Raw genomic sequence first — 71435 nt, forward strand, 5'->3', positions numbered from 1 at the left:
GATAGGCCATTCTGTCAAAGAATTAGCAAGTTTGCCTCGAGTATTTACCTCTAGATATGCAACTATTATTGATTAGTGCTCTTTAAGTTCAATTCTTTCTGAAAACATGTGTCATTATGGTTTTCTTTTGTGTTTTGAAGTTATAATATTAGTAGTATGATGCTGATGAAAGGAATTTCCCTTCTTTTGCTGCAGCTTTTAGAAATTGCTCAGGTTCCAGATGAGCATGTAAGTTCGTTTCACTTCAGCAACCTGTTATAACTTACATCCTTTTCATTTGTCAGAAATTGGTTAGTGTGACTTTACCACTTGGAATATTGCTAATATTACTATTTGTTTCAATCAGGTAGAGGAATTCAAGTCTATTGAGAAGTTCAAAATTTTTAACACCAACAACCTGTACGCCATATTCTTTCGCACATCTTTGTGAATTTAATACAAAACGTAGGACTTTACCCACAAGCCAGAAATGATTTTCAGGTGGGTGAACTTAAATGCTATTAAAAGGCTTGTGGAAAGTGATGCACTGAAGATGGAAATCATTCCGAACCCTAAGGTAGCATACTATTCATCAGTTTCGCATTATTGGTAATATGTCAGTTTTATTGGAATCTTGTTCTGATTGATGTTGCATTTAGGAAGTCAATGGGTTTAAGGTTCTTCAACTGGAAACTGCTGCTGGTGCTGCTATTAAGGTAAGACTGTAAGATATGTATTATTTCACTCTGATTTTCCGTGCGTTCGGATAAGGAGCCGCAATTATAACCTTGTATTTTTTTATTTTGAATAGTTTTTTGATAATGCCATTGGCATCAATGTCCCACGATCACGATTCCTTCCAGTAAAGGCAACCTCAGATTTGCTCCTTGTCCAGGTAATTAAATTACCTACAACTGGTGCACTTTCCTTGTATTATGCTAAATTGCTAATAAAAGTGAATTTAAGACTCGTCATTCTAATTTTTACTGCAGTCCGATCTATACAACGTGGTTGATGGCTTTGTAGTAAGGAATCCAGTTAGAGCAAATCCCGCTAACCCAACCATTGAATTGGGTCCAGAATTCAAAAAGGTTTTGTTCAACTTGGTGATGCTAGATTGCTAGTCGCCTTTTTTTATGGTTATGGTTAGTAGTCTTAGTACTTGATTCTAATAAATTGATGTCATGGACAGGTCAGCGATTTCTTGAGCCGTTTCAAGTCTATTCCTAGTATCATTGATCTAGATAGCTTGAAGGTGTCCGGGGATGTATGGTTTGGTGCTGGTGTAACTCTCAAGGTAGATATCATTCTCTATTCTCCATTTTGATAGTATTTCTAATATCCCCGTAATTGGTAACGAGCTTGCATTTCGTCTTACCCTTGGTCATTTTTTTAGCACTTCCGGACATTGCGCAAATAGAATTCCCAAATTCGAATTAAATGAATAGTTACTCTTGGACTTTGTGGGTAAATGCCTAAATGGGACTATAGGTAAGGTTGTATAAGTAAAACCGTCAGCTACACATTATATAATGTACGATCATTTCTCAAGAGACTAATCACTGCTAATAATTAGCCTGAAGTTTCGCATTAATGTTTTAGTGTAAATTTTGTTTTAATTTTATCTTGTGCGATGATCCTTACACTAGGGCAAAGTATCTATCAATGCCAAATCAGGCGAGAAGCTGGAAATTCGTGATGGTGTTATTATTGCAGACAAGGTTCGGCACTTTAGTCCACCACGCAGCATTTTGTTAATATCTGTCTGTCTGATTAAATGAATACTTGGGTGATTTGTAATGTGAGCTGCCTTGCCTTATGCAGGAAATCAACGGAACTGAGGATATTTGAAGTAAGTTTTAAATATCAAAGATTATGAAATACGATTGTCAAATCGCTCTCATTTTTCGCGTTTAGTTACATCGTCTTTGTGGAGCAATTTTTACGAGAGCTTGTTAAGGAAAGTAATAAGATTAGGAATCACAATAAGTCAGTAAGTAAGACTGATGTATAGATGAAAGAATCGTTTGTAAGTTGTAATAAACGATTTTAGCCTTTTGTTTGTTTGGTTAAGGGAATTTTGTTTAGTGGTTTTCTTACTCAATATGTCAATAATAGAAGGACGGCCCAAATAAAATACGAGAAAAAAGAACATACATCGGATGTAGTACCTCCAACTTTTTTATTTTTTGAGCATATATGTATTTTTTTTGAGTTTATTACCTCAAACTTTATTTATTTTTGAGCATATGTGTATTTTTTTGAGCATAATAAAGTTTATAAGTTAGATTTTAATATTTTTTCCGTCAAAACTCAAATTTAACTAAACTTATATGTAATGTTTTTGAGTTTTATTGAAATTTTTTAGAGCTTAATGTTTAAGTAAATAAACTCAGAAACTTCATAGGGAAACTCAGAAACTTTAAAACAAAACTCAAAAATTTTATTATAATGCTCAGAAACAATAGAATTGGAGGTAATACATCAGATGTATATAATCCTCTTACTGATAAAATACCCCTACCTAATTTTATTTAGACTCAATTCCAACCTACATCTGACTCGAAATTGTACAAACCAATTCAAGCGAGAAAATAAAGCTTGGTTAAATGGAATCTAAAACGAAACGTTATTTAATATCTCCCATTTGATTACATCCAATTCAAATACAAATTTAACGACCCATTTAACTGATACAAACTTTACTATCAACGTAGTCGGTTCATATACTATGCATGACCCTTGTGTCTTGTGACATCTCAACTTCCAACTATTTTCCATTCCATTTCCCTTGTCCGAATCTCCCTATACAACCACCAAACCCCATCTTTGTTGCATTTCCCTCCTTCGACATTGACCAATCTCCTCATATCAGATCGGATCGTATTCAGGTTCAGGTCACTGATCATCAAGTCTGATTGGTTTCAGGTGGTTAATTTTTCAGGTTCTACACAATCAACGCAAATTAGGTCGGAAGTTTTCCAGCTCTAAAAGTCTTGTGACTTCTCAACTTCCGACTAGGGATGGCAATTATGACTCAAACCGAACCGAACCCGAATCGAACCGAAGGAAAAAATTCGATCCAAACCCACTCTTAAAAAACCATTCTCGATCCACTATTTAAAAACCCATATCCATATCCACTATTGGAAAACCCGAACCAAATCCAAACCCGATCCATTCATACCCGAACCCGATCCAAGTGGATATTATTGAAAATTTAGGTTTTATTAACCTTGAAATTTAAATTTTCTTATATAAGATAAAAATTTTATGTAGTCAACTCAAGTTTCATATTGGGTTTTGGATTATGTAGTAGATCGGGTATGGATTTGGAGCGGGTATGGGTTTGAAAAAAGTATAATGGATCGGGTATGGATTTTAAAATTTTAGATATGGATCGGGTATGGATATGGATCTGTGATCCAATAAGTAAGTGGATCGGGTTTGGATCTTGCAAAACCCGATCCAACCCGACCCATTGCCATCCCTACTTCTGACCCTCTTCTTTCCCTTTCCCTTTCCCTTTCACTTTCCCGAATCTCCCTATACAACCACTAGACTTGGCAAACGGGTCAATCGGGTTAGGTCGAGTTCGAGTCATTTCGGATTCGGATCAACTGGTATCAAGTTATTTGTGGATAATAATCAGTTTGCAACCATAAAAATTCGGATGTCGGGTCAGGTTATTCGGGTCGGGTCAATTTTATTAGGTCTAACAACCACCATTACCAAACCTTTGTTTGTTGCATTTCCTCCTTCAACATTAACCAATCTCCCTCCTTCTCTCCTCTTGTTCCTCTGTTCACATCATCCCAATTCCCAAACATTCCCTTTCATAATCTCCCCTTTCAAATTTACCAATTAACACAATAAATCTTCCATCTTTTCATCATTTCCTTAACTATTCTATTCAAATTTTGAATCTTTTGATCAATTCTCAATTACCCAATTCAAAAAATTCAATCTTTTGATAATTTCTCAAATACCCAAATCAAAAACTCCAATCTTTTAATGTTTACTTAAATACCCTGATCAAAAGTTTCAATCTTTTGATGTATTTAAAAGCGATAATTATGTCGGGAAGGGTCTACCGTCTACCCATTAAATTCTCTTCAGTACTCGAAAAAGATTGTCTCAGCTGTCGGTTGAGGATAACGGATAATAATGTTAGGGGCTAATTGGACGGCCGGTATAGTACTTCCTCTGTCCCGGTCATTTGTTGTCCTTTTCCATTTTTAGGTGTCTCAGTCATTTGTTGTCCTTTCTATTTTAGGAATAAACTTGATAAGTAATTTGATCATTCTCATTCAATTTGTTCCACTTGTCGTTTAATTATTGGCCCTCTCCTCTTTCCTTGGTCTTTGTGCCAAAACCAAAAGACAGCAATTGACCGAGACGGAAGAAGTAATATTAGTACCAATGGGATTAACTGGTTGGCATTTAAGTCGCAATAAAATGCTTTTTTTTAGTGCTGCACTTTTCATTTCTCTTGCCATTATTGTTCATCTTTCGCCTTATTTTCCGTCTCTTACTGACTTTCTTCCTTCAGTTTCGCCGCCTTCTTCCGCTTTAGTTCTTCTTAATGACAGGCTACCTTATGTTACTCCGACTCTTTCATTTCACACACGTGTCTACCACCATTTAGGCTATAGGCAGGACTCTCGGAGGCAGTGGTGGAGCTAGGGGGGCTAGCAGAGGCGGTCGCCCCACCTGATGGATGAAATTTTCAAAGTTTTTAGTTAAATTTCCGATTTTTTTTCGAATGTACCTTATGAAATTAGTCGTTCGTCCCCCTAAAATTTTTCACCCCTAAGTTCAAATCCTACTCCGCCACTGCGTCGGAGGCCATACCGAGCAAAGGCCCGGTCCATGCTCTAGGAAAGTCGATCCCTCACTATATAGACATCCCTAGAGCATTCGTCAGTAAGGTGGGAAATTGTTGCCTGAAAATTGTAGTCCGTTTTATTTTTCTACCGGTCAATCCTTTATGTTTTCCTTATTCAGATGTGTTAATCATTTATTTACATTTTCAAACATCAATAGTCTTTATATAGTAAACAAACGTAAAAAAATTGACCAGAATGCAGGGAGTAATACACTACTGATTATTGAAACAATTATCATGTGGGTGAGAAATATTGTTTCATTTGAGAAAGCAACTAAAATTGTTTAAATTGTTGTTAAAATGATGCTTAAAATAAACATCTTTGTTTTTGGTCTAAAAGGAGTGAGCTTGATGCTAATCGGATTTTTACTTAAGTCATGACTTATGAGTATCACCATTTTATTATGATTTCATCAACTAAGTTAGTTGATATATGCATGTCTTTGTGGCATTCACACAATTATCTGTACGTGAAAAAAGTAATTCCGTTAAATTATCATTGTCAAAAGTAATTGGGTGATTATCTTGCTTAGAGCATACAATAGTGAGGAGGGTCTCATCCTCTTATTTTTGTTTTCCCCTTCTATTTTTCATCTTTTTATCCACCCTATTTTTTATCGCAAATTCTTATTTGCGACGGAGGTATCCGTCACAAACAAGAGACGGGTACCATATTCTCTCACACAAAACCCATAAGGGTGAGAGACAAAGCACATGGGGTGGGTGCCCACCTTGTCCCCTCTACCCATTTTCACTCACATAATACCCGTCGCAAGATCCGACCCGTCGCAAGCAAGACTTATTGATTTTTTAATATTTACATCCTCTTCCTCTATTCTTCATTTCTTCTCCTATATTTTTCTACAATAGAGAGGAAGTCTTCCTCTTCCTCTTGGATTAACCATTACACATAACCTTCAATATTAAGAAAAAAAAATATAAGAAATTGGATATTCTTGATTGTTTGAATGGCACAAGGGCTAATGCATTCCTTCCTCTAAAATTAGAGGAAGTCTTTTTCATCCTCTTGCTAAGAGGACATTCTATATTTGCTCCACAATAAAGAGGACCTCCTCTTAGAAGAGAGAGGGTGTTAAGATGAAGGTTAATTCTCTTTATTGTACATGCTCTTAAGATGGACTATTCATCTTAGATCTTAAAACGGCTTAAATACTGTCACATGATGGTAGTAAAGACAAAACTTTGGCATTTTTTAGGCAACTTACCATGTAATATGGTATATACTCCGTATTTAACCTATTTTAAATTTAAAACGGATAACCCCGTCTTAAACGAGAATTTGTGTTTTCTTATACTCCCTCCGTCTCGGTCATTTGTTATTTATTCAGTTCGGCACAAAGACCAAGAAAATGAGAAAAAGAAGAGAAAAATAATGATAAATAAATGAGTTATCTCACATGTCCACTTGCTCATATCACATACCCCATTTGTCCACTTCCCTAAATTTACCAAAAGTAAAAATAGATAACAAATGAGTGAAAAAAGGAAATAGATAACAATTGACCGGGACGGTGGGAGTACTAATAGAATCAAAGCAAATAATGGCCAAGTATCAAAGTCATTTCTACAACATTCACCTAACAACATCAATGAATAAGGAGTAAGCAATAATATCTTAGAAAGATCTTTACCGTAGAAAAATACTTGGCTGATATTTTTAGACTAGTACTAGTACTTTCCGAAACGAACGAACAACAAGTTGATGTTGAAGTTAGGAGTACCCACCACCTTATCTTTCTTTCAACACTACTCTACAGTAAAAGCACATCTTGATTACGATTCTTGACTACTTTTGGTTATTTTTACACTTAAAGGTTATTCCCCTATTTTGATATTTTATAAAATATCATTCAAAGGAAAAAATAGATATTACAAATATTCTCATGAAAATAATGTAAGGTGACTAAGATGCTCGTTACACATAAATATCGTAAAACGGGTTAGTTTGATGATATCATTTTCACTCAAATACTTAATGAGTAAGGTTCTGTTCTTTTTAACTGAAAATAGCTGAATTGGAGTAAATTGAACTGAAAAGAGCTGAGGGGAATTGAACTGAATGGAGCTAAGCTGAACTGAAATAAGAGTTCATTTTTGTAGAACAAAGGTAAATTGAGCTTAGCGGAACTGAAATTAAGTCTAAAAGAACCGGGAGTCTTCTAAGAGACATGTCTCTCAATAACTTTATTGAAAAACCATTTTATATTTTAGATAGAAATTGATAGTTTAGATTTTAAAAAAAAAATAGGTACTAATACTGAGTAAAGATCAAAACATAATTATTACGTAAATAAGTACAAAATTCAAATGAAATTATGTGTCATGAAAAAAAGTAAAGGGATAAAAAAAAATTATAGTAGAGAAAAAGGTTATTTGAATCAAAGACATATTAACCCTCTCTTATTAACTTCACAATTTCTCATTATAAACGAACATTATCCGTCTATACGTATAGACGGATACCATTTTCCCTCACAAAATACCCATTTACCATAAAAGTGAGAAGCACATGGGGATGCCCCACCTTGTCCCCCCTACCCATTTTATTAAAGCTCTTTACCCGTTTGTTTGCCTCACCCATCTATAACAAGACCTATTATATTAACTTAACGAGAAAATGTTTCTCTTACATTTTACAGTAAAATGTTTTATTATAAAAATCGTGTATAGAAACCTATCCAAGTATTTATGTGGCTCCTCTTTGCCTTACCGACCTAACAAACACTAAGAACGAACATGAAAGCAACATAAACCAATAATTCATGTGGCCACTTATTTTTTTGTCAAAAAAAGGGAAAATCATGTGGTAGTTATTTATCCATATTTATCCTCTTTATTAATTTCCCACCCAACACTAATCACTAATAATGAATTAAATATTAAGTGGACTATAATCATCTAGAGATAATGGTCTAAACTTCAAATTCAAGTTTAGGTATTTAATATTCCGAAATTACCCCTATTTAATAGGGGTGTCAGATATCAATGGAGATCCTCTGTCCTATTTTGTGTCTCATCTTATGTCTCATCACTTCTGATGATGACACATTAACACTTTGTTATTTATTATTGCCATTTTTATCTTTTGAAGTGTGATGTGTCAAGATCTTAAGGTAATGGGACATAAGAAATGACATAAAAATAGGATAAATGATCTTAACTCGTCAGATACAGACACGCTAAATAGTAGAAATATCCGTGCTTACTAGAATATGGGACCATACTATTTACAAAATTGACTATTGAGAGTTACGTTTATATATTTTGATATTTTGGAATACCTTTATTTAACAGTTAGTTGCTTTTAAGACAGATGTATCAGTCTTAACATTAAGACGGGTTAAATACCAAACCACTTGAATACACGGAGTATAAGACATGTCTAGTACTTTTAGAATTATATTATTACTTTTGTCTTATCCATACTATTTTATCCGTTTTAAGCGTAATATTGATGCATCTGTCTTAAATAAGAATTTAAGCCCAAACACGGTAATGATAAAAGTCCTCGATTACTAGACCTCGCAAAGCAACCCGATCTGAAATAGCTGGTACGATATCCGAAATTGATCCAAACTTCATCACCCGAATACCCAACCCAACCCGAACATGACCTGAGCCTTCTTGACCCGTAACTGACCCAACCCGAAAATGACCAGATCCAAAACCACCAGACCCGAAAATGACCGACAAAACATAACTCTAGTTGAACCGAAAAGGCTTGAAATAGTTTTTTATCTCTTATTCATTGACTCAAAAATAACGACCCGAAACAGACTCGACCAACAAACCTGGAAAAGAGTCGACCTACAAACCCAAAAACCCGAAATGATCCGGCTCGACTCGAAATCAATAAGAGACCCCAACTGACCCGACATGAAATCAACCTGATTGACCCGTACGCCAGGTCTAGTCGTACTGGTTCATGTTTATTTTTCCCCATGTTTTTCTACAACGTGTTCGAAGTTGCCTCATGAGTACCGTATTCAATTTCAGCTCAAATAAGAATTAGTATTCGATTTTTAAGGCGTACCCGATTCTCGTCACAAATTAATTTATCGCATATTGATACCCTCAAATTAAATATCCCATGTTACTTCTCAAAATTTATATGGTCTCTTTATCTTACCCGAGGAACCATTTGTGTTAATTACGGACATTTTTTATCCGGGAGCCTAAAATCCTGAAAACTGTGTATTATACACTTAAATTTGAGCCGTTTGGGAGGTCGTATCAGGTCATGTTTCTTTTCCTCCCAGATTTTATGCCACGTGTCAGGCGGTTGATTCATGAGTTATCGTATTCGATTTTGAGTCCTAAATAAAAAGTATTCATCTATTCTTAAGGGGTACTTGATTTTCGTTCGAGACTCGTTTATCGCGTACCGACAACCTCAAATGTCCTCTGTTACTTATCAAAACCTTTGTGGCTGCTTTATCTGACGTGAGAAACTATTCGTATGATTTATCGTCATTTTTGTTTAAGGATCCTAAAATCCCGAAAACAGTGTACTCTAGACTTAAATTTGAGCCGTTTGGGAGGTCCTACCGAGTCATGTTTTTTTTCCTCTTAGTTTTTCTACAACGTGTTAGGGGTCACTTGATTCGTTTCATGAGTTACCGTATTCGATTTTCAGGCCTAAAGAATAAGTATTTGTCTATTTTTAAGGAGTACGTGATTTTCGTCCGAGATTCGTTTATCGCGTACCGGCACCCTCAAATGTTTTCTGTTGCTTCTCAAAAAATTTGTGGCTTCTTTATCTGACCCGAGAAATCATCCGTATGATTTACGGACAGTTTTGTTCCGGGATCCTGAAATCCCGAAAACCGTGTATTATACACTTAATTAAATTTGAGACGTTTGGGAGGCCGTACCAGATCATTTCTTTTCCTCCCCGTTTTTCTACCACGTGTATGGGGTCACTTCATGAGTTACTGTATTCGATTTTCAGGCCTAAATAGTTCATCTATTTTAAAGTAGACCTCGCAAAAGCAACCCAGCCCGATTGACCCAACCAGAAAAGGCTAACCCGATACCCGAAATTGACCGAAATACATCACCTGAATGTGACTTGAAACCCGATTTGACCGGACCCGAATATAACCCGATCTTTCTTGACTCGTAACCGACCCGACCCGAAAATGACCCGATCCGAAACTACAAAAATAGCCCGACTATAATTGAACCAAAAATACTTTAAATGACTTTTTCTCTCTTATTCATTGCCTCGACCCGAAATAAACCGATCCGTTTTACTTGAACTAGACTCAACTAACAAACCCGAATCCAAAATAACCCAACTCAACCTGAAATAACCCGACTCGAAATAACCCGATCTGTTTACGAGATCTTATTAAGATCAATACTCCATATATAAAGTCAGAATTAAATATTGAGTGGACTCTAATCAATCTAGAGATAATAATGGTCTAAGCCCTGTTCTTTTGGACCAAACGAATCGATCTGAATCGAATCCGAACTTATAGGATCTCGAATCGAATCGAATCAACTTATAGGATCTCGAATCGAACTTATAGGATCTCGAATCGATCGAACTTATAGGATCTCGAATCGAATCGAACTTATAGGATCTGAACTGAACTTATAAGATCTGAACTGAACTGAATTTATAGGATCTGAACTGAACTGAATTTATAAGATCTGAACTTATAGGAGCGGAACTGAACTTAATTTAATTTTATTTTATTTTATTTAACTTAACTATTATTATTATTATTATTATTATTATTATTATTATTATTATTATTATTATTATTATTATTATTATTATTATTATTATTATTATTATTATTATTATTATTATTACTACTACTACTTGCCAAGAAAGAACATTGATAAAAAAAAAATTATAGTCTAAAACACAAGATAAAATAATAACATTTTTCCGCTTTGTATGCATTGGTTTGTTCATACATTATACTACGATTACATTACGATAACAAATAAATCACATATTATATTTTTTTTCTTTCTAACCATTTATTTCCATATTATCATAATTCTCATCACTTTCATCTTCACTATCACTCTCAACAACGGATCCATTGCCTCGCCAAATTTTTTTGACTATGTTGTTTCGTACCTAATACATGGCCTTATTTCGCTTTTTATCAAACATGCCCAAATCTATTGTGACGCTGAAATTATTAATGAGAGGAGTGATTTTTTTTTTAAATAATAATGTATGTATCGAATAATTAATGTCAAATGTTTTTGTATCAGTCTTTAAAAATAATACTCCGTATATAGCTTTTCTGAACTAAATTTATAGGATCTGAATTTTTCTCAATCAACTTATAGGATCTCGAATCAATCAACTTATAGGATCTCGAATCGAACTTATTGGATCTGAATCGAATCAATTTATAGGATCTCGAATCAATCAACTTATTGAACCGAATCAACTTATAGGATCTCGAATCGAATCGAATCAACTTATAGGATCTGAAGTGAACTGAAATTAAGTGACTTTAAGTCCAAAAGAACAGGGCCTAAATCAATTTAGATATTTTAATATTCCGATATTACCCCTAAATGATATACGTGTTGGTGTAACTAAAAAAGGGCGGCAATTTGAGCATGACGTGGATAAAAAGGTCGAAAAGTGTATACTGTAATCCACCTGGATGGGCCCACCACATTTCTTTTGCTCTTTTTTCCTTTTTTTTTTTTGTTGGTATTTTTAGTGGCTACAGATATTTTGAGTATTTTCTACGGTATTTCTATTTTTGTTTGTGATGATAAATATCCCGGGAAGATATCAATCAATTAGTTCTAGGGTGATCTAAGTTTGGTATAATGTGGGGTCTATGGATTTTATTGTTCATTTGCCCAATTACCACTAATAGTTTAGTGGTGTGATATAAAAGTTGTAGATAATGTAATGAATTGGTTTTACCATAAATTTTCATTTAAAGCGGATATCCACTCTCACTTGTGAATAGTAACCGTCATATTGTGATCTTACAAATATCATCTTTCATTTGCAGTTTGTGAGGAAAAGTGTTGGTAACTAATGAGAATTTGTGTGAGATGGATCAAATAACATATCACTTACATAACTTTTTTTTTTTTTGGTGAAAACGAAGTGGGATTAACCCGAGTAAATAAAAACAATTTAAAAAACGTAAAAAGGAACATAACGAGACTTAGCAACGCCTCCCACATCCTGTTGAATTAATTGGAATAACTGAGCCGACAAACCGATACCTCTGAAATAATCAGCTGTTGATGTTGCTACACTCCAATATTCGCCAGTGAATCCGCACACATATTAGCCTCCCGATACACGTGTTTCATCTGGACCTGCCACTTGTATAGATAAGACAAACAAAATACTTAGATATTAACCTAAAGAAATGGAAATAAATAGATATTGCCTATTGTATAACACACCCCCAAAACAAAAAATATAGCTTCTCGCCAACACGAAAAAAGTATCCTTTATTAGCAACGTCGACCACCAATACTCCCAATTTCCCTCTTAGGAGCCACTACAAACAACTCAAGACTAAAAATATCAAACCCATGAAGTATCATGTAATAATTACAAATTCTTGTAACTATACTTGACAAACGGATTAATCGAGTTAGAATCGGGTTGAGTCAGCTCGAATTTATAAATCAAACTCAGGTCTTTGAGTTTGGGTGAGGGTATCAGATCATTCAGCCCAGATCAATTTTACCAAACTTATTTATAACAGTGACAAACTTATTATAACTTCTACCTAATTTTAATAATAAAAAAATGGAATTTTGTGACTTTATAAAGTTGTCCAAAATGCAAAAGAGCAACAAGAATACCCAGATAACAAACCGACACGTGTCGAAATATTTATGGCTAATCCAAAACAAAAACCGTTCACAATTTTCTCCCAAAAAAAGCAAAAAAGCACACGCCACGTATTAAAAGCGTAGAAATGAAACAATAGCCACAAATTTCCTCAACCCCTATTCTACACAATTCCACCGAATATCTCCCCCCAATTAAAAAAATAAAAATAAATTAAAAATCCGACGTCGTATTATACCCCCTCAAAAAAAATCCAATAACACTACTTCAAAACTTCCTCTTTCTTCTTCTACTTTTACTTTCTCTCTCTATTATCCTACGTGTCATCTTTTTCTCTCTCTAAATTTGTTTGTTGGATCCTAACATTCTTCAGCTCAGATTAAATATTATCGGAAAAATCTTCATCATGGTTGTTCAAGTAAGTTTAATTATGTATTTATGTTATGGATTAATTTGGTTTTTTCTGTTTGATTTCGGTTTTTATGAGAGACGGTCTCTCGTTAACTTGTGGTTAGTATGACGGGTGAACTTGAACTTTTGTGAAATGTGTTAAATTTCGTTTTATTTATTTATTTATTTATTTATTTACGTTTGATTAAAATATTTCTTAGAAAGAATTGAAGGAGTAAATAAATGATTGAGACGGACTGAGTATTCGTTAAAAAAACAGTTTTTCTAACCTTGTAAAACGGATCTTAACACCACTCAAATTAATAAAAATAAGTAAAAATAATTGATAAAAATCTTGTTTTACGATAAATTTGTGTAAAATCGTCGGTTAAAATGGTTACTAAAAGATCCGTATCCGTTTGAGATAGATTTGTGTAAGAAAATATCATATGGGATATATTTGTAGGTAAATAAATGATTGAGACGGATGCTTATGTGAGTTACGAGTATTAATTTTGGTGATATTTGAGTATAAAAGGACTTAGTAATTTGTTTACCTTTTATATTTATCGTGAGAGCTATTTTAATCAAAGCTAAACAAATGATTGAGACAGAAAGAGTATCTGATAATCACTAGGAATTTTGGATTTGTGATGAAGAATTTTTCTCCGTCCCAGTCATTTGTTTTTGTGAGGAGTAGTTTAATAAAGGTAAATAAATGATTGAGACGGAGGGAGTAGAATTCAGGATGTAATTGAATGGAGTATTTTAGTGACGAGAATTATCTTGTTTACGAGATGTTGATGTTCTTGTTTCTCTAATTTTCAGGAGCAGATTAGTAGTCATGAAACCGTTTCAATCGACAATTGTACGCAATTGGTTATGGACGAAAGCCATGTCCCCAAGGTATTGATTTTATCTCAGCTTGTTTGTGCTTCCTTACACAGCGGTGTTACTGGTTTATCGGCTTCTGTACTTATGTCATCTTACACTGTTACTTGCTGTTAACAGATTCGAAAACCCTATACCATATCAAAACAAAGAGAAAGATGGACAGATGAGGAACATGATAAGTTTCTTGAAGCTTTAAAGTTGCACGGTCGAGCTTGGAAAAAGATAGAGGGTAATTCTTCGAAACATCTTTTACCGTCTTGGAAAAATGTGTTTGATGTTTAATAGGAATAATTATAATAGTTGGACCTCTACCATCACCTTAAGGTTTTGGTTGAGATATTCATCTATCATGCTATCAGAGATAGCGTGACCTAAGGTTAGGTCACGGGTTCGAAACCTGGCAACCTCATTAACTCACGAAGCGTGAATTTTAGTACCCTTTGGTCACGGGTTCGAACCCTGGCAACCTCATGAACTCACGAAACGTGAATTATAGCACACGGTACGGGGACTATGCCCTAACCACTCTTCAAGCCCAATGGGCATTTGAGTGAGGGAGCGTAATAGGAATAATTATAATAGTTGGCCTGAATCATCACCTTAAGGTTTTGGTTGAGGTGGTTCATCTATCAATGTTATACTAGTTCTGTTAGAGATGTTCATCTATCAATGTTATACTAGTTCTGTTATTGATTTGTACGTTTTTTTTTTACAGAACATATAGGGACTAAGACGGCGGTTCAGATCCGAAGTCATGCACAGAAGTTCTTTACTAAGGTTGTTCGTGAGACGACTAACAGCAATACAAGTTCAACTGAACCCATCGAGATACCCCCACCTCGTCCTAAAAGAAAACCATCACACCCATATCCTCGCAAACATATGCTTCCTACCAAAAAAGAAAATTCTGTGGATAAGCTAGCGAGATCTGTATCTCCTAACCCCTCTATCTGTGCGGAAAGAAACCAATCTCCGACTTCAGTTTTGTCTGTGGATTCAACTGAACTCGATGGCAGTCCGTTGCCTGTGTCTTCTGTTGATGCCAATCAAACAGAACTTTTGCTGTCTGAAGATACTGCATGTCGGGATGAAGCTGATGCTTCACCATCTAATGCAAATGATCTTGTTGCAGAGGTATATTTCTCAAAATCGTAATCTTCCTCTTAATAAGAATTAAGACGCAAATTCTCGTAACAGATGGTTACATTATAGTCTTTATGTGTTGCCATTGTTCTGATTTCGTGTTATTGTATCCGCAGAAATTGGAAAGCTTTCCAAGTATAAATTCGTACGACAAGCCACAACCAGTTTCAACAAAGGTCTTTAAACTATTCGGAAAGGATGTAATTGTCCCAATTAGTGACGACAAATCACCTTCTTCGGACATGGGAGAATCAGTGTTTCAGGCATCCCCTGAAAATATCCATCCCATGGATATTGATGTCCAAAGTGCCCGGAATTCATTGAATTGTCAAACATTTTACTATGTGGATGGAAGCGAAAACCAGGTGGAGAAACCCGTTCCTCTACCATGGTGGGTCGCCTTCAAGGGTATATCAGCTTCTCCAATTGAATGCCATAGAGTTGAAAATGCTCTAGAGAAGGAAGGTTCATGTGCCGGTTCGAGTAATGAGGCGGCCAGTGCCGAGAGTCAGTCTGGCCAGTGCAGAGTTCAGTTAAACAAGGAATGCAAGCCTAGCAAGGGCTTTGTTCCGTACAAGAGATGTTTCGCAGAGAGAGACATGCAATCGTCAAGTGATAAAGGTCAAAAACGTCGACTTTGCCTGTAGCTGTGTAGCAAATACTAGCCAGATCTTAGATAGCGAGTAATCGGAAAACCCCAGTACAGCATTGATAGAGATAGCAGTACTCAGTACAGTGACAATGGTACAAAGACGGAACAATTTTGGTTGCGAAATATGATGTAAAATAGAGCTTCATGTAAACTGTAAACAACCACCGCAGCTGATTCGATGCTGTTGCAGACTTGCAGGATTGTTCCTTTTCCGAGTTCATACGAGAAAGCGGAGAAACATCTTTTTGTCATTGTTTCCGGTTTTTTTTCATTAATTCCATAGGCCTTTTAGGTCTTGTATGTCAGCATGCTAACTACATTTTCCTGAATTTAACCCTTAATTGTGATTCACCTATCGAATTATCTTGTTTTTTCTAAATCCGGTTTGCGCATTTATTTTACGGTCGATTCAGATTCAGAAAATTTGGTACAGGTCTATTTTTGGTAGTGACAGATGATGTTTGGCATTTGGCAGAACTGTTGCTTGTGGCTCTTAAACAATGAAGATCCATGTGCTGTTTCTGTTTGTCAATTTCTCATTCACTGTTATCCCCCTGTCGCCTTGCGGTCAGCGGGCCGCAGTGTGCACTTTGTCACAAGCGATCTCTAGTCTGGTCCTCGTCTCCTCGAGTACTTTTTAACGCGACACTTATCTGTAATGAGAACTCGTGAAAGTAGAAGGTATACATTACCGAATAACTTTGTATGATTCAGTAAATACGTGTATGAAATAATAGTCCCTTTTTTAAGGTGCGATTTTATGAAAGTTGAAACAAGTGAAATAGGGTAATAGGGTAGGACTTAAGTAAAATCGTAAATCAAGTTACGTAATTTTGTTTAGTTCAATTCAGTTTACGTTTATCTATTGTTCGATTCACAATAACTTCACCGGTATTCCCCCCATGTAATTGTTGAGTTCACAACCTTTTTTTTTTTTTTTTTTTTTTTTTTTTTTTTTTTTTTTGCAGTCGTAAAACAAGTGTTTATACAGATGGGTTGAGTTCACAACTAATAGTGCCTAAACATTACCGGTTCAAGTGAATCGAGTGAGTATTCACATCTAAGACGAATTATCGAGCTTAGATATCTACGGAGTAGTAAAGGTACCCCGTACTTTATTATTAGTATAAAATAACTGGTCGTATAATCTATTATAATCTACTGTTACATTATTAAGAAATTTTATCAACAGTAGAAATTTTTTAATTATATCCGTCATTCGGTATACGATGAGTCGATGACGTGCTACACTCTAACCAAACACTCTTTTTATTTTTTGTAAAACCTATCGGAGAAATTTACGGAAAATGTTCCAAATAAAATATTCTCATTGGTTTGGTATACGATGACGAGATTCACCGAGTATACTTACGAATTTATCCGACCCAAACCGACATTTTAATTGGGTTAGTTAATAGTTACATCGACCGTTACTTTGTAAGTTAGTTAATTAACAAATAAACAATGAGAGTATTGTTCTTCAAAATTTTACCTTCAAACTCACCAATTTCATTTGGTCCATTCAATTTATTTACTCAGAAACGATGGAAAAAACCCGCAAATACGGCACAAACCCGGTTAGAGAATCGAACCCGAGACCTCAAACTGGACTTGCTGAGTTCCCAACTCAGGAAACTCAGCATTGCACTCCAACTGTTCGACTTAATGTCTCAAAGAAGACGCCCGTATGTTTCGATACAGATTATGTCTAGGTGGGCTAATGTAGTTGGACTTAATGTGAGTATGGGTGATTTTATCAATGAATACCCACATGTTTTCGAGGTTTTTAGGCACCCGGTGAGGCGGAATATGTGTTGTTCTATTAGGAGTAAGATGCTTGATTTGATTGAGGAAGAGAAGGGTATTATGAGAGAAAGGGAGTTGGATAATGTTAGGATGTTGAAGAAGCTTTTTATGATGTCGAAAATGGGTACGCTTCATTTACATGCTTTACGCTTGGTTAGACGGGATTTGGGGTTGCCGGGGGATTTTAGGGAGTCGATATTGAGGAAGTATTCCGATGATTTTAGGTTTGTTGATATGGAGGTAGTGGCTTTAGTGCAGAGGGATGAGGGTTTGGCATTTGCGGAAGTGGAGGCGTGGAGGGAAAAGGAGTATAGGGAGAAATGGTTGAGTGAGTTTGAGATTAAGTACGCATTCCCGATAAATTTCCCTACAGGGTACAATATTGAGAAAGGGTTTAAAGAGAAACTGATGAATTGGCAAAGAATGTCCTATGTGAAGCCTTACGAAAAAGAGGGCACGAGGAGTCGTACTAATGCAGGAATTGTGCGGTTTGAGAAGAGAGTTTTGGGGGTTGTACATGAGATCCTAAGCTTGACAGTTGAGAAAATGCTGCCTGTTGAAAGATTTGTGCATTTTCGAAAGGACTTGGGTATTGAAGTGAATATGCGCGAATTCTTGTTGAAGTACCCTGGAGTATTCTACATCTCTACAAAAGGAAACACTCAAAGTGTTTTTCTTAGAGAAGCTTATAGCAAGGGTTGTTTGACTGAGCCCAATAAACTTTATACTGTTCGGAGGAAGATGTTGGACCTCATGTTACTTCATCGTCGTAATACTAAAGATTTAAAGCAACACAAAGTTAAGGAGGAGGAGGAGGAAGAGGAACCAGTTCTAGCGACTGATAAAGTTGTGGTAGGTAGAAGAGTTGGAGATTGGATCATTCCGCTTTTGGAGAAATCTGAGGATTAAACTTGGTATTTTACTTTAGGTGAGTATCGAAGATATCTTTCTACCAATGTTAAGTGATGTAATGTCATGTTATGCATATTTTCTCATGACGATGATTTTTATGATGCTCATCCTGTCATGTTTCTGATGAAAGCCTCTTGTACTGTCTCTGATGTAGCTCTAAGCAATATAAAGCACTAGTAGGCGGTAGCTAGTGAAAAATGTTTCACTTTTCTTAGTACAGTTTGTGGAATGTGCACGAAATTATTGTTTTCTATATATGTTTTTCATCTTCTACATTTTGTTTTTCAGTGTTAGCTCTAAGCAATATAAATCACTATGAGTAATGGCTTCACAGAAAGATTCTGAAGTCGGGCATATGATTTTCGGATGATCTAGAATAGTTAGCAATTTAGGTCATGATTTTACCTACTAACTAGCTAGCATTAGCAACATTGTTCCATATTTGAAATGTTGGATTGTTAATCTATAACTCTTACGTCTAATGCTCGCCCCTAACTGCTTTGACACTATGTGTGCATCCGTTCAGTATTAAAAAAAAATCCTGGATATGATCAGGGTCTTCAAATGTTCAAGTAGACTGACAGTCCGTCATACAGTCTGTTGGATGTTGCTTTTTGCCTTTTGTCTGTTTGGAAATTTGGAAAAATGTTTTTGTAGTAATGGAACTTGTGGCTCGGAATTTTGGAAGGTATGACATTGCTAAAACCAGAGCTCTGAGTCTGCGACAATAGCTTTAACCAAAGCTATGGATAAAAAAACCAGAGCTCTGAGCTCTGAGCCAGCCTGTGACAAAGGTTCTAAGAATCTTCAGACTGGAGTGTGTGACCATATTTAAAGTCTTTGTGCCCTTTCGAGTTGGTGCTGATTTTACCTATTCTGAAAGGTGCTCATGAAACGGCTAAATACGCGAGCATAACTTTCAATGGTATAATTCATGAAATTGTGGCCTGTGGGACTGTCCTTTCCAAAGGAAATACGTTGAACTTATTGTTTTTAGTTTGGGCATGGGTCTCCAGTTCTTGCATAAGAAAATTGATAAGAGTATTTGATATGTAACTTGCTGATCTTTTAGAATTACGGAGTACGATTTATACAATGTGTATGCTTGATTGCAATCTTTGAATGAATTAAAGTTTATGGACACATTTTAAGAACAATTAGAATGATAAGTACGGTATATAAATGTATTTACGAAGCAATGCCATTTGGCGGTTAATAAGTCGAGAAATGGGTCCAACTCAACAGCAGTAGGAGGAGAAGGATCATCAGTAGTTTCAGAGTGATATATACTGGTCCACACTTTTTGGAAGAGGTGGCCTTGTCAAAGTTTGTTGTGTGCGAATTTAGGCTCCGAACCACCTACATGTCAAAGTAAGATTGATTATGTTAAGAAAATTTCGAGTTCCTCGACACTATTTAGCCCATTACATTCAAGATCATTATGCATTAATTTACCTCCTGATCCTTGGTGGTTGACGCCTGGAGTTAAAATAAAAAAATAAAAATTAGTCATTTTCAAGATACAAAAGATATATGGGAATATGGGATGAAGTACACTATATGAATGCTTCTTGTAGATCAGACACTAGACGGTTAATCAATGCCCTTCGCTTGGACAGAGTTCTTAGAAGTAATATTTTAGATTACAGAAGTGTTACATACAGTTTCATGGTCTAAAGACTCTCTTGTGCAAGTTTTAGGTAAGATATGGTTAGGTTCAAGATTGCAGGGTGTGTTATTCACTTGAACTTTCCCTGAACCTTTGAATCATCCTCATATCTTAAGTTACGGTAGGACAACCTACCCAAAACTTTGCGTACTCTCTCTGTGACGATGTCCAGTTGCTGAACCGGATATATTCATGTTGTGCATAAACAGAAGAGTATATGGAGAGAAAAAAAGCATGCCTTTTCAAGGACTGCGGTCTTACTGTGATCTGTGGCACTGGCTTCGGTACTTCTAAAATGGGAATTGGCACGGTCTTTGCCTGTAGCAGTTTCATACGAGTATTAAAGACCTTGCACAAATCTCCTTCTTTATGGATTTCATAGGACTTACTCAGCTCATATAGAGGAGACTTACCAATTTTCTAAATTCAAGATTGTAGAACATGTCGACATATCTTTGTTTTGCTTGTTTCTGGTCTTTCTTCAACATTTTCCAGAAAGTATACATGCAGCCCATATTCAAAACTTTATTTGCATAAATCTTCCATGTGTAACTGCAAAGTGAAACAAATATGGGACTGTTAAGTAAAAACTCGTCGGTATAGAAGTAACAGAACTATGCTAATTTGGCAATGCATCTTGTGGATGACAGTAATGTTATTTACACATAAACTTAGGAAAGGATTTTGCAATTTCTCGATTACCATTCATATATTCGCTGTAAACTGGCTTCTGAGATCGTATTCCAGTATTCATCTTCATCCTTGCACTTTTGGAAAAAGTTAGCGATCTTATTGCTCGACTCATCTCCATTGTGGGGGTCAATATGAAAACCGGAGAGGCCATCAACGATAATCTCAGCTGGGCCACCTTGATTTGTGGCAAAAGTTGGCAATCCACAGTTCATGGCTTCAATGACTGTAAGGCCAAATGCTTCATATAAAGCTGGCTGAACAAATGCGCCTCGAGTATCAGCAATGCAACGGTATAACTCTCCGTTTCTATATTTATCTGTCTGTGCAGCTATCCATCTAAACTGGCCCTTCAAATTGTACTTTTGTATTAACATGTGCATCTTTCTGATTTCAGCCATTTCTTCTCTATCTTTGGATTTTGAAGGATCAAAGAAGCCTGCCACAATTACAAGGTTGACAAGATTCCTCAATCTTTCGTTCTTGCCATACCACTCTGTTAGCCCTGTAATATTTTTTACAGTATCCAGCCTTGCCATAGAGAAAATGATTGGTTTCTTCTTGTCTTGCAGAAATCCACTGTTCAAAGATAACACACTCATTTTCCGATAATTTGATATTTGAGAATATAGTGTTTGTGGCATGTATATTACAGTGTCATGATTACTTACATGTGTTCATCGTTATCAGTATCATTATAGAGCAACTCTTGTATGGTTGGATGAAACTGTGTGAATCTTTTTTGAGTTTCAGTGAATGGGAAATAGACAGTTTGGTCAGCACCTGGGGCAGCTATGTTGAATTTAGGATCAAAGACATTGATGCCTGAAACTACCCTGTATAGCCCTGGAAGAGTGTACGCTGCATGGCTTTCGTACTGGCCAGGTCTATCTTTGCTGCAAACAGGTAACTCCCATGTTAGTTTTGCTGGTTAGCCGTTTCTTACCCGAAGAATGTTCCGACTGGTAGAAAATTTATATATAACTTATGTGTGGAGATTCATGAATGGTTTAAAAATTTGTTTTGTTTCATGTTCTTAAAATTGGTTCATCTTGTATTCTATGTTACTCAGACTCTTAATATTGCCTAGCCTACTTATATTAGACACCCAACACTCTGAGATGACTATGCCACTTGGACACTTCAGGACTTCATTTTATCAAACGAAAGCAAGAGTTTTTCAAAAAATAGCGGAGTTTGAGACTCTGACAATCACCCCGTGCCACATACTTCTAACCCGTATCTAAAAGGACCTAATGAGCAAAATATCAAATTTCTAACCTTCCTGCAATTTCTTGATAAGTGCTTGTGATGACAAAATCTGCGGAGTTCATTGCAATTATATCTGCTGTGAACTGACATGAAAAATGATATTTGGGATCTTTTTCCCTCCAGCTGACGTCTGAATCTTCATACTTGGTTTTCTCCAAGGCATGTGCTATGGTGGCCTGTTTCAATACGGAACGGTTAGCAGTTAATGTGAGAAATGTTTCATCTTACTGTGTTTGTAAACATGATGTCAACAAGTAACAATACATACCAGAGTCACCCCAAGTTTTTTCGCCATGAGGGATGCTACTAGGTTTCCGTCTGTGTAATTTCCAATGATGAGATCAGGCTTTCCTTCCATAAGTTCTAGGATCTTGGTTGTGGCATCCTGATGTCATATGAAAGAATATTAGTTACCATGTCATTATGTCAAGATGATTAATACAAACCATCTACTAAATCAGCTGATACATTCAAACGGAACAAAGGATGTACTTGCCTGAGTAAACCTCTCTAGATATGGATATATGTCAAAACGTGAGACCCATTGGCGGAGAATCCCATTTTCTGTCTTAAAAGGAACCCGTAGAATATGAGAGTGCTTTGTGCCCTCAATTGTTTCCAGTTCCTGATTGCACTTGGTTCCTTGTGCATCTGGTATTAATCTTGTTACCTATGTCGAGGAAACAAATCAGCTTTACTTTATGTTGGTATTATGCCTTTACGACAAAGATCATATTGTGTCGATGCTTAGCTTGTAAAATCATTACACCGTAACAATAAAGATTATATTGTGCTAGTACTAGACTGTTAGTCTGTTACCATCAGCTTCAAAACCACCCGTCTGGCTCCCTTAACATCAAATAATAAAACAAAGATGATATTGCGAGATATAGTTCTCACCACTAGAATCTGGGGCTTTACGTTGAGCCCTTGGTTCCTTATTCTGATAAGCAGTTCCTCTTCCATTGCTCTGACTTGATCCAGAATGTAAACCACCTGTAAGTAGCATATAAGCCGTTCATAGATTCCATGTATATTTTGCAGGCTGCTATTGCGTCAGGGAATATACCTGGCCTCCTGTGTCCGGCAAGCCTAGGACATTTGCTTGTCCGAAGTAGCCATGAACAGAGAATATTACAATGTTGAAAACTGTTGGGAGCCTGCCAAAGAACGTCTCTACATTCAGCGGATCAGGTGCTTGGAGTACCTCAGAGAGTGACCTCATTGTCTCTTTGACTCTTGCTGCTGTATTTCCCCACCCTTTCTCAAAACCCCACTCCTTAAACCTGGAAAAATATTAGGAGCACAATATTTTTATCTTTTCAAAGACATGTATACTGAGACGGTCTCACTTTAAATAGCTCGGGAAGTCCTTGAGAAGTGAGATTTTAAGATTAAAAGTTTCCATAAGATCTAAAACCCCTCATATCTTTTAAGTTTGACCATGATCTTAGATTCTTATGTGTCATTACCTCAGCTCAAAGGTCTGAAATGGTGTTTCTGGAGGAAGTGATGAAACAAACACGTCAGCGACTACCAATGCTGCCTGAAGCTTTGCTGGTGTATTCAGTGTCTCGTTGATCATAAGTTTCTGCAAATTTCAAGCTCAGTATTTCGGCAGTGAGGTAAAAATATGCTGTTCTGTATGCTTTTACAATTTAGTGATTTACTGCTTACATCGTCAAGGTGCTGCAATGATAATAGGTGCTCTACTAGAGGTTTTGCAGCCTCCTTTTCTGACCAAAGTTCTGAACATAAAAACTTTGAAACAAAATTCATCCCTTTTCCTATTGAAGATGAGAGTGTAAGACGCGGGGTAGAGTACTCGAGTGCTCCAAAGTCCACTTCTAGTGCATTGTCATCCTTGGCCCTGAAATGTTCAGGAGTCGTTTTCTTTACATTTCTGTTTTAAGCAGAACTGGTTTTTGACGCAAACTTATAAATAACGGAAAAACCCAGATACGAATATTTTATCATTAACCCTATATTTGGATACAGGATACGTAGGCGTTTGAGTTGATCTCATTTTTGAGGTCGTCTCATGCAAGACTCCTGATATAAATGAGCTGTGTTGACATACCAGTTCTCGTCGTATATGCTCTCCTTAAGTTTCAGGTACTCTGTAGCATTAATGCCTTCAACTGTAAGATCATTTGCATTAACTTTGACGTATTCCCAGTATCCGGGGCTTGGTCTGACTGCAAAGGCCATATGGGGTGGAATGACAGCTGCCTCCTGTACAATTTCAGACAACCCAAGTTTCAAGTGTTAGTCTTAATTTTTTTTTTGGTGTTTACCAGGAGTATCCCCTACCGACAGCTGGGGCAATCTCCTTCGGGGTACTGAAGGCAATTTAATGGGTTGACCCCTCCCAAGTTTGGCTTTTTCGTTCGCAAGAGTCAGGAATCGAACCCCTGACCACTTGTTTAAGAGATGAGAGCCCTTACCACTCACACCAACCAACTTTGGTAAGTGTTAGTCTTAATGATGCAGCGGCTCCGTCTCTTACGAGAATTCAGGACTGAAAATAAGCATTTGAAGAAGAAATAATAAAAAACCTGAGTAGAGCACAAAATATAGCCAAGGGTGCCTTCTAAGACTTGAGATCTTTCAGCCTGGTCATCAATAGATTTCTCGAGTTCATCCATGAGATGATGAAGCTTCATTAACCGTTTTCCCTGCTGTAAGTACCGTGAAAAACACTTCTTCATAAGGTACCGTCTCTCTCTCAGTGCTTCAGGCATGTTATCTGCAATTGAGTCGGATTTCAACAATCTCGGTGAGGCAGCCATACTTCTGTTATTAAGATGGTTTGTATATTTCGAAATGGTCGAGGTTTGTGTTGATTTGAGACATTCGAGCCGGGGTATATATATGAATTAAAAAAACCAGAAAGAATTGTTGGAAGGGACATTGTAAGATCTTTGGTATACGTTAAGGTCATTGCATTGCATATTCCTTAATATTGGAATTCAGGAAGGAATATATTGCAGGAGGGAGATACTATGTTTGATACAACAATGTTCAATTCAAACGTGTTTTTGCACCTTTGGTCTGATTCCTTGCCTGCACAACTCCGTAAAGACTTTGGAGAGACGGTATTTCAATAAGTTATTAAGAGACCACTTTTTCTAGACCCTTTCATGTATTATTCATATTCATACCCTTTTTTATTCTTGATTGTATGTTAATATAACTCTTCTGCACAACCATGCCTATTTTATCGTAAATTGTAACCATTTTTATTAGTATAGCATAATGTATAAACCATTTTTAATTCAAAATGTAATACACCTCTCAATAAACTTATTGAGAAACCGTCTCTCAGAAGACTTTACTTGCACAACTCATAGAAGGTAGCAAACTTGATTCAATTTTTTTTTTTTGGCAGCAGTAAAATATTGTAGCTTACACCATACATATCCGACTCTCGGAGTCGGATTTTATTATTACATTATTTGAATAAGAAATTAAACTAAGGGTAGGGGTGCTAATCAAAGTAGACTTCTTCAGGGGACGATCAGAAATGGCCAACTGAGCAAATATTTCTTTTCTCTTCTTTATCAACTGAGCTTCAGAGGAGTACATGTAACAAGACACACTTACGCCACGAAGACGTAGAAAGTTATGGGTGGAAATCTACCTTTTAGAGAAAGTAGAAAAAATGTGCGTTGGAGATTCATTATATAGCTGTTCATGGGTCATCTCGCCCATTAGGCACGTCCGTCTAGCCCGCTTATTAAGTGGGCTTGGACAAGTATTTTTTACCCGAAAAATTAAGAGGGCGGGCTAAGCCCAGCCCACAAAGTTAAATGGGCGGGTATGGACAACAAGAAAATACCGTGGGCCGGCCCATTAGGTCCGTTTACTATTTAATTCCTTTACTTTTACTATTAAAAAAAATATTTTCATAGAAAATTGTATTAATTTTGTATGGACGTGGAACACTAAAATAATACGTAAACTATAAAGGTTAAAAATATAACGAAAATATTTATATATTGGGTAGCCGTATATATTTTAATTAATAAAACATTTAAATTGAAGTTTCGTGTTACGGCCCATTAGCCCATGGGCCGCCGACTTTTGACTAAAGGGCGGGTAATGGCAAGGATAATTGGCCCATAATTAAGGCCCGACCCACCCACTAAGGTATTAAAAGACAACTTTTTCTTCACAGCCCAGCCCATATCCGGCTAAAACCCGCATTTAAACAGCTCTAATATTTATACGCCTGGAAATCAATTAAGACAAACTTCTAAAATGAACGTTAACCGGGAAAGTGGTAAACTAGCACCTTAAGTTTGCATCAATGTGAGTATAACCCCCTTAACTTTACTTTGGTGTAAATAACTCCCATAACTTTGCTCTAAAGTGAAATCAAGCCCCCTTCTACTTTTCCGGTCAAAATCTCGCCGGATTGCCAATTTCTCACCAATATCTCATATGTTGTACATATTACGTATAATTTTCACTCTTTCTACTCTATATATTTATACAAATGCATGTATCCGCAAGTTTTATACGCCTTATTTTTGCACATTATCCAACAATTCATATGTCCTACCACTCCTACCTCTGATTTTCTCTCTCCCTGGCGTCTTGTCTATCACCCAAAACACTCAACACCAACATTATCACTTCTTTTTTCCTTTTCTCAACTTTGCCAAATAAATAAATTTATTCTTAAAGAAGCGAGCGACTAGAGTTCCATTGTTGAAGATGTTTCAGAGATTTAGACTAAATGATGTCATGGCATTCTATTCTCAAAGAGGCGATAACAATCTCAGGTTTCCTTGTTTTCTCCGAGCCAGTTGTTTACGGACTTAGCAATTTAATTTTGTAAAAGTTGCACCCAAATCTTAGTGTTAAATTATGAGCAATTATACGTAATATTGGTGAGAAATTAATAATCTCGCGAGATTTTGACCGAAAAAGTGAAAGAGGCTTGATTTCACTTTAATACCAAGTTATGGGGGTTGTTTATACCAAGATAAAGTTAAGGGGGTTATTCTCACATTGATGCAAACTTAAGGGGCTAGTTTACTACTTCCCCGAAACTCTAACTAAACCGAAACAAACACACTTGCATACAAGTTATAACCAAAATCAAATGACCTACTTACCAAATGCACCCATTTTTCAGATCATAATCCATAAATCCTAAACCGAATCCAAAACCGCCAACAAATTTAGGGTCAAGAACCGTCCCACTTATAACCCACTAAACTTGCAACATTACTCATGTTTCTTGGCATTCCAGACACTCCAGTGCCCACACTGCACTCTTCGTCCCCTTAAACATTAATCTGTGAGTCACCCTTCTGAATTTTCTTCCCTATTTGTCGGGACGCAAATTTTTTTATAAGACGGTCTTATACACGTATATAAGTTTGTAAAATGGAGCCACTTTACGTTAGGGATGTCAATGGATCGGGTTCGGGTCGGGTGAAGCCTCATCCGTCATCCATCCGTCTTTTTAAAATCTCATCCAACCCGTCCGTCATCCGTGAAACATATCATCCGTCATCCATCCATCCATCATCCATGGATGAAACGGGTGGATCGGGTGATAAACGGGTGTTGTGCATTTATAATTTCAAGTTTAAAAAAATGATGATTTTTTTTTCTCTACAAAAATAAAGTTAGATAATTAATTTAGTTTAACTTTCTAGTGGGTAGGCTTACAAAATATTTATATTGAGAGTAGAAAAAAATGAAAATTTAAATATTTTATATCTTAATAATGTGTTATATGTAATAAAAATTAAATAAAAAATAATAAAATCGGGTGATGGATGGATGGCGGGTGGATGGCGGGTGGAATTTCTTCATCCAACCCATCCGTCATCCACATCCGTTTCATCCGTCATCCATCCACCATCCATTTAAATCGGGTTTTCATCCATCTTTTAGGATCGGGTGGATCGGGTTTTGATGGATGCGGGTGAAATTGACATCCCTACTTTACGTAATATTAATGTAAAACCGCTTTACGAGACACATATTGGTGTTGAGGTGGAATTTCTTTTCTAACGCATTTTAATTTTCTTGCATTCCTTTAATTTTGCCCATTTAATTTTCTCTTTCTTCACGAAATTGTCAGATAGATCAACAGAAAATGGGATCATCATCCAAAAAACCCTCTAAAAAGCCCAAATGTACGTTTATTCTTTTAACAATTTTTAATCTTTCTTGCATTTCTTTATTTAATTTAATTTAATTTAATTATTATATTAATGCTGGTTGAATGTTCTGGGTTATGTTTATTTAAATTGTTTGATATGTATTACAAATTGCATGTTGATTTCTTGTTATGGTGATATACAATTGCATTGTGAAGACATGAATTTGATTTTTTTTTTTATAGTTTCTGGGTTTTTAGGATTATAAAAAAGGGAATTATTTTACTTTTGAATTTTGATTGATAAAGATTGGATTTTATAAGTAGGATTATGGGGGAAATTTTGGAATTTTGAGTCATTGGGTCGGGTTACGAAACCCTTTTAGTTAAAGTGGGTAGAAGTTTAAGCATTGGCTTTAAGCGACTCGAGCAACTTTACCATTTAAGCTAGCCGATATATTCTTTTTTAATAATATCTTGATACGAGGGAGTAGTGATAGTAGGGTTTAGGGAGGTGTCAATCACTGTCAAGTATAGAGCTACTTACTCAGTAGCGGATCCAGAAATTAGTTTCATGTGGGACCAAAAGAAATCGGAACAATTTTAAAGTTTTTTAATTTGTATATGCCTTTGTTGTATTTTTTCGCGGTGGGTGGCAGTTGCCAGTGCTGTATTCGCCACTGTATGTGATGTACTGATGTCGTGGCCATGTCTTTGGCCGTAAATAATCGCAATGACCCTTCTGTAGAATGATTTTTTTGTTCGCATTTTTGAGGTGGGCGTTTACCCATGGACGGTTCTAAAGGATGATTCATGTCAGCCGACCCCAAATCATTTTGGGATTAAGGCTCTGATGTTGTTGTTGTTGGTGGTGGTGATTATTGTATTTGCGTACAATGACGTGGTAATAGTAGGTGGGATTAGGTAATGAGTGGAATTAGGGATAGAATTGGATTCATCTGTGATGTTAGTCGATTCTTTAAGGTCATGTTTGGTCGGTGTCCTCTCAAATGCAATTCAGTGTGATCCCATATATAGGAGATGAAGGTGAAAATGCGGAAATAAGAGAAGTATGATATGTTGGGGAGTGCAATCGAATTTCATGCAATGGTGTTGGTTGAAGTTGGAAACTTTTTTATTAATCAAGTGATGTAATCAATTAAACTCCTCGACCTGTGATTCCATTACATTTACATGGTAATTACTTGTATCAGACATAGCCTAAGAGCTTATATTACTCGATCGTGGAGTGGTGTAGCGGCCTATATGTGATACCATAATTAGGAATTGTGTAACATTATATGTGCCATCATGCATCGTGCTTGCACCTTCGTCTCCATTAGTGGGTAGCTTCGACTTCCACTTCCGCATGGACCTAAGTTTAGAGAATTGCTACTTTGCAACATAAGAAACGCAAACACGTTAGCGTTGTTTTATTCCATCTTACCCGTGTGTCCTGGTCAGGGTTCTGCATAAGCTTTTTTCATGTTATGTTTCTGAATGGGAGTATCAAGTGTGTTTGCTTCTCTAAAATAAGTGAATCTTTGCATTTCTTATGCCGAGTCACTAGCTAATATCTATTCATGCGCTTAACCTAAGAAAAAAAAAAAATTTCACGAGATGGAAGAGATACCTCGGTTTCAGAAATACCTTCCACTTTCGTATTTATATGATTAGTCATTAGAAATCTCAATACAGAGAGAGTATATTGTTATTTAAGGTGCGGAAAAATAACAAAAATAACAAAAATTTGAGTATCAATATTTCTATACGACTTCTAAACTCATATGGTATCAAATACCAAAGGTATTTCCGAAACAGAAGGAGTACATATCACCGTCTTTTGTAAGTAGTTTTTGCTGGTTTGTAGCTTTCACTTCTACAATTGTTACTTGTTTGAGTCTTATTTTCTGTACTATGTGTATCATATTGTGAAATGATATTCTGAACTGTGGCTGGGTAGGAATATTTGTTTAGTTGCTGAAGATAGAGTCTGATAATTTTAATCTCTTTGCTGCAGATTCTAGGTTCACCCAGCAAGAGCTTCCTGCTTGCAAACCAATTTTGACACCAGCATGGGTATAGTATTACTGATCCGTCTAATTATTTCTCTTTTATTTTTCTGATTCTTTCCGTTAGACAACATGTCTCAAATCCAAAAGTTACATTTTATCAGTAATAACATAATCTGTTTCCGTTTTATCAGGTTATTACGGTGTTTGTTGCTGTTGGAATTGTCTTCATTCCTCTTGGCCTGATTTCGTTGTCTGCATCAGAGCGTGTAAATTACTTAAAAGTCTTCTAAGAGTATGTTTTCGAAATCAGACTAATAAAATATTATGCTGCATGATAATGAACTTTTTCTGATGCGTAGGTTGTCGAGGTTGTCCGCGATTACCATGAAGACTGTGTTCCCCCACCTTATAAGAAAGATATGATTGGATATATCCAGAGTGTCGACGTTGACAAAACTTGCTCAATAAATATGACTGTAAGTCTCATTTCTTGATCAGAATGATTGTACCTACTACCATGCCTCACTAATTCAGAATTCTTGTTCTATCTTATGTTCGCGGGAGTTATCAGTTTCCTGTGTTACTAAGTTTTGGAGAAGGTTATTGTTTGGACTTTGTAGCACAAGAAATAAAAGGTGTTCAAACAACTCAAATTTTGTTTTGTTAGCCGATTCCGCTGTGTTAGCCGATTCCACTTACTATTGCATTAAATTTTTGAAAATTTGACTGCATTTCAAATTTTTGAAATATACATTTAGTATTCCCAAAATCATGTTATGGTATATAAAATAAAAATAAAGTCTTGAAATTATTTCTATGAAGTCTGACAAGAAATAAATTTCATATTTTCATTTTTCAGGATCATACTTATGCAATGCACTTTATTCAAAAGACGATTTTAATTATCAATAATGGACAACCTATAAAACAAATGTAACTTGTTGATGTATAGTACGTATAAACTAGAATAAAGGACGTTTGTTTTTATGCTTTTACTCCATTCACTTGTTTAAAACCGTTACTGATAATAATGTAGACATTTTCAGGTTCCAAAGCAAATGAAGCATCCGGTTTATGTATATTATCAGCTTGATAACTTCTATCAAAATCATCGTCGGTAAGTAAGCTAAGCAAGAAGGATAGGAATATCAATTAGTTTTTGTGCTTATCTATAGGAGTAGTAGCATCACTTGTCTGTGACTTGTCTGACTTCAGAGTTCCGAGCGCTCTTGGTGTTCGGAAGGTTAAAAGTTTGAAATAATTGATAGGAGCAGTAACTAATTTGTTAAACATGAAATAGTTTCTGATCACTGCCATGCAGATTAAAAGGTGAATAAATATTGTTTTTGTTTGTGGAAAACTGGAAATGTGAACAAGTAGCTTCCTTTTTTCCTCCAATATATGTGATGAAGCAAACGTCGGGGAAGTTTAGTTACACTAGTGCCTCAAAGATTTAAAGGTTTCTATAGTATAGTGAGGTAAGGGGTTGGTAAACGCAACCTTACCTATGTGTTAAAAACAGAAAGGCTATTTCGAGATGACCTATAATGAAAATCGCTTTGGGATTGCACGGATCAACTGGTTTTTCACTGTGTAGTAAGCATGAACTGTATAGTGAATTAATATGAAGGAAACATCATCTTGATGTATTCCAAATGATTTCTCGGGTGGATGAAGGAAGAATATACATGCTAAGTCTCTCACCGGTTACTGTTGTTGGTCTTTTGAAAATTCTTTTCCAGTGAAATAGCAATCACAGTAAATATTACATGGGTCATATTCTCTTATAAAATAACAATTTCAGCTTTAGAATTACGTTTGAATCGTCAACCTCTTCTCTTTTTGATATGTTTATGAAGCTGTTTCACTGTTTTAAAGACTACATTCTGAAGAGTTCTGAGTAGTTAACTATCTAAATAGATGGAAGCTCATATTTTTTTTTTTTTTTTGGAAAGAAAACCCAAAGTTGGTTTATTGCATTACTAAATCGGACATAACAACAGCGTCAATGCCTAGGGGGAGTGTAGTAGACCAATCCCGTCTACCATACGACCAAGGCCGAACATGAGCGAGCTCATGAGCAATTTTGTTATATACACTCATGTAATTTAATTGTTATTTTTGTTTCAGATATGTGAAAAGCAGAAATGACAAACAGTTGCGAAGCAAGGCTCACGAGCAGTCCACTACAAACTGTGAACCAGAAGAAACTGCAGGGACTGACAAAGACAAAGCTCCAATAGTTCCGTGTGGTCTCATAGCATGGAGTTTATTCAATGATACCTATCAGTTTTCCGTTGATTCAAAGTCACTTGGAGTCAACAAGAAGGGTATAGCGTGGGAGAGTGATCGGAAACATAAGTTTGGATCTGATGTATATCCTAAGAATTTCCAGAGTCAAGGACTTATTGGGGGTGGCAAACTCAATTCCAGCATCCCTGTAATGTCAATTTTCATCTTCACTCTTAACCATACATATAACTTACATGTGTCCCTCGGGAGGACCATACTCCTTACACATAAGCCTTTATAATATTTCATTTGGTGGATTGCCTTTAGGTGTAAGGAGGACGGTCCTCCCGAAGGACACAAGAATTTTTCTATTAACTTATTCTGTCATTGTGGTTTAAATGGGGTAAATGTCACGGTTGTGGTAATACCATTTTTTTGTACGGAGTACGTTTTTCAACACTTCCTACAAAAATAATGTTGTAGAGTAAAAGTCGTGGAATCGGTAAAAGGAATGACAATATTCTTTAATATTTGTTGATGTGGCTGAATTATCAGCATTTTTTCTATTACGCGTTATATAAAAGGAACTAATGTAACGGCATCTAAAAGTTCTGTAATATAATGGGATCATCTTTGTATCACGTCTTTTATGTTTCTGCGCTACTGTCAAGTTTTCACCTTTCTTTCATGGTTTATCTTGCAGCTTAGCGAGCAAGAGGATCTCATAGTGTGGATGCGGACAGCCGCATTGTCAAAATTTAGGAAGCTGTATGGGAAGATAGAGGAGGATCTTGACGCGAATCAGGTTGTCTCAGTTGTTGTCCAGAATAATTACAACACCTACAGTTTTGGGGGTAAGAAGACACTAGTCCTTTCTACGACAAGTTGGATTGGTGGAAAAAACGATTTTCTTGGAGTTGGATATCTCACAGTTGGCGGGATATCTTTGTTCTTGGCACTAGGATTCATACTGGTGTACATTCTCAAGCCAAGGTCAGTGATTCAGTTGTCGTAATCTTTTTTTATTTTTTGAATGACCTCGGTCCAATTTTTCCACCCGATTTTATTTTACAAATGCTGAGAAGTATGTGTGATGAGCCGGCAACAGTGGCGGATTTAGGGGGTTGGGGGCTAGCAGGGGGCGCTCGCCCCCGCTGGCCAAGAAAAAATTCGCAAGTTTTGGTTAAAATTTCCGAATTTTTTTCAAGTTTCCGTTATGTTATTATTTGTTCGCCCCCGCTGAATTTTTTCGCCAGCCCTAACTATAAATCCTGGCTCCGCCACTGGCCGGCAATGACGTATATTGGAGTTTTCATGTGTTCTGACTTTTGACTCTAATTTAAGTGTCAAAGTGTCGTGTTGCATGGGAGTGAGAGTTGCAACACGCGACTCACAACCAATGTGAAATGTCGAAGCATCTAGGTTTGATGTCTACTGATTTTAATTATAAGAGAGTTTACAATATATAATTTTCGCTCCTTACAGTCAACTGCTTACTGATGTGCAGGGCTATCGGAGATCCGTCCTACCTTTCGTGGAACAGAAGTGCGGCAGGACACCTGAAGTAGGTTTTTCTTTTATCCTATTTGATCTTCGCCTCCCTTAAAAAGAACAAAAAAAACTTTGTATCGCTAAGCCGTTTGATTACTAAGAGGTTATATATATGTATCTATTTGTAGCATTGAAATCATAAACAACTGTTCATAGTATTAGTACTAACAGTCCAACACTCGAGTGTCAACGTCTAAGTGTCGAGTGTCGACCATGGGTAAGATAATACAAATTCTAGGATCTTATTATTCGAACCTACGATCATTTAGAAAAAAAAGCGACTCTAAGCAAGCCCTTGATATCGATCATCTCAGGGAGAACATCCCTCCCTCGGCGAGTACTTTTCCGTCTCTTCTTTTTCTTGGTTAACAACCATGGTATTTTTTTTTTGCTCGAAAGGGAGATACCACAAATATCATTATACCTCCAGTGGTAATAGAATCATACAACCAAGTTTATATCTTATCGAGCTTATGTGTAATTTTTTTTAGCTTTCTTAAAGTTAATTTTTTTTATGTTTGAGTGAGTGAGTTCAAAAATTTTATGGTATAACTCGACTTCTTTAAAACAAAACTCGAAAACTTTATTATATAGCTCGGGTTCTAGAGCATACAGCTGGTTGTAGAATCTATTAACTGGGGAGATACAGGGGTGATTTTTGATGCTGACGGGAGGGTCATGAGCACCACTCATGATTTTACCAACTAAGCTAGTTGATATTTGTAAATTGACTTTCAATGTCACCAAGTTGAATATGTTACTACCTCTGTCCCAGTCATTTGTTATCGTATTCCATTTTGGAGTGTTTCAGTCAATTGTTATTCTTTTTATTTTAAGAATGAATTTAATGAGCAATTTGATCATTCACACTTTATTTGGTCCACTTATTATTTAGTAATTGGCCTTCCCCCCCACTTTTCTTGTTCTTTGTGCCAAAACGAAATGACAACAATTGACCGGGACCGAGGAAGCATCTATCTTTGAATGATTTACCAAACAAACGTACAATGATGGACACTTTCCTCCCTGTGTTACATGGTAACATACACAAATTTGTGCCAGAAAATTGTGCCTAATTGGAAATTAACATAATTCACTAATATATATTTGCATGTAACAAAAAGCATTGAATGATTGAAATAAAATTACATGAGAAATTTGTTAAGACAAACTAGATATTTTAAACCATCAAATAAATTTTTTTGTTACATAATGCATAGTTAGTGTTTAGTTAAGACAAATTTGATATTTTAAAACTTCAAACATGGAAATAGTTGGTGCTATTTTAGACAAATTAGATGTTGTAAAGCATCAAAAATGGAAATAGTTGGTGCTTAGTTAAGACAAATTGAATATTTTAAACCATCAAATCACTAGTCCGTCTTGTTTCAGACCGCCTTATTTCAGACCGCAATAAGACCTCTCACAGGTGAGAAGCACATGGGTGGTGGGACACCCCCATGTGCTTTCCCACTCACACCCTAAATGGGTTTTTTGTGAGAGGAAATGGTTACCGTCTGACCATTTTAGACGGATATGACGGTCTGAAATAAGAATTTGTGTCAAATCACAGGTGGAGCTAGGGGGGTTAGCAGTGGCCCATTGAATGAGAGTTTTGTAAAAAAAGAAAATTAAGTGTACCTTATATCATTAACCATTCCTTCTCTAAAATTTTCGCCCGTCCAAAATTTGAATTTAGACTCCGCCACTGCATCAAATATTTTTCTCTTTGGTTACATAATTCATAATCAATGCTTGGTTAAGACAAATTAGATATTTTTAAATATCAAACATGAAAATAGTTGGTGCTCGTTAAGACAAGTTAGATATTTAAAATCATTAAAAATGGAAATAGTTAGTACTCCCTCCATTCAACTCCACTTTGCAACATTGCCTTTTGCACGGATATTAAGGGTGCTAATAAACAATGATAAAAGTACCATTCAACATAGTAATTCTGCTTTATTAGGGAAGAAATCAAGTAAGATTAAGCATATCATTAGTGGGTTAAAACTCCCTCCAACTTGTACTTCTGATTACATTTCCCCATCAAATGTGAGGGAACTTCAAATATTCTAACATTTCCCTCCAAAACCCATCAAATCAGCAACTTGAGTTGCTCCTTTACATAACCTGAGTTAAGCCTACATTATTACACACTTCCTCTAAATAAAATTACAGTTTCTTTCCTCTAAAAAATTTTACAGATTTACACAACCAAACTTACGATTTCGGTCAAAACTACGGTTTCAGTCCAAAAATTACAGATTCAGTCCCAAATTACAGTTCAGTAAAAAAAAAACAACATTACATCAGAATTACAATGCCAGGCAAGTGTCTTTCAGAAGATGGTAGGGAAGAAGTGGCGATTTACTTGCTCCAGCAGTCAGAAGAAGGAAAACTGTCTCATGGTGCATTCAAGGCAGCAGCTGTCAGGTTTGGAGTCAAGGAAAGAACAATTTCTGATATATGGAAGCTTGCTAAAACACCAAGAATAGTTGGTCAAAAGTTAGATGTAAAAAGCAAAAGAATTAGGAACAAGAATAGGAAGCGTATACTACCTGACCTAGAGCTCATAAAATCATTAGAATGGGAAAAAAGAGACACCATGGAAAGGGTCTCAAAAAACACTGAGTTTCAAAGGTGGGAACAGTCCACTCATGGGTTTGTGAAGGTTTATTGAAACCACACACAAGCCCACTACATCCTCAACTCACTGATGCAAACAAGGTTCATAGAATGAAGCATGCTTTGAAGTGCTTACTAGTTGAACAAGTTGTGCAAGATTTTATAGATTTAAATGCAATACCAATGACAAAGATCAAATTTGCAGAAATGAGCAATGTAATACACATGGATGAGAAGTGGTTTTACATTAGTTATGATGGTCACAAGTTTTATGTGGTTGAAGGGGAAGAATTGCCACATAGAAGTTGTCAATCAAAGAGGTTTATCACAAAAGTCATGTTTATGTGTGCGGTTAGTAGGCCAATTTATTCGAAAACGGTGAGTTACTATTTGATGGAAAAATTGGCATGTTTCCTTTCACTAAACAACAACCAAGAGAAGATCAAGTAGAAATAGACCAAGGGGTACATTGGAGACAAAGCCAATTGACTCAATCACAAAACAAGTGACAAGGCAATGCATAATTGAACAAGTGATTCCAAAGAATCAAGAGTAAATGGCCAGAAGGAGCAAGTAAGCATATATTCATACAACAAGATAATGCTAGGCCTCATATAAAGAACAATGACCCGAATTTATGGTCATTGCAAACACGGATGGGTTCAACATTGAGTTAGTTTTTCAACCACCAAATTCACCAGATTTAAATGTTAATGACCTTGGTTTTTTTAGGGCATTACAAATCGTTACAAGCAAGTCAAGCATCCAAGTCAGTTGACGAACTAGTCAATTCAGTTATGCAAGCATTTGTTGATTATGATGCATACAAACTCAACAAAGTTTTCCTCACACTACAATGTGTTATGATTGAAATTTTGAAAGCTACTGGTCATAATAACTTTGCAATCCCCCATATGTCAAAGGATCATCTTGTCGCCCTTGGCATATTACCAAGAAATTTGGAGGTCAATGAAGACTTGGTGAGGGAAAGCATTGGGTATTTACAAGGACTAGGTCAAATCAAGGTTTAGAGTACTTGATGACAGAATTAGGTTACAATGTTGGAGCAAACCACTAATTTAGAAAGTGTAAGTCTTGAATAATGATGACTACTCTTTTGTGATTTGTTTAGAGAATAAACATTTCAATGGTAAGAAATGTTTAACTTCTAACCAAACTTAGAACTTTGTAATGCACAACAATGTATGAAGCTCGGTTCATTGGCAATGTTATCGATTCGATTTAATGTTATCGTTTAATTCAAGGTGGGATGTTTATAATTCATTTTAGTTTAAATAAAAATCAAATTTACAACAACTCTCGTGCCTAATTTGGCCTCATCATTGAGTTGTGTGAACTCTTAAGCCTTCCTACACGAAACAAAATGAAGGTATACCATACTAACTCGTTCATCGCAATTGTTTACTCGTAGTAGTTAGCACACACCAATTCAATTGTTAACCATGTGGTGGCTTTAAGAGTTCATCAAAGTAGTAATGCCTCCTACACACACACCCAATGAAGGTAGACCACACTATGTCCATTAAGCAAAAACCAACACAACTCTCAAACATTTGATGCTAATGTAATCATGGAGTTGTCAAACACACTTCAGTTCACATGATTACCGCAACTATAATGGAACAGTACACACACGCTTAACATTGGTAGACCATGTGGTGGCAAAACTACTTCAATTAAATGGCCAATTACCTAAAATTAGTTCAATTCAAAGTTCAGATATTGCTCTCAAACCATTAAGGTAGAATCATCATTGAGCAAATACCAAAGAAAGGCAACAGATATTCATTTACATACTTTGAACAAACAATTTACGGTGAAGTTATCGGTTTAAAGGACCAATTATCGAATTGAACTTTATGACAATTATCGGCATTGAACAAATTATCGAATTGAACTTTATGGCAAAATTATCGATTGAACAAATTATCGAATGGAACTTTTTGACAAAATTATCAGCATTGAACAAATCCCAGAAATATCAGCATCAAAAAGCATTGAACAAATTATCAGAATATGTACATGCACCAACAGACGAGAACATGCAGGAACCTCAAAAAAAAAAAGACGAGAACATGCATGAACCTAAAAAAAACAAAAAAAAAAACTTGATGACGGCAGCAAATCCCAGAAATATCATAAATGTACAATCACCAACAGACGAGAATAAAAAAGCAACTCAACCAAAAATATCAAAGATAAAAAAGCGGAACAAATTATCATAAATGTACAATCACCGAAAACCAATCGCTAAACCTAACAAAAAAGAAATCCCAAAGACCAAAAAACGAGAACATGCATGAACCTCAAAAAAAAAAAAAAAAAAAAAAAAATAGATTGTGAGAATAAGAAATGGACCTTCCTATGTAGACGATTTATGAAGTCTTGCATGGACCCTCTCCACATACGCTTTCATTCTTAGAGAACTTGGTGTCTCAGGTTCCGGTTCCGGTTCCGGTTCAACTTTTTCACCCAAATTCATCGCCAATCTACGATTAGCCTCAATTTCCATCTTCTCCTTTTGTTTTGCAACGAACCTGGCAACATATTGATCGAATTTAATCGAACTTGGTGATTGCGGTGCACTTCAACCGGGTTAACATCGATCCGGACGATTTACGAACTTCTAGATCATCAAACTGTGTTTCTTCAACTTGAGTTCCTAAATCGTCCGGATCTAATGTGTCAGGAACAAACATGTGCATAGGAGGGGAATCGGGTTCTGATTCTTGTGGTTCATCTTCATCTTCCTCATACCCATCTTTATATCTTTGAATTAAACATTGAAAACAAGATTCATCACAGTTGACATGTGATTTACTCATTATTTGTAAAGGTAAAATGATGTTGTGTTGTAAGATTGTGAAAAACAAAGGCAAGAATGAAGGAGATGATAAGAAAAGAGGCGGATGAAGGAAATTTTTTAGGGTTTACAGAGAACAATTTTCGGATTTTAGAGAGAGAAATAGAGAGGCAGTGTAATGAGGAGGCGGAATGAGGAGGCAAATGAGGAGAGTAGGTGAATGAGAGCATTTAGGGTTTGAAGGAAAGATCTAGAATGAGAGCATTGAATTGGGTTGGTTGAGGGGATGAACCAGACGGATTTGAATGGATTTGGAGTGTTGGGTTACAATTTCTAGTGGGCCAAGGGAATTTTTTGGAGGGAAAGATTAGTGGGTTGGGTTGGGTTAGGGGAAATAATTGGGTTGGTAATTAGTTTAGGGTGGGTTTTTATGGTAGATTAAGGTGGGGTAACAATGGCACTTTTTGTAAATAGGTAGTTTTAATTAGGGTAGAATTGTCTTTTTTTTGTCCAAATAAGGAAACCTGTAAAGTGGAGTTGAATGGACGGAAATGGAATACTTGTAAAGTGGAGTTGAATGGAGGGAGTACTTGGTTAAGACAAATTAAATATTTTAAACCATCAAATCAGTGGTGGAGTTTGATAAATATTAGAGTAAATTATAAATTACTCCCTTTTAAGTTCCACTTTTCTAAACTTACTCCCTTATATGTTTTTTTTTTTAAAATTACTCCCTTAAGTTGACCTCAGGCCAAAAGTTACTACCAAAGCTAGTTCTCAGGTGAAAAAATAAGAAAATGGACGAAATTGCCCTTCAAAAAAATCACTTTCTTCCTATCTTCTTCCTCATCTCTTAGATCCACCTTTCTGCCACCGGCCACCGCACAACCTCCACCACCGCACCACCGTTGCCACAACGACCTCCTTCCCACACTACCTGATGTACGACAATGCCACACCACACGCGCCACCATTCTCATCTGAATTTGCCGACGACAAGCAACACCACGCTCCCTTCCCCACTTAACACACCGACAACTATTTCAACTAGCCCCACCGTACGTCGGCGTAAATCCAAAAAGCTAGATGAACAAAAAACGACGCAAAAATTCAAAAAGATAATATCTCCGGCTACTTTATTGGCAAAATTAGAGCCCAAAACTGGTTTCGTTGACATTTTGCGTGGTTGAGTCGCCGACAACGTCGCCTATCGGAGGTTGTCGTTATCGGCAAAAAACGCAATGGAGCGAGATGGAAGATAAGGGCGGTTGGCGGGGTTCTCGTGAGGAAGGAGCACGACGGATGGTGGGGTGTTGGAGAGGAAGGAGGGGATGGCGGCTGGTGGGGTAGTTGGGGTCTTGGGGGATAAAGGAGGACGATGATGACTGTAACATAGGCTGACAAAGGGGTATTTTTGTCATCAATTTAGAGAAATGGAGGTAAAATTCAAAAAGAGACGGAAATACTCACCGGACTTGGAAAATGGTAGCAATTTTTGGCCTGAAGTCAACTTAAGGGAATAATTTAAAAAAAAAAAACATATAAGGGAGTAAGTTTAGAAAAGTGAAACTTAAGAGGGAGTAATTTATAATTTACTCTAAATATTACTATACCTCAAGTCGTATAATAAGTATTGTACAACCCCTATACATTTATCTAAGCTTAGTGTAATTTTTCTGAGTTTTTTTAAAGTTTATTTTTTTTGTGTTTAAGTGAATGAGTTCAAATACTTTATAGTATAGCTCAGATTCTTTAAAACAAAACTCGAAAATTTTAGTACAGAACTCGAATTCTACACCATACAACTGGTAATATAGTCTATTACTAATTGATATTAATAGTGGTCCAGGTAAAATGATCACTATTCAATAATGGCATTATACCAAGCACCATTCAAATTCAAGCCTAAACTACCAAATTACACTTATTTGGTAATCACAAAATCTCATTTGTGACGGCACGTATCCGTCACTTTGGAGTGACGGATACCATTTTCCCTCACAAATGACCCAAATAGAGGAGAGAGGGAAGCACATGTGGGTGTCCCCACCTTGTCCCCCGTATCCGTTTTGTGAGTGACATTATCCGTCACTTACTCCGACCCGTCTTCAGCAAGACTAATTGGTTGGTAATTAGCTAATACAAATAGAGAAAGGTACGTAGGCCAAAATTGTACACATTCGCACGTCTCATCTTCTTAAGATGTGAAATTATAGGTTTTTTGGAGACATGACATAAAACATGTGTAAGTGTTAACAAAACAAGAAACTAAATGCAATTTTACGTACCACAAATTGCATGTATAAAATCGGTGCTACTAAATATCGTCGAGACAATGACTTTAAATCGTCGACAGATTAATTAAATGGATACGTTTATCCTTCTTAAAATTTCACTCAATATCTTTCTAATCTCTTTCTTCTATCAATTGAACTTAAAAAATCAATTAATTTCACATTAATAGACTAATTAAGTAAATCAAAACGATAAATTACTAAATCGATCTGATCGATTTAGTCAGGTAATTTCAAAGACATTTGATTACGTTAACGTAATTATTATGTGGGTGAGAGACTACATCGGAGCCTGGTTTGATCCTCATGCCGACTGTCATTGCGATTTTCAGATTATCTAATTGATTTAATGATTCAAGGTCAAATATTCAAACATTCGCAAATTCTTGTTTTAGAGGGGTCACTTTTGTCTAAATTAAGACGGACCAATTATTGTCATCATTTTACGATAAAATGAAATATTTCCTGATAAAATGTTACCATCAATTTTATTTTATTTTTTTTGCTTAAAAAGTAACAATTTTAATTATAAAATTTTATTTTTAAATGATTATTTCTACTAAAAAATTGTCTAATCTTAAGATAAATCACTCTTAAAGAAAACCCACTCTCAAACATTAAAATATCTAGAAGTGTACCCTTAGATTTCACACCTTCCATGATATTTCAAAGCTCTTTCAATGTCAATGTTAATTAAATCTATGACTAAGAAAACTAAAATTCAAATAACAAGAAGATGTGATGTGTGATAATGACTAAATAGTAATGTGTCCAAATATCACAATTATATGTTAATGTTATTGTAGTTTCCATGTCTTTCTCCATGCAATTTACCAAATTCCTTTATTAGACCGCCCAGTCTTCCTTAAGACGAATATATTAGTTTTAACTGGTCAAATATTATACCATGTGGACATACATATAGGACAAATGTTTGTTTTTCCTTACACATTTTACTTTTTCCTCATCTATCACGTATACGTATATACGTATATATTTAACCTGTATTAAATTTAATACAAATATGCTCGTCTTAAATGAAGAATTCCCTTATTAGTCAATTCCAAAAGTTGATAAGTTGAATATTGACTTAGACTTGTAACCAAATTCAAGGACCATTAGTCCATTAGTCCATAATCCTTAGAAAATTAGAAGTCTATATATATAACATAGTTTTATTAGCTATAAACCACAACTAAATAAGTATCTTAATTAATTTCCTCTCTTTAATTTCCTTACAATTATTTATTTTCTTTATAACATTTTTTTTTTGTAAAACAACAAAAAAAATGGACAAATTATACAAGTGTGATGCAAACTACACTCCTTTAACTCCAATCACATTCCTTAAGAGAGCTTCTATGTTTTATGCTGATCGTACTTCTATCATCTATGGTGAGGCAAGGTTCACTTGGGCTCAAACCTATGTCCGTTGTCGTCGTCTCGCTTCGTCCCTTGTGTCCCTTGGTCTCGGAAAGAATGATGTGGTGAGTCCAATGTCGATAACTTATTACTCCCTTTCTTTCAATCATTTGTTTATCTTTTATATTAAGGATATTCTCTTATGTACCTCTGAACTTTTTCGTTTTCTAAGGTATACCCTTCGTTTTTCACAAAAAAGTTTTGACCAAAAATAATTCTCTGTTACGAGTTCAGAAAACGGTAATTTTTTTTTTCAAACCAAGTATCTCGTCAAAGCCTTGAATTTGAAAAAAAAGTCACCGCTTTTTGAACACGTAACCGGTAGTTATGGTTGGTCAAAACTTTTTTAACGAATAAACTTTGACCGATCATAATTCCCGACTACGAGTTGAGACGTCGGTGAATTTTTTTCAAACTGAAGACCTCTTAAAGACGGTCAATTTGAAAAAAAAAGTTAACGTATTTTGAACTTGTAGTCAATAGTTACTCAAGGTAAAAGTTTTTTTTTTTTTTTTTTTTTTTTTTTGTTGCAAGAAAAAAGGGTACATTTGGAAAATAAAAAAGTTGAGTAGTACACGAGAGAATATCCCTTTATATTATTTGTGACTTGCGAGTAGTTTTTAAATCAAAAGTAAACAAATGACTGAAACAGAAGGAATATAAGACGGTTTTATATTGTTGTATGTACGATACTAAAGTTTTGTGCCTTGTTCATTTCAGGTATCAGTGTTAGCACCTAACATACCAGCCATGTACGAGATGCATTTCGCGGTACCCATGGCCGGAGCTATCCTAAACACCGTCAACTCCATGCTTGACGCGAGCTCTATCAAAACAATTCTCCTCCATTCCGAGGCTAAGATTGTTTTTGTCGATCACGAGTACGTGTCCAAGGCACGTGACGCGTTTACCCTTATAAAAAACGACCCAAAATGTGCCAAAAACAGGAACTTCAAACTACCCTCGGTTATTATTATTAATGAAATCGGTTACCCGCCTTATAATAACGAGCTTGGTTCGGGAGTACGCGATTTTGTTAATGAATCGTCGGTCCCTTTGTCCAATATTGATTATCACCCGTTAAACCTTAAGAATAGTCACAAATTGGATTATGAACAACTTATTTTGTTAGGGAATCCGGAATTTGTTGAAACAAAGATAGTCGATGAGTGGGACCCAATCGCGTTAAATTACACGTCGGGTACAACATCGGCACCAAAAGGGGTCGTTTATAGTCACCGTGGCGCGTACTTGAGCACCCTAAGCATGATTCTAGCTTGGGAGATGGGGACCGAACCGGTGTACTTGTGGTCATTACCTATGTTTCATTGTAATGGGTGGACTTTCACTTGGGGGGTTGCGGCCCGAGGTGGGACCAATGTATGTATCCGTAAGACGACTGCATCCGAAATTTATAATGGCATTGCGTTACACGGTGTGACGCACATGTGTTGCGCGCCTATTGTGTTCAACATGATTCGTGAAGCGAAACATGTTGAACTGAGGTCGAGGGTTCAAGTCCTGACTGGTGGGGCCCCTCCACCGGCCACACTTTTGGAGGAGATGGAGAGGCTTGGGTTCAATGTGGTACATGCTTTTGGGCTCACCGAGGCCACAGGGCCCGCGTTAGTGTGTGAGTGGCAAACCAAGTGGGATAATTTACCGCAAGAGGATAAGTCACGGTTAAAGGCTAGGCAGGGGATTAGTGTATTAACCGTGGAGGATATGGACGTCAAGGACATAGAATCAAAGAAAAGCGTTGAACGTGACGGTAAAACTAGGGGTGAAATTGTAATTCGCGGTAGTGGTATGATGAAAGGATACTTCAAAGACGAGAAAGCAACATCGATAGCATTTGAAGACGGGTGGTTCCACACGGGTGACGTGGGTGTTATTCACCCTGATGGTTATGTAGAAATAAAGGATAGATTAAAAGACGTAATTATATCTGGTGGTGAAAATATTAGTAGTGTGGAGTTGGAAGGAGTGATTTTCCGACATTCAGAAGTGGCCGAGGTGGCGGTTGTGGCTATGCCTCATCCGCGGTGGGGAGAAAGCCCTTGCGCTTTTGTGGTTAAAAAGTCGCAAAGTAAGAATGTGACCGAGCAAGACATACTAAAACATTGTCGGAGCAACCTTACACATTACATGGTACCGAAGAAGGTTGTGTTTATGAAAGACCTACCAAAGACTTCTACCGGTAAGGTTCAAAAGCCGATATTAAGGGCCATTGCAAAGAAGTTTCAGATACAAAGTTCTGAAGATCAGAATCAAACAATTCCCATGTCACGGTTGTAGAATCGTAATTAAAGCTCATATCGTAATTTAAACGCATAGGTGTCGTAATTATCCTATAGGGAATACTTATTTACAAGTCATATATGCCGTAAAATGTAAATTGTAGTAGATTTTAGTGTTGTATTGAAGCAAGATTTGTGTGAAGTGTGAACTACTCGTGAATGTCAAGATTGTTATTAATTCTCGGGTTTTTATCTCCAAAAATTTGAATGTAACAAAACCAACCAAACCGAGGACTATCCAACAAAACACTCAATACAATTCAATTTGTCTCAACCCGATGATGATTCGACTCAACCATTGACATAGTAATAAGTTAGCTTAATTATGATCTAAACTACATGAACCTTGGTATTGGACTTAAATTCTTATTTCGAAAACATAATAATTGGACAATGACAGAAGGTGGAACTTATTTCGAAAACATAATAATTGGACATGACATAATAATTTTAGCTGTTTGGGAGGTTGTACGGACCACGTTTCTTTTTCTCCTTGTTTTTCCACCACGTGCCCGAGGTCATTTCAGGAGTTAACCAATTTGATTTCAGGTCAAAGAACGAGTATTAATCCATATTTCACGATTACCATGATTCGACGAATGCTGGTTTATCGCATACCGGCATCCCCAAATGTCCACTTTTGTTTCTCAAATTTTGTGTGACCGCTTTATCTGACCTAAGGAATCTTTTGTGTTATTTCCGGAGAATTTTGTTACGGAACCCTGGAATCTCGAAAACCGCGTATTATAAACTTCAATTTGAGCCGTTCAGGAGGTCGTACCAGACCACGTTTCTTTTTCTCTCGCTTTTTCTACCACTAATCCGAGGTCATTTCAACAGTTAGCCAATTCGATTTCAGACACAAATAACGAGTATTAAACCATATTTCACTATTATCCGAGGTTCGATGAATGCTGGTTTATCGCATACTGGCACCCACAAATGTCCACCGTTCCTCCTCAAATTTTGTGTGGACGCTTTATCTGACCCGAGGAACCTTCCGTGTGATTTACGGAAAATTTTGTTCCGGGCCCTGTAATCCCGAAAATCGTATATTATACACTTCAATTTGAGTCGTACTGGACCACAAAAAATTTTCTTCCGGTTTTTCAACAACGTGCCCGAGCTCATTTCAGGAGTTAACCAATTTGATTTCAAGCCTAAATAACGAGTATTAAACCATAGTTCACGAGTATCCGAGGTTCAACGAATGCTGTTTTATCGCATACCGGCACCTCCAAATATCCACCGTTGCACCTCAAATTTTGTGTGGCTGTTTTATCTGACTCGAGGAGCCTACTGTGGGATTTTCGGTGAATTTTGTTTCGGGATCCTGTAATCCCGAAAATCGTGTATTATACACTTCAATTTGAGTCGTTCATGAGTTCGTACTGGACCACGTTTCTTTTTCTTCCGGTTTTTCAACAACGTGCCGGAGCGCATTTCAGGACTTAACCAATTCGAGCCCAAATAACGAGTATTAAACCATAGTTCACGATTATCCGAGGTTCGACGAGTGCTGGTTTATCGCATAGCGGCACTTCCAAATGTCCACTGTCGTTTCTCAAATTTTGTGTGGCCGCTTTATCTAACCTGAAGAACATTCCGTGTGATTTCCGGAGAATCTTGTTTTGGGACCTTGTAGTCCCGAAAATCGTATATTATACTCTTCCATTTGAGTCGTTTGGGAGGTCTTACCGGATCACGTTTCTTTTTCTTCCGGTTTTTCAACGTGTCTGTGCTCATTTCAGGAGTTAACCAATTCGATTTCAGGCCCAAATAACGAGTATTAAACCATATTTCACGATTATCTGAGGTTCAACGAATGCTGGTTTATCGCATACCGGCACATCCATATGTCCAAGGTTGCTCCTCAAATTTTGTGTGGCCGCTTTAACTGACCCGAGGAACCTTCCGTGTGATTTCCGGAGAATTTTTTTCCGGGACCTTGTAATCCCAAAAATCGTATATTATACACTTCATTTTGAGTCGTTCGGGAGGTCGTACCGGACCACGTTTCTTTTTCTTCCGTTTTTTCAAGAACGTGTCCGAGCTCATTTCAGGAGTTAATTAATTCGATTTCAAGCCCAAATAACGAGTATTAAACCATAGTTCACGAGTATCCGAGGTTCGACCAATGCTGGTTTATCGAATACCGGCACCTCCAAATGTCCACCGGTGCTCCTCAAATTTTGTGTGGCTTCTTTATCTAACTCGAGAAACCTACTGTGTGATTTCCGGAGAATTTTGTTCCGGGACCATATAATCCCGAAAATCGTGTATTATACATTTCAATTTGAGTTGTTCGGGAGGTCGTACCGGATCACGTTTCTTTTTCTTCCGTTTTTTCAAGAACGTGCCCGAGCTCATTTCAGGAGTTAACCAATTCGATTTCAAGCCCAAATAACGAGTATTAAACCATAGTACATGAGTATCTGAGGTTCGACGAATGCTGGTTTATCGCATACCGGCACCTCCAAATGTCCACCGTTGCTCCTCAAATTTCGTGTGGCTTCTTTATCTAACTCGAGAAACCTACTGTATGTTTTCCGGAGAATTTTGTTCCGGGACCCTGTAATCCCGAAAATCGTGTATTATACATTTCAATTTGATTCGTTCGGGAGGTCGTACCCGACCACGTTTCTTTTTCTTCCGGTTTTTCAACACCTTGCCCGAGCTTATTTCAGGAGTTAACCAATTCGATTTCAAGCCCAAATAACGAGTATTAAACCATAGTTCACGATTATCCGAGTTTCAACGAATGCTAGTTTATCGCATACATGCACCTCCATATGTCCACCGTTGCTACTCAAATTTTGCGTGGTCGCTTTATCTGACCTGAGGAACCTTCCGTGTGATTTCCGGGAATTTTTGTCCCGGGACCTATAATCTCGAAAATCGTATATTATACACTTCAATTTGAGTTGTTCAGAATGTCGTACCGGACGTTTTCTTCCGGTTTTTGAACAGCTTGCCCGAGCTCATTTCAGGAGTTAACCAATTTGATTTCAAGCCCAAATAACGAGTATTAAACCATAGTTCACGAGTGTCCGAGGTTCGACGAATGCTGGTTTATCGCATACCGGCACCTCCAAATGTCCACCGTTGCTCCTCAAATTTTGTGTGGCTGCTTTATCTGACTCGAGGAACCTACTGTATGATTTCCGGAGAATTTTGTTCCGGGACCCTGTAATCCCGAAAATCGTGTATTATACACATCAATTTGAGTCGTTCATGCGTTCGTACCGGACCACGTTTCTTTTTATTCCGGTTTTTCAACAACGTGCCGGAGCTCAATTTAGGAGTTAACCAATTCGATTTCAGGCCCAATTAACGAGTATTAAACCATAGTTCACGATTATCCGAGGTTCGACGAATGTTGGTTTATCGCATACCAGTACCTGCATATGTCCACCGTTGCTTCTCAAATTGAAGTGTACAATACACGGTTTTTCGGGATTCTAGGGTCCCGGAACAAAATTCTCCGGAAATCACATAAAAAGTTCCTCGGATCAGATAAAGCGGCCATGCAAAATTTTAGTACCAACGGAAGACATTTGGGGGTGCCGGTATGCCATAAATCAGCATTCGTCGAACCTTGGATAATCATGAAAAATGTATTAATGCTCGTTATTTAAGGCTTAAATCGAACAGGTTAATTTCTGAAATGAGCTCGGGCGCGTAATTGAAAAACCGAGAGGAAAAGAAACAGGGTCCGGTACGACCTCCCGAACGGCTCAAATTGAAGTGTACAATAAACGGTTTTTCGGGATTCCAGGGTCCAGGAACAAAATTCTCCGGAAATAACATTGAAAGTTCATCGGATCAGATAAAGCGGCAACGCAAAATTTGTGTACCAACGGAAGATATTTGGGGGTGCCGGTATGCCAAAAATCAGCATTCGTCGAACCTCGGATTATCGTGAAAAATGTACAAATGTTCGTTATTTGAGGCTGAAATCAAATAGGTTAATTTCTGAAATGAGCACAGACGCGTGATTGAAAACTCGGTAGAAAAAGAAACAGGGTCCGATACGACCTCCCGAACGGCTTAAATTGAAGTGTATAATACACGGTTTTTCGGGATTCCAGGGTCCCGGAATAAAATTTTCCCAAAATCACATAGAAAGTTCTTCGGGTCACATAAAGCGGCCACGCAAAATTTGAATACCAACGAAAGATATTTGGAGGTGCCGGTATGCCATAAACCAGCATTCGTCGATCCTCGGATAGTTGTGAAAAATGCATTAATGCTCGTTATTTGAGGCTGAAATCGAATAGGTTAATTTATGAAATGAGCACGGACGGGTGATTGAAAAACCGGGAGAAAAAGAAACAGGGTTCGGTACGACCTCTTGAACGACTCAAATTGAAGTGTATAATACTCGGTTTTTCGGGATTACAGGGTCCCGGAACAAAATTTTCCGGAAATCACATAGAAAGTTCCTCGGATCAGATAAAGCGGCAACTCAAAATTTGAGTACTAACGGAAGACATTTGGGGGTGCCGGTATGCCATAATCCAGCATTCGTCGAACCTCGGATAATCGTGAAAAATGTATTAATGCTCGTTATTTGAGGCTGAAATCGAATAGGTTAATTTCTGAAATGAGCACGGACGCGTGATTGAAAAACCGGGAGAAAAAGAAACAGGGTCCGGTACGACCTCCCGAACGGCTCAAATTGAAGTGTATAATACACAGTTTTTCGGGATTCCAGTGTCCTGGATCAAAATTTTCCGGAAATCACATAGAAAGTTGCTCGGGTTAGATAAAGCGGCCATGCAAAATTTGAAAACCAACGGAAGAGATTTAATGGTGCCGGTATGCCATAAACCAGCATTCGTCGAACCTCGGATAATCTTGAAAAATGTATTAATGCTCGTTATTTGAGGCTGAAATCGAATAGGTTAATTTCTGAAATGAGCATGGACGCGTGATTGAAAACTCGGTAGAAAAAGTAACAGGGTCCGATACGACCTCTGAAACGGCTTAAATTGAAGTGTATAATACACGGTTTTTCGGGATTCCAGGGTCCCGGAATAAAATTTTCCGGAAATCACATAGAAAGTTGCTCGGGTCAGATAAAGCGGCAACGCAAAATTTGAAAACCAACAGAAGACATTTGGGGGTGCCGGTATGCCATAAACCAGCATTCGTCGAACCTCGGATAATCGTGAAAAATGTATTAATGCTCGTTATTTGAGGCTGAAATCGAATAGGTTAATTCCTGAATTGAGAACAGACGCGTGATTGAAAACTCGGTAGAAAAAAAAACAGGGTCCGGTACGACCTCCCGAACGGCTCAAATTGAAGTGTATAATACACGATTTTACGGAATTCCAGTGTCCCGGAACAAAATTCTCCGGAAATCACATAGAAAGTTCCTCGGGTCAGATAAAGCGGCCACGCAAAATTTAGTGCCAACGGAAGATATTTGGGGGTGCCGATATGCCATAAACTACCATTCGTCGAACCTCGGACAATCGTAAAAAATGTATTAATGCTCGTTATTTGAGGCTGAAATCGAATAGGTTAATTACTGAAATGAGCACGGACGCGTGATTGAAAAACCGGGAGAAAAAGAAACAGGGTCCGGTACGAACTCTCGAACGGTTCAAATTGAAGTGTATAATAAACGATTTTTCGGGATTCCAAGATCCCGGAACAAAATTCTCCGGAAATCACATAGAAAGTTTCTTGGGTCAGATAAAGCGGCCACGCAAAATTTGAATACCAACGGAAGACATTTGGGGGTGCCGGTATGCCATAAACCAGCATTCGTCGAACCTCGGATAATCGTGAAAAATGTATTAACGCTCGTTATTTGAGGCTGAAATCGAATATGATAATTCCTGAAATGAGCTCGAACGCGTGATTGAAAAACCGGGAGAAAAAGAAACAAGGTCCGGTACGACCTCCCGAACGGCTCAAATTGAAGTGTATAATACACGGTTTTTCGGGATTAGGGGCCCCGGAACAAAATTCTCCGGAAACAACGTAGTAAGTTGTTCGAGTCAGATAAAGCGGCAACACAAAATTTGAGTACTAACGGAAGACATTTGGGGGTGTTGGTATGCCATAAACCAGCATTCGTCGAACCTCGGATAAGCGTGACAAATGTATTAATGCTCGTTATTTGAGGCTGAAATCGAATAGTTTAATTCGTGAAATAAGCTCGGACGCGTGATTGAAAAACCTGGAGAAAAAGAAACAGGGTTTCGTACGACCTCCCGAACGGCTCAAATTGAAGTGTACAATACCCGGTTTTTCGGGATTCCATGGTCCTGGAACAAAATTCTCCGGAAATCACATAGAAAATTCCTCGGATCAAATAAAGCGGCCACGCAAAATTTGAGTACCAACGGAAGACATTTGGGGGTGCCGGTATGCCATAAATCATCATTCGTCGAACCTCAGATTATCGTGAAAAATGTACTAATGCTCGTTATTTAAGGCTGAAATCGAATAGGTTAATTTCTTAAATGAGCACGGACGCGTGATTGAAAACTCGGTAGAAAAAGAACAGGGTGCGATACGACCTCTCGAACGGCTTAAATTGAAGTGTATAATACACGGTTTTTCGGGATTCCAGTGTCCTGAAACAAAATTTTCCGGAAATCACATAGAAAGTTGCTCGGGTCGGATAAAGCGGCCAGGCAAAATTTGAAAACCAACGGAAGACATTTGGGGGTGCCGTTATGCCATAAACCAGCATTCGTCGAACCTTGGATAATCGTAAAATATGTATTAATGCTCGTTATTTGAGGCTGAAATCGAATATGTTAATCCCTGATATGTGTACGGAAGCGTAATTGAAAAACCGGGAGAAAAAGAAACAGGGTCCGGTACGACTTCCCGAACGGCTCAAATTGAAATGTATAATACACGGTTTTTCGGGATTCCAGGGTCCCGGAACAAAATTCCCCGGAAATCACATAGAAAGTTTCTATGGTCAGATAAAGCGGCAACGCAAAATTTGAAAACCAACAGAAGACATTTGGGGGTGCCGTTATGCCATAAACCAGCATTCGTCGAACCTTGGATAATCGTGAAAAATGTATTAATGCTCGTTATTAAAGACTGAAATCGAATAGGTTAATTCCTGAAATGAGCACGGACGCGTGATTGAAAACTCGGTAGAAAAAGAAACAGGGTCCCTGTACGACCTCCCGAATGGCTCAAATTGAAGTGTATAATACACGGTTTTACGGAACTCCAGGGTCCCGGAACAAAATTCTCCGAAATTACATAGAAAGTTTCTCGGGTCAGATAAAGCGGCCACGCAAAATTTGAAAACCAACGGAAGACATTTAATGGTGCCGGTATGCCATAAACCAGTATTCGTTGAACCTCGGATAATCGTGAAAAATGTATTAATGCTCGTTATTTGAGGCTGAAATCGAATAGGTCAATTCCTGAAATGTGTACGGAAGCGTGATTGAAAAACCGGGAGAAAAAGAAACAGGGTCCGGTACTACCTCCTGTAGACACCTCGTTTCTGCACCTCTCGCAAACCACCCGGTGATGATTGGGCCGCATGTTTGATCCGCGGAACGATTTGTGACAGTTCGTAAGATTATCGTCAAGTGATTGCTCAAATATTAATATCAACCTCTTAGTTGTCATCTACGTCCCGATACGGTCGTTTTGGCGATAATTAGAGTACATTCGAGTCCGGTCAAAAACCGTCTCCATTTTCTCGATAATCGTTAAATCCCGAGTCGAATGTTCTGGAATGTTCCGGATAATTCTATTCCATATTTCTCAAATTTTATCTTTTGGCAAATAATATCCCGTAATATTTACGTAAGATATTAAAGATAATCGAATCAATTCCGTCCTACCATAACTAAAACACGGAAATCTTTCTTAAACAGAGGAAACCTCCTCGGGAATAGACGCAAGTCTGCGCCTCTTCCAAGAGACGCAGTGGCTGCGCGCCTCTTCCCGTGCCCTTCTTTGCATGATTTACGTATCTTTTTATATCTTTCCGAGATTCACTTCCAAAGAGTCTCCGAAACCCTAAACCTCCGTGTGATTAGTATAAATAGGAGCCTTCGTTCCTCATATTTCTCACGCGAGTGTCCGCCCTTCTCTTCTCCCTTTGCATTCTAGACTTCGTTCTTACTAATTGGCGCCTACGTGCTTGGACTTCCGACCACGTAAGCTCGGATCCTTCCGGGTACCAGCCTCTCCGTTGCATGACCGACCAATTTGACCACTACACTCAATCAATCTAATTAATCAACTTGTTAAATCGTTTTCCTCTTACGAGGGCATTCTTTCCTTGCATTCGCGTCGAGCATTCACTAATCGATCTTCTTAGTTCATCTCGTTCTGTCAACATGTAAGTCTGAGGGTGTAATAATTTCTCTTTATTTATTGTATTTTGTTTTATCGTATCATCGTTGTAAGGTTTATGTCGAAAACATCTAATTAAAACCGATTTCTAAAGCCGTCTTTTAAAACCTTTTTTGCGGATTTCCAGTAGACAGACGTCGAGAAAAGACGCAGCAACCGCTGCGCCTCTTCGAAGGAGCGCAGCACCTGCTGCGCCTCTTCGTGAGGCTGCCGCAGTTCCTGCTTCTTTTCTTCTTCCTCCGTCCTCTGTGATTCGTATCAAAAATATTTCTTTTGTTTTGTTCGTCTGTTAATTCTTCATCATGATAGTTTAATAATTCATATGTATGTTATTCATTCATCATTCACATGTTTAGTTCACTATCATTCCGACTTAAATCCCTTATAATCCAATATTCGCGGGTTTTCGTCACTAATATTCAATTCGAGTTTTAGAAGTTCAATTTCATCATATTGAGTTTCTGGGATTTATTGTTGATACATTCTAATCTGTTTATTCATTGATTCTTCGTATTCGTCATGTTGGTAATTAATTCGTTTAATTAGTTAGTTTTATTAATTATTCATTAACATCTGCCCTTCACATAATTAATCCGTTTATTTCCGTCTCATTCATGTTTTGCTGTTTTTATGACTTTAATCACATGTAAATAATCCATTAATTACTTTCATCCGAGCAAATAATTCTAATCAATCCCTAAAATTACCAATTAACATTAACGATTTGCAGTTCCGGCTTCACAGCCAGAACTCACCCTTGGAACAGACGCAGCATCTGCTGCGCCTCTTCCAAAGGGCGCAGTCTCTGCTGCGCCTGTTCCAGGATGAGTTCTGTCTCTGAACTCCTTTTCTGCCTTGACGTAGTTTAATTAGTTTACGTATTAATTCACTAATATTCGTATTATCACCTTCTGATCTGTCGTGTTTTAATTTCTTTAATTTCTTTTTCTCAAATAATCCGTTTTAAAGGTATTTTCGACATAAATCGCCTATCCTAATGTAATTAATGTAATTTTCATTATTGTAATTTATAATTATTGTATTTCTTTCATCATTTGTATGCTTTCACATGTAAATGAGCATTAAATCCAACTTCGACCCAATTGTATGCCTAATTACTTGTTCACCGACTTAGTAAATCCTCACATGCTAGGATTAAAACTTGGATGTTGCATTGCATGCATATAGCCGACGATATATCAAGTACGAACAACTTCCCTAATCATTAGTAGAGGCCGCTATCGAGGCGGGCGGGATTAGGTGTTCGATCAAAAGAGCTTCCTAATACGTACCCTCACCCCTTACTCCAGATCTCCGTGAGCACCCGTGTTCATTGGCATCCACGAGAGTCATTCTAGACATAGAATGCTAAGGGTAACGATTGCTTAGTGTTCATGTCACTACTTTGTGTCTTGACATGGCACGAGGTATTCGAACGGTTCCAATTTCCCATAAAAATTGGTGGCGACTCCATACAAAATGCAAACGCTTGTTCCCTCGTTTCTCAACCAAGCGCCCCGTGGGCGGCCCGTCCCACGGTTTGGCGACTCCGCTGGGGATATACACTTACGTGTAGCTAGGGTGAAACTTGAACAAGGTTAGGGAATAAGTTTGTACAAGACAATTGTCGGTTTTCATAACTCGGTCTTCCTAGACCGTTTTAATCGGCCTTCCTAGGCCCAACCCAACCCATTCGACCAATCGTCCCGTCTAAACGGTCCTAATTCTTATTTGGGCCTAAGGATGGATAGCGATTGACGTCATCCATACCATGATGCTTACTCTTGTTTGTATCAAGGGCCTTCACTACTTGAGGAAATGGACTAGGAATCGGCCTTACTCTTGTTTGGCACGAGCCTCTCCACAGACTTCGGGTTTGATGGTTCGGTATGGCAACCCACCCTTTAAACCAAAACCCTTCTAAATGCACTCAGCATCCCGTTATAATGCTTGTATAAATATGTAAACCTTACGTGATCACCATTTCAAAACAAATCATGACGAATTTTCAAAAAATCAAAATCCAATTTCAATCAAGAATTTCGAAAAAAGGGGCCTTTAATTAGCACAAAATCCGGTCAAAACTCTGTCCGTTTATCGTGTCAAAATTCGGGCCACAAGCCCATTTCAAACCTCACCTCGAGTCCACTCCTACAACTACACTACAGTTGGCTAGGACACACATTTTCAAAGACCTTGTCTTTCTTCAAAACTCACTCAACACAAGTGGCACACACCCACTTCACGAGTCAAAACTTTTCCTCTTTTAGCAAGTGTGATAGAATGGTCGATCGTGTTTTGATTCGTCGTCGATCTCTTATCCAGTTTCCAAGATGCCTGGGTCAAGTGATGAAACAAACCTCCAGCAAATTCAAGAAAATAGTGATCGAATCCTAGCCGCGATAGCCCAAATGCAAATCACTCAAGAACAAACCTATGACCGCCTCGAACTTATCGAAGGCCGTATCTTTGATTTAGAGGGAAAGCTACCTCCCCCTAAAGGTGGAGTACTACAATTTTCCGATGACGAGTCTAAAGACGAGAATCCTCTCTAAGGGACGACTGCAGCTGAGAAAAGACTCCAATACCTAGAGGAGCAATTGATGTACCTTAAGGGGGATGACATTTACAGGGAGAACAATCGTAAGTATGAAGCCGTCAATTCCAAATTGCCCACTAACTTTAGCATGACGGATATCCCTAAGTTTAAAGGACATGAGAATCCTTTGAACCACATCCGCGCCTTCAAGGACTACATGTCTATCAAAGGCATCAAACCCGAGATGTTCTTAAGGATCTTTCCTTCATCTCTTGACACCATCCCAAAGCAATGGTTCTACACTTTAGATCACAAAAAGGTCGCTACTTGGGAGGACGCCGCCATCGAATTCTCGAAACAATACGCGGATAATGCCGAGATCCAAGTCAACATGCGCACTCTAGAGGTTCTTACCCAAAATGACAAAGAAGGATTCACCGACTTCCTAAGTAGGTGGAGGAAGACTAGTACCCAACTAGTTGAACGCCCGGACGAGGCTACTCTCGTGGAAAAGTTTGTGGACAATCTCAAGCCCATATATGCCAACCATTTGAGATATCAAAACATCAAGACCTTCAAAGACTTAACTGTACTAGGGACACGAATTGAAGACGACATCCGTAAAGGACTCTTGTCCAAAACGGTAGGTCGAGGATACCAAGGGTCCACAAGTCGTTCATACGGCTCTACTAGCAAGACCGACGAAGTTAACCTTCTCGAGCCATCCAAGAAAACTAGCCCACCAAGGAAGTTCACAAACCTTGGGGACACATACTCCAATGCTCTAAAAAGACTAATGAAGCAAGGTAAACTCCAACCCATTGGGCCTACTCCCGAACCTGAAAGGAAGTCCAAATTCTGGGACGAAAATTCCTACTGTGAATACCATAGGGGCAAGGGGCACGATACAGAAAAATGCTACAAGTTGAAACACGTGCTTCAGGATATGATTGAAGACGGTCGACTTCCAATCCCACCAGGAGGTAAACCCAACAACACTCAGAATCCTCTTGGAGTTCTAGTGATTACAAGTGACGAATCTACCTTAGATTGCTCACATCTCATTTCTCCCATCGAAAACGAAATTCATGCAATTGAGAAAGAAAGACTCTACTCTACCATCTCCCCTACCGTTTCCGACTTCATCGCATGGGCAAGGAGTGTAGACAGACAAGTGTGGGAACTAGAAAACATGGTAACGACCTTACGCGATCCCAAGGCAACGCCTAAAGAACGCGTACCATTGACCTTCTCTCAAAACGCCACTATGCAAGAAGTAGTCACCGTGGTCGACAAGCTAGTCAATCAAATCATACAACTAGAAAGTGACATCATGAGGATGAAGGAACTAGCTGCAATCAATGGGGTTTGGGCCGATGACGACGAAGACGAATATCTCATCGAAAACTCTTTGGTAAAAGAAATAGTCCAAAATGGCGAAGATCAAGATGTGGATCACCTAACTCGCTCGGGTCGTCCATACCAAAGTACTACTCAAAACGGTCCAACCAATGTCATCACACCAAATGACAACGAAGATGATCCCACTGATCATTTGCTCAAGCAATTACAGAAAACCAAGGCGATCTTTCACCGGCAACTAGTGGCAAGCTCATTTCCACATCGCCAAGCTTTACTGCCAGCTTTGGCCAAATTGAATGTAGCGCATAACTCTACTCCCGAAGATGTAGTCAACTTGGTCTTCCAAGAATCACCGAAGTTAAGTAATCCTATTACTTTCTCAGATGAAGACTTGCCACCTTTCGGCGCTAGTCACAACCTTGCTCTATACATCACTGTCATCTGTCTAAAGAAGAATGTGCCAATGACTTTGGTAGATGATGGCTCCGCGGTCAACGTCATACCCCTCAAAACGGCATACAAATTGGGCATGAAAGAGTCAGATTGGACTCCCACCAATCAAGGTGTACGTGCATACGACGGTACGCGACGAAAAGTGGTTGGACTTGCTAGCCTAACCATAGCCACGGGACCAATCGAGCGAAAGGTCAACTTCCAAATAGTGGACATCGAAGCTTCATTCAACATACTTCTGGGGAGGCCTTGGATTCATGCTTCCAAAGCAGTAACATCCACCCTTCATCAAAAGATCAAGATCCCACTCAATGGCAAAGTTGTGACGATCACTTCGTCGCCTATCAAGGCAATAATTGAGAAGCAATCAAACAATCAAGTCCTTGCAGATCCCATATACGAACTTGGGGGCTTCCAAAGTGTAAATGTCATAGAAAGTGAGTTGGCACCCTTGTACTATAATCCCTACTCTAACTTGGTGGTCAACCACATACTCAAAAATCAGGGATACTTCCCTGGAATGCCTTTGAACCCGATTCGGAAGAACACCTTCGCGCCATACAAGAAAGGCAACTCATCGAGAATACCACTTGGACTAGGGTACAAACCCACAAAACAAGAAGTTCTCGAAATGCTCGCTCAAGTCCAAAATCGCAAGTATGTAGGAGTCCAAATGAAGCCATATCTCCCCACCTTAAATGGATACTTCGTTCAAGAATGAAGTTCAGAACTCTTTCACGGGTTTCCCGAACCTTGGCATTACCTCGAGAGGAAGTTAGCCGGAATCGAGATCTTTCACGATTGCTACTTCATCCCTCCGGAAACGGTTCCTACCGTCAAAACCCGTCAAGCACCTTGCTTAGACAAACAAGCTGTTAGCCTCCTGTTTGGAGAGGACCGATTTGTTAGGGCCGCGCAAGATGAGATCATTACTACAATACTTCAAGACAATCGTTTCAACCCCACCGCATTGATCACAGAAATCGACACAAAGCAGCAGAAAGGATGGAGAAAATCTATCAAATGGACCAACAATCAAGGAAGGCTCTTCAAACTCACCACGGAGAAGGAGAGATGTTCAAAGAACCAACCAAGACGACGAGTTCGAGTCGGAGTCGAGTCGAGTCGGAGTCTAGAGAAGTCATTAGAGAGTCTACTCCTGTTGTCATCCCCACTCCCTTTGTTTCTCCTAGCCTAGCATCGAGTAGTCACGGTAGTTCGGGAATGCCCCAATTCTCGTTCCTTTGCCGCCACGGACCATGGATCAGTTGGCTTCTTTGTTTCAACTTTACTCAAATCTTAATATGAATAAATCGGGTTCTCGCTTACTCTTTGCGTTATCTTGAGTGCAATTCTGTTATGATGATACGAGGATGACCAAGACCCGGACTTGACCGAAATACCTCCCTACGTAGCCAAAGAAATACTACGGAAGGGGAAGGGGGACCATAATGAGGACACCGAACCCATCAATGTAGGAACTGAACTAGAACCCAAAGAACTTAGGATAGGGACTACCTTGAGCTCTACCGAACGGGCCGACCTCATCGACCTCCTAAATGAATTCAAAGACGACTTCGCTTGGTCCTACAAAGACATGCCGGGGATCGACAGGGATATTGCCGAACATAGAATTCCAATTAAGCCAGGTTTCAAGCCTGTGAAACAGAAGCTCCGACGAATGAGAACAGAGTGGGCTCTAAAGATTAAGGAAGAAGTGGATAAACAATTCAAAGCCGGGTTCATCAAAGTTTCCGAGTATTCTGACTGGGTAGCTAACATAGTACCCGTACCCAAAAAGGATGGGAGAATCCGAGTTTGTGTTGACTTTAGGGATTTGAACAAAGCGAGTCCAAAAGATGACTTCCCTCTGCCTCACATCGACATATTGGTAGACAATACTGCAGACCACGCACTACTATCCTTCATGGATGGGTATGCGGGTTATAACCAAATCAAGATGGCCATGGAAGACATGCATAAGACCGCATTCGTCACCCAATGGGGAACCTATTGCTATACAGTAATGCCGTTCGGATTGATCAACGCCGGAGCTACATACCAACGCACCGCAACTACACTCTTACACGACATGATGCACAAAGAAGTTGAGGTATATGTAGATGACATGATCGTCAAGTCCAAAGAGAGAGAGGGACATATTGCGAACCTTCGCAAGTTCTTCGCAAGGTGGGAAGTATAACATGAGGCTCAATCCTCAGAAATGCACATTTGGGGTAACGTCTGGCAAACTCCTAGGATACGTCGTTAGCCAACGAGGTATAGAAATAGATCCTTCCAAAATCAAAGCTCTGATTGAAATGCCACAACCTCAAACAGAAAAAGAAGTCAGAGGATTCCTGGGAAAAGTTCAATACATAAGTCGATTCATATCGAAACTTACGATGATTTGCGAGCCTATCTTCAAGAAACTCAAGAAAACAGACCACACCATGTGGGATGATGATTGTCAAAAGGCGTTCGACCGAATCAAGGAGATATTGGCTAAACCACCAGTGCTCATGCCACCACAACAAGATCAACCTCTTGGTTTGTATCTCACGGTAACCAAAACCGCCATGGGTGCCATGCTAGCTCAAACCGTAGGAAGTGAAGAAAGAGCTATTTACTATCTAAGTAAGAAGTTCTTGGAATACGAATGCAAATACTCACAACTCGAAAAGACATGCCTCGCTCTTGTGTGGGCAACAAAGAAGTTACGTCACTACATGCTCAGTTATTCCGTCAAGATATTCTCCAAAATGGATCCAGTCAAATACCTCTTCGAGAAACCCGTCCTCAACGGACGCCTGGCAAGATGGACCATGATGCTCTCAGAATTTGACCTCAAATATGTGCCACTGAAAGTAATAAAGGGTCGCGCCGTCGCCGAATTCTTCGCAGAAAATCCCATCAACGACGCACAAACCATAGATACTTGGTCATTTCCCGACGAGGATATACTTCAAACAGATGTAGACTCCTGGGACCTATACTTTGACGGAGCATCAAACCTAAGAGGATTTGGGATAGGAGTGTTGCTCATTTCTCCTGAAGGCGAGCATACACCGATTACTGTCAAACTCGACTTCGAGGTGACAAACAACGCCGCAGAGTATGAGGCTTGTCTAATTGGACTACAAGCGGCAGTAAGCTTAGGCATCAAAAACCTCCGAGTGCATGGGGATTCGTCGCTAATCATCAACCAAGTTACGGGATCCTGGAAAATCCGAAGTGAAAGCCTAGCACCCTATCAGGCTAGGATAGACCAAGTCGCTCAATTCTTTGATCACGTAACCTACTTACACCTACCTCGAGAAGAAAATCAATTTGCAGACGCTCTTGCGAAACTTGCATCTTTGATAAACATGCCAGACTACATGATGGAAATGCCTTTGTGTATCGAACGACGGTCGGAGCCGGCTTATATCCATCAAATTACCGATGAAGAAGAAATCGCGCAGGAACCCTGGTTCCAAGCAATCCTAAACTTCAAGCTTAATGGTACCTATCCACCAGACATGGACAAGAGGGGACAACGAGCTATACGCCTATTGTCTTCACAATACGTTCTTATGCAAGGAGAATTATACAAAAGAACACCTCTTACTGTAATCCTACGTTGCCTTGATCATTCACAGGCACGAAAGGTGATGGAAGAAGTCCACGACGGAGAATGCTGTCCTCATATGAGTGGACCTATGATGGCAAAGAAAATCACACGTCTAGGGTACTATTGGACCACAATGGAATCCGATTGCATCAAATATGTGAGACATTGCCACAATTGCCAAATCTTCGGGAATGTACAACATGTCCCTCCTTCGTTGCTCTATACGATGACATCTCCTTGGCCATTCTCCGCCTGGGGAATTGACATAATTGGGAAAATAACCCCAGCCGGAACAGGAGGTCACTGTTTCATCCTAGTAGCAATTGACTACTTCACCAAGTGGGTAGAAGCGGATTCCTATACCGCTCTTACGGCCAAAAATGTAGCCAAATTCATACAAAATAACATCATCTGTCGATATGGTTGCCCACATGAGATCATCAGTGATAATGGGTCCCACTTCCAAGCCGAAACCGAACAATTGCTAGCCAAGTACAAGATCAAGCATCACCACTCTTCGCCCTATAGACCACAGACCAACGGCGCGGTAGAGGCGGCTAACAAAAATGTCGTCACAATCCTCAAGAAAATGACTGACAATTATAGAGATTGGCCAAGCAAAATACCCTTCGCTTTGTGGGGGTATCGAACATCAGTTAGGACGCCCACTGGGGCTACTCCTTTCTATTTGACTTACGGCATGGAAGCCGTACAACCAGTCGAGCTAGAAATACCATCCTTGCGTATTCTACTAGAAAGTCAAATCCCTGAAGCCGATTGGAGGAGGGATAGATACGAAGAACTCATCCTCCTGGATGAACGTAGGCTTCGTGCCTTACATAATGTCCAAACATATCAAGCACGTATCAAACGAGCTTTCAACAAAAGGGTCAGGCCAAGAAACATCAAAGAAGGAGATTTAGTTCTCAAATCGGTCAGAGCTCTTTTACCTGTCGACCCAAGGGGAAAATTCAAACCTAATTGGGCCGGACCATATCTAGTCAAATCAATACTCCCAGGGGGTGCGGTTAGAATCACAGACCTAGACGGGAATGAGTTCTCAAACCCCACAAATCTCGACCAACTGAAACGATACTATGCCTAGAACAGGAACAAAACGCGCCTCGCGTAAACCTACGTGTCGCTCTTGTGGCACTAAATAAACGGCCCCTGGCCCATTTGAATGTCACTATGCTCGTGTATCTTGGCAAACTTGTCATCCTCATATCATCAAACAAACTAAATTCGCACCTCCCGAGTAAGCAAAGGCTCATGCTTATTTTCTATGTTCATTACAAGCTCTTGTTTCGAACAATTATTCTTTTACATTTACTCGAACTACGCGCAAGGGTTTGATTTCGCTTTTTTAAAGTGAATACGTAGGCAATCCTTCAAGGGATTCAACCCACCATTATATTTAAAATGTAAATAGAAGGACATTTGCATTGCATTTGAAATTCGACAAGAATAATTAAGGAAAATCACAACGGTTTCATAACCACTTAACCTTTTTATTTCATTCAATTTCTAATAATAATAATACGGCAAATAATAAAAATAGACTAGGCTAGGATTCTAAAAATCCCTCCTTTCTTATGACAACAATAATAATAATAATCAAATAATAAATAAGACTTGGGCTATTCCTCCATCTTCCCCTTGCCCTTGTCGTTCTTGTCATATTTCTTGTCACGACCTCGAGCCGGGCGCTCTTGCACCACTTCAGACCTAATCATCAACGGTCTTTCTCGAGGCCTGACTCTTCCACTCTTGCCAACCACCATCTCTGCGACAGGAGTAGTCTTCGATTTCTTCGAAGGATGAATGACTTGGAACCCGGCTTCTTCTTCTCCTTCAGTCAGATGCTTCTCCTTCTCTTTCTCTCCCTCGCGCACCTTGTAGTCAACGGGCTCGCGCTTCCTCAGTCTTTCGCGCTCTTCCGAAGTTGCGGCCTTCCTCCACCTCAGATAAGAGTCCGACACCCACAAGGCATTGGAGGAGAAGTTCAAGAACCACATGTTTCTCTGGGCCCACTTCATGGCCCACTCTCTTCGGCTCTCCGTAGTAAGCGCCATAGCAGATCATGAACGGTGTCAAGCCTAGGAATCATCTGCTTCAACCCGACTTGCCTCATCAATCTCTCAGGAAAGATGCACACCATAAACTCCAATCCAGGAATGCGCGCGGACCTAGTAGGATCCAAAGAAGACACCCCAAAGGATGACTTGAGGTGCCACCACGGAACGACCCACCGATCGGCGGGCCATCATCATTCTTCAGCTTGTTCTTCCAATAATCGCAGACCCGGGTGAAGTCCACCATGTACAGCCGTGTCCTCATCGAAATCATACGGGCATGATAGGAAAGTGCATGTACTGGGGGCTCGAGCAATCGGAGCCGTTCCATAAGCCAAACCTTCCAAAAAACAGGTATTAGACACCCACGAAAAAAAAAAAAAAAAAAAAAAAAAAAAAAAAAAAAAAAAAAAAAAAAAAGAAGAAAAAAGAAGGGTGTCTTTTACCTGTAAGATAACGGGACTCCCCAGAAATGGAAGATCGCGGTTGGATTTCCTATTGTCCAAACCTAAGATAATCTCCCCCAAACATAGACAAGCTGGGCTCCTGCGCAGCTCCATTTGCTCAATAAGACCCAATAGACGGGGATCACCTCTCAAATGTTCATCAACATGTCCCTGAAAGACATAAACATGAAGCAAACAGAAGCCAAATGCTCTCCTCCTAGCAACATAAGAGACGGTAGGGTCGGCCCTGTTGATGAATCGGTCTATAAAATCTAGCATCCTCACGCCCTTCGGAGTAACAAGGCGATCTACCTCAAGTCTAGTAAGTCCAAGCAAATCTCTAAACTTGCTCTTATACCCTTGAGCAGTCGAAGGGATGGCAGGTAAATGTTCGGGGTCCCACCCCCCAATAGCAGCAATTTCCTCCGGAAAAGGACAAATATCACCTCCTGGGAACGCAAAAACATGGTAATTTGGGTCCCAATAATCAAGGCAAGCGTCCAAGAACGGTTTTACAACCTTAATGAGTTTCAAACTCAGCAAAGATCCAAGGTTATAAGCACCCATGTCATGTTTCTCAATGTTCGAAAACTCATTAGTCCATTCCTTCAAGCGAATCTCTAAGGTATTCATGATGATAATTTTCTCTTGAAAATTTATTGGGAGTTTTTATGTGTGAATCGGCGAAGAAGAGACGGAAGAATTATATGATTTAAAGCTTCGTCGACGCTTCTATTTATACTAATTGTTGTTTCCAAAAATCCGTCAGAACCGACCTGCTTGGGAACAGGCGCGGCACCTGCTGCGCCTCTTCAAAGGGACGCAGCTCATGCTGCGCCTCTTCCCCAGCCTTATTCCTGTGATTTCCGCGTTTGGATCTTTCCTAATTCTATATGCGAATAATTTCCTATTCCTACGGGATTTTATTTTGGTAAATCCGAGTAATTTTGGTAAATCCGGGATCTTTTTCTTTTTTTTTTCGGGGGTAACCCTCCCTACCGTCCGGTCATTTCCGACAAAATTTTTGCATTATCACATCCTTTCGAGTCTCATTTTGCACTAATTAAAGGCCTTATATGTATATAAAAATGTACGTCTTACGTGATTTGTCTATGTAAATTTCGGCAGCATGACGGTGTAAACCGTTGTCTACCAAACCTGTTCAAAAGCTAACTGCGCAGTACAAGCAACGCAACCCAAAGAACAAAAGGCACTCGGGCCGTCGTATATACAACAAAAAGCAAATATACAAGCAATCGGGGGCTTCGCCCAAACAAGTTCAAATGTGCAAATCGGGGCTTCGCCCCAAACAAATCCAAATCTAAACTGGGGGCTTGCGCCCCAAACAAATCCAAAAATGTTCAAAATCAAAACCACGCAGACTACTGCTGGGCACCCTCCAGCTCGGCAACCCTCGCCATAAGAGCGGCAATCTCGGCATCCCGAAACTCGAGCTCCCTCGACAAACGAGCCGTCTCCTCCCGAGACTGGGTCAACTCCCGCTCCAGCTCACGATCGGCCTGTGGACAACAAGAAATTGGCTCATGTCAATCATTTCAAACAAAACTGAAAAACCAAAGATCAAGGAAAAACAAATGAGGTTCATACCTGACGACCTCGACCGCCGACGAGTGCCTCGATGGCCGTAGCTCGTAGCCGGTTGGCCACCCTCCATAGTGCCACAAACCGAGATGGCGCGACCTGCATTTCAAAAGAATTCTCGATGGCGAACAAGTTCAATCAAATGTGTTCTTACACGAAAACTATGCAAAATAAGAACTCACCCTCCGGATCGATCTTTGCCAAATCATCTAAGCCAGCATCCGTCACAGCTACGTCAAAGTCACGCAGCTCGGAGATCGTCGTCCTCCCAGTCGCGTCAGTGTACTCAAGGGTCTCGGGGTACACTGGGGGCTCGATGCCCGCCGCCTCAACCTCCTGCAAAGACAAATGGCTCTCATTAATCGACGACCTTTCATCGTAATTCCCGAAGTCAAATCAAAAATAAAGGATACTCACCACCACTGGCCAATACGCCAACCTCCCGTAAAGGAACGCCGAGTAGTCCTCACCAGGCAGAAGAAGGTCGTCGCCGCTGGCACCAGCCAAGTCTGCCTCCCTCTCAGCCTCAGAAGGCTCCCTGAACATCGTCCTAGGAGGATCGACGGGAACCGTCAACGCGCCCCGAAAGCACTGACGGGCTAAACGCTCGCCCAGATACCACACGGGACCCATCGACGTCCACAGCAACAGCCGACTCGGGCTCCTAGGTCGAAGGACCTCAGCGACAAAAGGAGGCGCTCCAGCGTACTCCGCCCAAGGTCTGGGCACCCACTGCGATAAATATGAAGGCAGAGGTCATTCCTATGATCAATTTAAAACAAAGTATGAGAAGAATAAGTGCATGCGAATGGGATACTCACGCTGCTCAGCTGAAGAGCGTTCACATCCCGCCGGTAGACATTGTGAGAAGAACGCTTGCTCTTCGTCCGGCACATGACCCAATCCCTCACCACGGGATAGGCCCTCTCCAGCGGCTCCGTCCTCTTGGGCGCGAGGCCCGGGAAATAAGAGTACACCCACGCCTGCAAAACAGGATAGTCAATGACGATCTTTCGATCTTTGATAAAAGAAAAGAATTTACTTTGATCTAAAGGAAGGTTCATACCTCCAACAGTAGCCCGGGTCCGACGGCACCAGGAGAAGTCCCCTTCTCCATCAACTCCGGACGAACCATGGCCCTCATAAAGCGGATGAGGACCGCAAAGCCAGCAGTGACCCAATCCCAACGCCCTAGGGAGCTCAGGTCAGAAAGAAAGGGGAGAAGCTTCGTCGATAGCCTATCGCCCTTGTCTCCGAGGTAAATCGAAGACAAGAACCACCAAACCAAAGACGAGCCCTCTGCTCAGCTGTACAAGGAGGAGGAGCAGTCTCCCTCCCATCAATCACCACCGATGCCGGGGTCTTCCCCGCAAAGTAATCTCGAACGTAGGTACTGGGTACCAAACCCGCACACCGCAACAGACCTTCGGCGACGGGTTCCGGCCAATCAACCTCCTCGCCTCGGCCGAATCCGCCCTCATGCCGTCTCCGCCACACCATCTCCTCGATCCCGCACGGCACCGAAAATCATGCCGTAATCCTCCAAAGTGACTCCCATCTCACCAAAAGGCAGGTGAAACGTGGAAGTCGTATCCCAAAATCGATCCAAGAAAGCGCGAACCAGGCTAAGGTTGGCCCGCAACTTCCTCTTCACGATATCCCTCCAAACCTGAACCAGAGGACCGAACGCTCCACGCTCGATCATGGCTCTCTCCTCCGCCGACAGCCGCTCGTAGTGCTCCATCGCCGTCGTGTACCCCGAGAACGACCTGATGTTCCCGGCCTCCTATTATGATTCGAAATAAAGCTATCTTTAGTTTTAAGTAAATTTGAAAGGAAATTTGAACAAAAATAGAAAGGGATAGGCAATGAGTTAGGGAATTCCTATTTACCAAGCTCTTCACTGTCCTGTAGGACAAGTGACCCTCTGCAGCCCACACAAGGTGCCTACTCTCCCAAGTCTCCGCCCACGCGGGAGCCCCTCTCAGCTGACGACCCCCTCGTCCGAGGTGGGCCCGTCTCGGAATCTCCTCCTCCTCGGCAGCCTCCTCCTCGGGAATCTCGTCCGCAGCAGCCATCACCGCAGCGTTGAAGGCCTGCTCCAAAGCCTCCTCCACAACAGCAGCATCTACATCCATGGGAGTCCTCCCAGAAGTAGAAGCATCGTCACCTGCAACATTAAAGTGAATTCAGGCCGCGTCACGTGACGGCGAACCTTTGTTAAGTTTTTTTTTTTTTTTCGAGCCTCCGGAGCCCTGAAAACTGTCTTTTTTTTGGCCATCCTTGGCCATATTCCCGCCAACCCAATCACTCATGTGATAAATTGGGTCAAGTCAAGTCTAAGTCAAAGCCTAGTCCCGGGTCCAAGTCGAAAATTCGGCAGCATTTCGCTATAATGGCGGTTATGCCCTAAAAAGGTGCCCTGCAAAAGTTGTCACCAACCAAAATTCCGAAATGACGGGAAGTTTACCCATCATCCAAGGGTTCCAAATATCAAATTTCATCACAAATGGGTAATCCTAAGACCATTTTCGAAGCAATTTACGATCTAGCTGTGAAACCGTCTCAAAATTCGCTCAAGGGCTCAAACCCCGATGAAAATTCAAAGCAAATACATGGTTATGTTCCTAACATTACCTACTATCCATTCCTAGCATCAATTTGGCAAGACAAATCCATTTGGGGGAAAAGCCCCAAATTTTCGATTAAATAGGGTCGAAAACCCTAGATATTGCGGCTCAAAATTCGACAAATACGGATGATTAATGCAAGATTAAGACACATACCTCGATTAGTCATATTTAAAGCAAGCTTTTGAATCCAACCTTGACGGAAATGGTGAAGATTTGAGAGAGAATGGAGTGATTTATGTTTCGAATAAAATGAACAATAAACCTTCTGATTTCGCGTTTTTACGCAAGAATTGCCAAATTGGGGAAAAGACGCAGCAGGCGCTGCGCCTCTTCCAAGAGACGCAGCTCTTGCTGCGCCTCTTCCTTTTGTTCCCTCCATACGAATTTTCAAAAGTTCGTTATGAGTTCGTTATTTGTGGGCCCATCTTTGGTGCGCCTTTTCTTCAAATGCTATTTTATCATTTTGGTCCGTTTCGACGATTTTCTTTCGTTCCGGCCCGCGTTTTGTCCAGCGCGACAATATTTTGCAGTGTTGTCCAAACCCATTTTATCCCGCGCAGCAGTATTTTGCAGTATTGCTCAATTTATTTTATCCAGCGTAGTAGTATTTTGCAGTACTGCTCACTCGAAGTTTCTCCCATGACGATCAAGATGTTCCTAGTCGTCAAAATAATCACCCAACGAGAGTTTGCTTGAGGACAGAGACAAGCAGATTCCCCAAAGTCATCAATATGGTCACCCGACCGAGTTCGCTTGAGACCAACGCAAGCGGTTCACCTCCAAATTTCGTCAGAGTTCGCTTGAGACCGACGCAAGCGGATCCTCAGCAGTTTCTACCGACGTCCTGCTGCTTTCAATATTTCTTGTTTCCCCGCGAAGTTCGATTAAGTCTCAGGTATGGTCTCTTCTTGTGGCTGGCGAGCCTCCTTACGTAGTCTAATGGACTTTAAACGACCCTCCCCGATAGTCGACAGACTCTAAAATGTTCCCGACGATAGGTCCTTGGCTCGATCCTTTGAGCGCCTCGCGTCGCCATAGTCGTCGAGTTGTAATCTTGATTGACCTGATGGCTATACTTTGACTTTCGCCTTGTCCAAGCCTCGGTCAAAGTGGGGGCTCAGAGACACCTCGTTTCGCACCTCTCGCAAACCACCCGGTGATGATTGGGCCGCATGTTTGATCCGCGGAACGATTTGTGACAGTTCGTAAGATTATCGTCAAGTGATTGCTCAAATATTAATATCAACCTCTTAGTTGTCATCTACGTCCTGATACGGTCGTTTTGGCAGTAATTAGAGTACATTCGGAGTCCGGGTCAAAAACCGTCTCCATTTTCTGATAACTGTTAAATCCCGAGTCAGAATGTTCTGGAATGTTCCGGATAATTCTATTCCATATTTCTCAAATTTTATCTTTTGGCAAATAATATCCCGTAATATTTACGTAAGATATTAAAGATAATCGAATCAATTCCGTCCTACCATAACTAAAACACGGAAATCTTTCTTAAACAGGAGGAAACCTCCTGGGAATAGACGCAGCAGGTGCTGCGCCTCTTCCAAGAGACGCAGTGGCTGCTGCGCCTCTTCCCAGGCCCTTCTTTGCATGATTTACGTATCTTTTTTATATCTTTCCGAGATTCACTTCCAAAGAGTCTCCGAAACCCTAAACCTCCGTGTGATTAGTATAAATAGGAGCCTTCGTTCCTCATATTTCTCACGCGAGTGTCCGCCCTTCTCTTCTCCCTTTGCATTCTAGACTTCGTTCTTACTAATTGGCGCCTACGTGCTTGGACTTCCGACCACGTAAGCTCGGATCCTTCCGGGTACCAGCCTCTCCGTTGCATGACCGACCAATTTGACCACTACACTCAATCAATCTAATTAATCAACTTGTTAAATCGTTTTCCTCTTACGAGGGCATTCTTTCCTTGCATTCGCGTCGAGCATTCACTAATCGATCTTCTTAGTTCATCTCGTTCTGTCAACATGTAAGTCTGATGGTGTAATAATTTCTCTTTATTTATTGTATTTTGTTTTATCGTATCATCGTTGTAAGGTTTATGTCGAAAACATCTAATTAAAACCGATTTCTAAAGCCGTCTTTTAAAACCTTTTTTGCGGATTTCCAGTAGACAGACGTCGAGAAAAGACGCAGCAACCGCTGCGCCTCTTCGAAGGAGCGCAGCACCTGCTGCGCCTCTTCGTGAGGCCGCCATTCTCGCTTCTTTTCTTCTTCCTCCGTCCTCTCGTGATTCGTATCAAAAATATTTCTTTTGTTTTGTTAAATGCATTAATTCTTCATCATGATAGTTTAATAATTCATATGTATGTTATTCATTCATCATTCACATGTTTAGTTCACTATCATTCCGACTTAAATCCCTTATAATCCAATATTCGCGGGTTTTCGTCACTAATATTCAATTCGAGTTTTAGAAGTTCAATTTCATCATATTGAGTTTCTGGGATTTATTGTTGATACATTCTAATCTGTTTATTCATTGATTCTTCGTATTCGTCATGTTGGTAATTAATTCGTTTAATTAGTTAGTTTTATTAATTATTCATTAACATCTGCCCTTCACATAATTAATCCGTTTATTTCCGTCTCATTCATGTTTTGCTGTTTTTATGACTTTAATCACATGTAAATAATCCATTAATTACTTTCATCCGAGCAAATAATTCTAATCAATCCCTAAAATTACCAATTAACATTAACGATTTGCGATTCCGCTTCACGGCCAGAACTCACCCTTGGGAAACGACGCAGATCTGCTCTGCGCCTCTTCCAAAGGGCGCGATCTCTCTTTGCGCTGTTCGAGATGAG

At 39.0% G+C, this 71435-nt stretch overlaps 6 protein-coding genes across 8 annotated transcripts in view; 5 read left to right on the top strand and 1 right to left on the bottom strand.

Annotated features, from left to right (window-relative positions):
- Nucleotides 1-2078, top strand: part of LOC141646688 (UTP--glucose-1-phosphate uridylyltransferase-like) — a 6004-nt gene extending 3926 nt beyond the window's left edge. Inside the window, exons 13-21 of the mRNA XM_074454593.1 lie at nucleotides 196-228; nucleotides 347-399; nucleotides 481-556; nucleotides 639-695; nucleotides 791-874; nucleotides 972-1070; nucleotides 1172-1276; nucleotides 1629-1700; nucleotides 1804-2078. Of these exons, the coding sequence (XP_074310694.1) occupies nucleotides 196-228; nucleotides 347-399; nucleotides 481-556; nucleotides 639-695; nucleotides 791-874; nucleotides 972-1070; nucleotides 1172-1276; nucleotides 1629-1700; nucleotides 1804-1830 (606 nt within the window). The 3' untranslated portion in view covers nucleotides 1831-2078. The remainder of the gene's footprint in view (nucleotides 1-195; nucleotides 229-346; nucleotides 400-480; nucleotides 557-638; nucleotides 696-790; nucleotides 875-971; nucleotides 1071-1171; nucleotides 1277-1628; nucleotides 1701-1803) is intronic.
- A 10881-nt stretch (nucleotides 2079-12959) lies between these two features.
- Nucleotides 12960-16033, top strand: LOC141646674 (protein REVEILLE 1-like). The gene is made up of 5 exons (XM_074454571.1): nucleotides 12960-13119; nucleotides 13920-13997; nucleotides 14103-14214; nucleotides 14701-15119; nucleotides 15245-16033. The coding sequence occupies exons 1-5, from the start codon at nucleotides 13108-13110 to the stop codon at nucleotides 15773-15775; spliced, it is 1152 nt and encodes a 383-aa protein (XP_074310672.1). The 5' UTR covers nucleotides 12960-13107; the 3' UTR covers nucleotides 15776-16033.
- Nucleotides 16034-17014: 981 nt separating this feature from the next.
- LOC141646675 (protein ROOT PRIMORDIUM DEFECTIVE 1) lies at nucleotides 17015-18732 on the top strand. Its single transcript, XM_074454572.1, has one exon. The coding sequence runs from the start codon at nucleotides 17245-17247 to the stop codon at nucleotides 18493-18495; it is 1251 nt and encodes a 416-aa protein (XP_074310673.1). The 5' UTR covers nucleotides 17015-17244; the 3' UTR covers nucleotides 18496-18732.
- Nucleotides 18733-19517: 785 nt separating this feature from the next.
- On the bottom strand, nucleotides 19518-25009 carry LOC141646676 (sucrose synthase 6-like). Of its 2 annotated transcripts, none has more exons than XM_074454574.1 (15): nucleotides 24688-25009; nucleotides 24210-24364; nucleotides 23807-23999; nucleotides 23602-23720; nucleotides 23199-23415; nucleotides 23030-23125; nucleotides 22626-22799; nucleotides 22398-22514; nucleotides 22139-22305; nucleotides 21529-21753; nucleotides 20870-21436; nucleotides 20581-20719; nucleotides 20406-20485; nucleotides 19954-19977; nucleotides 19518-19857 (listed from the first exon to the last, which is right to left on the bottom strand). In XM_074454574.1, exons 1-15 carry the CDS (start codon nucleotides 24919-24921, stop codon nucleotides 19842-19844), a joined length of 2523 nt encoding a protein of 840 aa, XP_074310675.1. In that variant the 5' UTR covers nucleotides 24922-25009; the 3' UTR covers nucleotides 19518-19841. The 2 variants fall into 2 exon arrangements, with proteins under 2 accessions (XP_074310675.1, XP_074310674.1); XM_074454573.1 differs by having other exon boundaries at nucleotides 19543-19857; nucleotides 20429-20485.
- Nucleotides 25010-27366: 2357 nt separating this feature from the next.
- On the top strand, nucleotides 27367-34227 carry LOC141646677 (ALA-interacting subunit 5-like). 2 transcript variants are annotated; one of them, XM_074454576.1, is made up of 9 exons: nucleotides 27367-27440; nucleotides 28236-28290; nucleotides 30274-30332; nucleotides 30460-30534; nucleotides 30628-30744; nucleotides 31315-31385; nucleotides 32399-32708; nucleotides 33204-33493; nucleotides 34008-34227. In XM_074454576.1, the coding sequence occupies exons 2-9, from the start codon at nucleotides 28251-28253 to the stop codon at nucleotides 34066-34068; spliced, it is 1023 nt and encodes a 340-aa protein (XP_074310677.1). In that variant the 5' UTR covers nucleotides 27367-27440; nucleotides 28236-28250; the 3' UTR covers nucleotides 34069-34227. The 2 variants fall into 2 exon arrangements, with proteins under 2 accessions (XP_074310677.1, XP_074310676.1); XM_074454575.1 differs by lacking the exon at nucleotides 27367-27440 and adding an exon at nucleotides 28052-28147.
- An 8782-nt stretch (nucleotides 34228-43009) lies between these two features.
- Nucleotides 43010-45697, top strand: LOC141646691 (trans-cinnamate:CoA ligase, peroxisomal-like). Its single transcript, XM_074454595.1, has 2 exons — nucleotides 43010-43284; nucleotides 43940-45697. The coding sequence occupies exons 1-2, from the start codon at nucleotides 43087-43089 to the stop codon at nucleotides 45515-45517; spliced, it is 1776 nt and encodes a 591-aa protein (XP_074310696.1). The 5' UTR covers nucleotides 43010-43086; the 3' UTR covers nucleotides 45518-45697.
- The last annotated feature ends 25738 nt before the right edge of the window (nucleotides 45698-71435 follow it).

Source organism: Silene latifolia, chromosome 3 (assembly GCF_048544455.1).
Source record: "Silene latifolia isolate original U9 population chromosome 3, ASM4854445v1, whole genome shotgun sequence".
Lineage (NCBI taxonomy): Eukaryota > Viridiplantae > Streptophyta > Magnoliopsida > Caryophyllales > Caryophyllaceae > Silene > Silene latifolia.

Bases quoted from the DNA above. Each gene is read 5' to 3' on its own strand.
- LOC141646674 (XM_074454571.1), top strand. The intron at 13,998-14,102 runs GTATTGATTTTA...TGCTGTTAACAG, and splicing joins ACGAAAGCCATGTCCCCAAG to ATTCGAAAACCCTATACCAT. The intron at 15,120-15,244 runs GTATATTTCTCA...TTGTATCCGCAG, and splicing joins CAAATGATCTTGTTGCAGAG to AAATTGGAAAGCTTTCCAAG.
- LOC141646675 (XM_074454572.1), top strand. From the start codon at position 17,245: ATGAGAGTATTGTTCTTCAAAATTTTACCTTCAAACTCACCAATTTCA.
- LOC141646676 (XM_074454573.1), bottom strand. From the start codon at position 24,921: ATGGCTGCCTCACCGAGATTGTTGAAATCCGACTCAATTGCAGATAAC. The intron at 22,800-23,029 runs GTGAGAACTATA...TCCTCGACATAG, and splicing joins TAAAGCCCCAGATTCTAGTG to GTAACAAGATTAATACCAGA. The intron at 19,978-20,428 runs GTAAGACCGCAG...TTTTAACTCCAG, and splicing joins AGCCAGTGCCACAGATCACA to GCGTCAACCACCAAGGATCA.
- LOC141646677 (XM_074454575.1), top strand. From the start codon at position 28,067: ATGGATGCGGGTGAAATTGACATCCCTACTTTACGTAATATTAATGTA. The intron at 30,535-30,627 runs GTAAATTACTTA...TCTGATGCGTAG, and splicing joins CGTTGTCTGCATCAGAGCGT to GTTGTCGAGGTTGTCCGCGA. The intron at 32,709-33,203 runs GTAATGTCAATT...TTTATCTTGCAG, and splicing joins AACTCAATTCCAGCATCCCT to CTTAGCGAGCAAGAGGATCT.
- LOC141646691 (XM_074454595.1), top strand. From the start codon at position 43,087: ATGGACAAATTATACAAGTGTGATGCAAACTACACTCCTTTAACTCCA. The intron at 43,285-43,939 runs GTGAGTCCAATG...TGTTCATTTCAG, and splicing joins GTCTCGGAAAGAATGATGTG to GTATCAGTGTTAGCACCTAA.